Source organism: Dermacentor variabilis, chromosome 6 (assembly GCF_050947875.1).
Source record: "Dermacentor variabilis isolate Ectoservices chromosome 6, ASM5094787v1, whole genome shotgun sequence".
NCBI lineage: Eukaryota > Metazoa > Arthropoda > Arachnida > Ixodida > Ixodidae > Dermacentor > Dermacentor variabilis.
In genome coordinates, this window is record NC_134573.1 from 56,919,236 (window position 1) to 56,991,324 (window position 72,089).

Below are 72,089 nucleotides of genomic sequence, written 5' to 3' on the forward strand. Positions count from 1 at the left end.
TGCGGGTGCTAGTTGGAATCGGTTGGCGCAGGACAGCAGTAATTAGAGATTTCAGGAGGAGGCTTTCGTCCTGCAGTGGACATAAATATAATAATAATGATGATGATGATGATGACAGTAATCCTGTTTTGAATATGCATTAAATGTTGCACATCCGTCTCGCAAAATTTGTAAATGTACTTTTGTATTAAAAGAACTGGAGCACACCTGCTACAAAGATGGACTGATACTTTTCTCATGCAACTTCCCCAAGGTAGTTTCGCAGGCTAAGTAACGCTGCTGTGCCTTGAAAACGTGTGCTTTAACTCATGTTGAAACATGTTTAGGATAATATATCTGCATACAAGCTGTAAAAGGCTTTGATAATTGCACAGTTTACACACTTTATTTTTATTTGATACTCCAATATCCCAACTGTGTTTATTAATCTGTTCACGTGGCAGGCAATGCATTCAGGGTTGCATATTTTGTTCATTTAAAACGTCTCTTCAGGCGTGTGGGCACCGACATGTGTGCTATTTCTAACATGCTTTATCAGTGCCTCAATCAGATTGCTGTAGGTCATATGATGATCTCTATCTGGGTTTAAAAGACTGTTACGTACATCATGCTATATTTGGTCTTGTAGGCAGCACAGTGAGATCTATCTGCTGCCTGCCAGTCTGCTAAAGAGTTCTATGGGTCAGGTAGGAATATATATCACTCTTAGAAGGACCTGTACAACCTATAAATATTCCTAAGAGACTATAGAAATTTCTATCAGTTTTTTTTGCTAGGGTACTGATGTTAGGTTTTTAACTAGTGATGGCACTCCGGAGAGACATTAGTGTAGACATTGCCCCACTGGGCACGTGCAGCAGCTAAGCCCAGTGGGGGGGGGGGAGGTTGATATGGACTGGGCGCCGGCTTGCGAGAGCAAGGATGACGTGGCATTGCGGCGGTGCCCTCTCCCCTCACGCAACACCTGGCGCACTAGAGCGACGGCAGATGTACCCTTTCAACCGCTCTGCTCCGTAGAGGCACGCTCGCCGTAGAGGTCACAACCAATAGGATTTGAGGTTCCATTTCGCTGAGACGACAGACGCTGCCTTTTTTACTCAGTAGCCCATTTGTTTAGTCTGTTTGAACAGAAATGGACCTGCCAGAGTTTGGTTGTTTCATGACAAAACACAAAGTTATCAACAGAAAGTTTAGTTTTCTATGTTAAGTTCATTGCGAGATCTAAAATGAGAAAAATCAAGGGCCTAAACTTTCAGCATTGTGGCATGCCAGAAGTGACAAAAGACAGATTTGTGAATTGGAGTTGTTAACATACAAATTGTGTTTGTTCATGAAGAAAGCATTCAGTGAATTTTAGTAATTGTATGTGGATCACTATTAAGTTAGCTTATTCAGGAGAAGGAGGCAGTGGCACGAAGTAGCAGAATTTAAGACGTTAAAAGCATCCATTCAACGCAAGCACTAAGTTTAATGGAGGAGATCAAGTTAGTGAACATGACAATATAGTTGTGCTTTTCACGAGAGACAAGGTCTTATGGCAACCATGTTGACATTTGTTGAAGTTTTTTGACACAAGTTAGGATTATTGTGGAGATTGAAATAAATGATGTGGCAGGGAGCCTTGGCGATTGAGGCCAGCAATTGTTCCGTCCAAGAGTCTCTCATAATATAACTGCGGTAGATCACCACGTGCATTCTGTTCTAGAAGCTGAAAACGTAATGCTAATCTGTGTAATGCATCTGTCGAATGCCGACAACAGTATGATGCTGATGCGGTGACAACGATGGCATGATCGACGATGGGATGACAATTCTAGAGTCATTACGATTGAGGCATAACGACTTTGGTATGATGAGTGCATGCATGGCCATTTGACGCTTTCGCATAAATAATCGCTACAGAATAATGACGACGTGGTTATGTTGAGCTCGCGTTCACGCTTCGTCTACACGGACCACCCTACCAGTGTACTTTTGGTACTGGGGACAATTCTGTACCATGCAATACACTCAGCCATGGAGCACCCGCAACGATCACGCGATAGGCAAAAAACGCTGTGCTTTAAACGTGCACCTATAGAGTGCCCGAATATAGCAACCAGCCGATCCGTGCATAGTGAAGCGTCCGCATGGCCGCGTTTGCCACGTGGCCGTGCTATGCGAGTGTGTGGCTGATATATCAATTGAGTAATCTAAAGACTGGTTCCGAAAGCATTTACTAACCAATTTGAGTCCGCGGCACTTTTATGTGCTGCTTTGAATAACTGCGTGTGGTACCGCAGTTCCCGCCGTTGCCCAATGCATGTGGCGCGTACTTTAGCAGCAGCGCTCGGCGTGTTTCGACTAAAGCAATTTCATTTCAATTCTGCTCGCCACTCATGGCGGCTGTAGCTGCTTATAGTTTTACAGTATACTTTGGTTATAAAGTACAGTAAGTCTAGTTAATAAATTTTATTGGGATGTGAGGTTTTATTTTGTTAAATCGAGAACTTCGTCAAATTGAAACCACTTGATTAGATCACGCAACATGCCATAAGATTGATGCAAGAGCCAAAAATGTTTTTGCCTACATTCACACTTATTGTAGCAGTTGAGCATGTACTCTGCCTTAACAGAAAACACGATTAAACATTCTCAAAAGCTATATGTCAGTGATACTAAAATCACCAGAACTCAATCAGACCTACTATACCCACATTTTTTGTTATGGCAAATCAGGCAAGATATTAGTTGATTCTAGGTTTTCAGTGCTCATGAATGTGACAGTGAAAGTATTGAATGTCATGTAGTGTAATGCAAGGAAATCAAGGACACAAGAAAAAGCAAAACACAGACATAATTGGGCGCTTGTGTCTGTGTTTCATTTCTTCTTGTTTTCTTGTTTTTGCTGCGCTACACTACATGCTGTTCCATGATGATCAACGAACAAGCCCACATTGCCGCCCCCGTGTAGAGAACAGGAAATTTCGTTATACACTTAAACTTTGATATAACAAAGTAGGTAAAATCGGCAATTCGCTTCGTTATAAAGAAATTTTCTTGTATTGAAATTCGATCTGTTATGCAAATGAGTAGAGTCGCCGATCGATTTTTGTTGCACGGAAAGGGGCCATGCAATTTTCCGAATTATTGGGCAATAAAAAAAGCAAGTATGAATGAGAAAACATTTTATTTTGACGAATATAGGAGTCAGCGATGAATTATACGGTTTCATGCCACGTTGATATCTTCACATCAGCGGTACGTACGAATTAAGTGACGCCATATGCTTTCGCGTGCACTCCGCCCCCAAAGCGTCGCCCGGTCGCACTGCGACGACGCTATCATGAAAAGCGCCAGCAGCTGGGAGCGAATGTTACGTCTGCTTCTCGTTCCAACGGGTCATCAAAACTCGAAATTGCGCAACCTTCAATACTAAACGTGCTGGAAAACAGCTTACATGATGCCACGCCGTCTTGGCATGCCCGCTCTTTCCACATGCAGCAGATTGCCTCTAGAGCAGGGTGCGCGGCTGCATATGCGCTCAGCCGCGCTTACAGCCACGCGCAGTCATGGCCGAGACGCGCGCCAACTTACCTTCCCCCCCACTCCGTCCCCTCGCGCGCGCTTGATCGCGTTACCGCGAGCTCGCTTTTCTTCCCCACTTTACCATTGCTCGCGTGGGAAGGCCGCACTTACGAAGCCATCATCTTTCTTGTCTCACCCTCGCACTCTTTCACTCGCACCTAAAGCACAAGTGCGTGGGGCGCGATAGGATCTGATCGCACTTGGACTTAATTTATACGGAACATGATGCGGCTTCAAGCTGTTGTTCTTGTCGCGCTGCACGCAGTTTGAGAGGTGCGTTTGCAAGCAGCCGCTTGTAATTCAATCATTTGACTATCTGCGTCAGCGGAAGTTACCATTGATTGTCTTGGCACTCCTTTGCGGCAGAAGCGAAATTTCGTTATACGTGAAATTGCACACAAACACACTTCTTTATATTGAGGCTCTAAATGCATGGTGTTCTATGGAGAAGAGGTTATGAAAAGTTAAATACTTCGTTATATCGAGAATTTTGTTATACTGAGGCTTAACTGTATAGAGATTTGAATTTATATACCTTGTTGTTCAGCTCCTTGGGTCATGGTTTCTATGACTATGACTCATATAACTCTGTATCTGTTGCGTAGAAAATCTCTCTCGCCCCGTTTCCCTACCGTTCTCCTTTTGGAGGAGGCCCCCTCTTGATGCTATCCTCTTTCCACTCTTGGCCCACATCATTTCATAATCGAGGCATGTAAGGCCACAGTTCCTTATGGGATGCAGCTAGCTCTGATATCATGTGTACCATACAGAATTGTACATGAGCCTGAGCCCATGCATAACCATTCTTCTGATCAAATGTTAATTTTTAGACTGATGTCCTTTCCTCTTGCATGACAGTTGTCTCTGCTGTATTGTTGCTGCTCTCTCATGTATGTATACCAATCAATTATCTTAGTCAATTACTTCTTGAACATTGAGTCCAATCTTTGCCAACTTAAGTGTGTGTTGAATGTTAATTTTTTAAGACCTGTCTTCACAATCTGCCTCCACCTCATCCATTTTAGCATTCTCAATTCAGTCACTTCTCCATCCTGACTGCTAGGTGACTTTATTAAAATTGTTTAGGTTCCATACAGTATTGCTGGTCATGTATTGTCTTATAAGTTTATTAGACAGTGAAAATATTCAACTTGACTGGAACCTGTGTAACATAAATATAATTATGCATCTTCTCAGTTTTTCCAAACTATGTCAGTTCTGCTGATTCTGTGGGCTGTCCAAATTTTCCATGTTGGTGTTTTCAGTTATCATTGAACCAAGGAATCCGTCTTCTCTATGGTTTACCCTCAAGGCTTCCCTTTCATCTAGTCTGAGAAATTGGCATGCGGCTACCAGATGTGGGCAGCTTGCCTCACAACACATGCACATGCTCAGCTACTTTTGCCAACCTTTGTGCTAGATGTCAATCAGCATGAGCGAAGCAGCGAGAATGGGCAATTATGAAATTAAGGCAGCGGTTCGAGCATTAAGGGAAGTCATATTTATGAGGTTAGTACATGTGAAGAAAAGTATTCAGAAATGTTGAGAATTTGCAGTTTCCTGTTTATTGGTCTCTTAAACTCTCCCTAGCTATTTAAGTTATTTCATCATGTATTGCAATTTTTAGTTGCTGTATGTTCTTCTTAAGTGCTACCACACTTACTACTAGAAGTTTGAGAACTTATATTTCTTATTCACTTGGTTCATTCATACCTACAAGCAGCAGTCTTTTCACTTTACATCAGCTATTGAATGTAATGCCCAGATATGTTCTCAGTCTACTTCAGTGGGAGTCACTAACACAGTGAATGATCATGAAGCATGTGCCTTCATGTGATGCAGCTGTAAGTTAAAGTAGGGGATGCTTTGGAAAGCATGTTATGTGGCTTACATGAGAATTATTTTATGCCAGAAAGCACACAAATACTTGTGTTTATTTCTGGTGTTCTTCTTCCTTGATTACTTTCTTGATTCAGCGCATATATATGAAGCAAGAGATCTTGGCTTGTTCTTTCTTTACATTAGCAAATTACATTAATCATATAATAGCGCACTTTACATAATTGAGCACATTAAAAGCCACTTGGCAAGCAAAACATGTACTTGTCTTTTTGAATATCCCAGCTTAATGTTTTAGTGTGTGCAGTTTGGATGTGATTCTTAAGAAGCCCTACATCTGCTTCAAGTATATGAGGTATAATTGCTTTTGCTTAAAAATAATCCTAATCTTCCTTGATAGCTGTCCTTTTTTTACTAGACAATATAAGCATGGTGCTTAATTCCAAGGTAAGTATGCCTGCTGTAACTGTATGCATCAGTGTTTGACTATTCGTTACCTACTATTCCTATTATAAAAATGTATTTGCCAACCTCCAATTATTTGCATTGAAGTAGTGAAGAGTTTGACGGCAGGCTGTCTGGTTCGGTCAAAAGAGGCACGGTAAGTAGTTTAAAACTAGATGCTAACCATAAAAATGAAAAATAAGAACTAGTTCAACTGGAGCTTTGTTCACAATCTTTGGGAACAAGGCTTTCAAGTGGGAGCCGAAGCATCTATCTTGTATGCCCCATCTTCATTTGCTTATTATTATTTGAATTCATCTAGCCCTAAAGAGGTGGCAATTTATTTTGAATACTACTCTTTGCATTTTGTTTCCATCGCTGAGTTTTTTTTAAAGTAACTTCATGCACCACACAAGTACAACTCAAACATTTTCATTCTTTCAAGGACGTCACAACTAGTGCAAGGTATTCTGCACTAACATAATTATTTTGAGATTTCCAGTAAATACGTAGTCCTCATAAAAAGTATCTAAATAATTTTGGCCTAAGCGGTTATACATTAAGCATGTAGGCTTCATCAACTTCTGACATCACTTGGTCTTGGCAAACTTGTGAGCTGACAAGTTTGAGCATGCAGTCACTTCCCTCCATATTTGTTTCGATGAAGGCTTGCCCTTTGGTGCTACTCTGGATCCACCCCCGTTTCCTGTGATCACCACTATGGGCTTCAAGGCACACACCCTCAGGAAGACTTTTCATGCACAAACCTGGTTCTTTCACACTTTTACTAAGACAGACATTGAAAGCAAGGATGGCATAGCAGGCATCTTGGTTACAGAAGTACTTTATTAAATAGCTTTGTAAGTATTGATCTTGTGGACATTTCCATATCCTCTTCTTCTGAATTAGCTGGAGGAGCATGTCTCCTTCTCATGCATACCCCAGCCCAGCCAATCAGAACTTCAGCAGCGGATGAAATGGACATTTCCACTAGGTGGACACGGAATACATCCCCTGTGCTCTGTCCTATCTTTCCACCCTTCTCCACGTATTTTACTCAGTAAACTACTGGTTAAGCATGTTGGCCACCTTAATCAATCTTCCAATAGCTCAGCACTTAAAAGGTAAAGAATAAAAATAAGGCACTGTAAACCCAAGCAGTCAGGCTGGAAATTGCTGCTGTTATGCACCGTACAGACAGACGCAATGGCTTCACTGTAGTTTTCTAAGTTAACCTTACTGAACTTTGAATTTAGAGAAGGCAGAATATAAAAACAGACTAGCATGTTTCTTATGTGCTTCACGCTTCTGCTTTTTTGTATTACTAAAATAAGTATGTTGAACATAAATGAAGTAAAAAGAAAAGGAAATCGTAACACTAATTTCATTTAACTGTCTTTTTAAAGGTATAGTAAGATTTTTTAATTGCATTACGAGTTGTTACTTGTTTCGATCTTAATGTTCATTTCTCATACTCCAATTGGACTACAACGGTTCCCTCATCCACAGCTATCAAGGCCTTATGGCAACTTTGGAAGCTCTCTGAACTGAGTAAATGCTATGCATTGCATTATTTCTTAATACATTTTCATGGCTGCCTTTAACCTCTATAGTTCCTCATTAAAGCCAGCATCTCTCTTGTGACCACATTTAAAGAGCTTGTGGTGATGTATGCCTAACAAGAAATATGGGTACTTTGTAGTGCTAGTATGCTCTAAGTAAATTGTTTTATGCAAAAATTGCTGACATAACTGTCTGACAAATACTGCATCATGTTTGCTATTTTGCCTTCTGTTTAAATTTCACTGCATCTATACATTTTACCAGTGCATGAGTAGGGTTCAAGGCTGTTCTTTAAAATGCTCATGAGCACTTATCATGATCAGTTCCCCATATAAGTGCTTTTGCTGATGAGAATACAGGAATACGAGAAAAATTGACATGGAACCAACATATAGATAACGTCTGCATGACTGCCTATCAAAAGTTATATTTTCTGAGAAAAAAAACTGGAACGTGCATCACGTAATGTAAAACTTATTGCATACACTGCCTTCATTAGGATGATACTAGAATATTCAGCCGTTGTTTGGAGTCCCCTTCAAGTGACGCTTAAGAGGAAGTTAGAAAGGATTCAGAGTCTGGCGGCACGTTTTATTTGTTCGACATACCAAAGGAAGGAATCGGTCACGCTTATGTTACAGCGTTGCAACTTCTATCTTCTTAAGGTACGTAGGAAAAAATATAGGCTGGAGGTGCTTTATCAAATAATGCAGGATCAACTTTAGATTGATAAGCTCAAATATCTACATGCTCCAGGCAAACGATACCCGCGAACTAACCACGACTACGTCACAAAGCCGGACCGTACCAACAGTGATACATATCTATACTCATTTTTCCTGGATGCGATAGAAATGTGGAACCAATTGCCAGACGCTATTGTTAGCCTAAAAGATGTCACCGAGTTTGAAAATGCTGCTGAGGCATATTTATGGGAGTTTTCGCTTTAGTTTTGAAGTGCCAAGTGATATGTGCAACTTGATATTCATTGTACGTATTTTGATAAATGTCAGAAGTGTGCTGAACAGCATTCAAGTGAACATCTTATTCACTGTGAATTGACTACTGTTAAGCAACTTTACGTACATTGATATTGTCCATATTTGATTTATGTAATTGTATTGTCATCTCTGTTATGAGCCTCTATGAGGGTTGACAGTATTAATAAATAAATAAATAGACAACGAGGAATGTGGGTAAGAACACTTTATTTTCAGCACACACGTTTTTTTAATGAACGGCTGTTATACTGCTAAAATCTGCACATTTAATAAAAGTACACTGCTCTGCTTCATCACTCCATGCTAAGTGCAAGTATTCTGTACCAAGAAGTCAAACCAAGACGTGGGATGTTCAGTCTGTGAAAATAAAAACGAGTTTGAAACATTAACGTGGAAAAACTAAAGCACACTCAAGAAAATAAACACAGCACAGGAACATATCCAATGAATCAGAATTACCTTTGAGAGCAAACATATAGTTTCTATGGCACAGTGAAGAAACCTTATTCCTCCGGCTTTTTTGTGCGCGAGAATATATGAAAGTGCATGCGTTCTCCCCATATTGTGCATCTGTCACCTTTTCACACACAACAAAGATGTTGTCTCAATGTGCCCAACTGTCTCTGCATATCCATTTCTCTGCTCTCACACCATGATACCTGCAGTTAAAGGCTGTAGCAATGCTTAGCTTGAATGAACCTATGCAAGCTACATGCACTGTGCTGTTGAACATGGCATTGTAAGTTAAGATTCATGCAGAGCACATTCATGTGCTATAACCATTTTATTGTTGTTGTAGGCGAGATAAATAAAAAGGAGGTACGTAAATAAGAATGTTCCCTAATGAGCTGTGCATAAGTGCTCTCCCGTTTGGAGAGAAGCCGAGCACAGCTGCAGTAAACAAGAAGTCAACTTATACAGCATTTAAAATCTAGGTTTTAAATGTGCTACAAATTTTGCTTAATTCATGGTCGAAAATCTAGGTGTTTAAGGTGACAAATTTTTAAACAGGTCTCTATTCGGACTGGTAATGCTATGTGTCACCTAGTTTGATAAAATATGCCATATCACTGGTCTCCCAAGCTAAGGCTGCTGTCCAGTTGTAAGTGCAAATTACTCAATTATGTCTAGGGCACGTTTGAGCAAAAGGCAGGCAAGATTACTGTGCCACTGAGGTTTATTTCCTGACATCTGATTTCTTCTCAGAAAGCTACCTCTCTAAAAAAACCTTCACAACAACATAACCCAAACCTTTCTTGAGAAAAGCCATCACACTGGTCCTTGAACCCTAATTACACAGTGGCTCCTTGTGATGTAATGTTATGTAGGTCAGCACCTTACAAAGTACAGGAAAATTTAATAATGGCAGCGAGACAGGTACACAAAAAAGTAAAGGGATAAAACATCACACAGGCTGCCATCAGTGTTCATATCTCTATTTCAATGTGGATGTTTTTAGCAGTGAATACATGTTCTCATTAAACTGAGTCGTAATATTACAAAAGCGAAGGGCAAGGGTCTTTACATTCTAAACTGACAAATGTGCTTTATTACGATTCACCGCAATACAGGAGGTGTTTTGTAGTGAATGGTCACGTAAGGTTTTGGCTAACTATGGCGGGCGTGTCCTGCAGCGAGGCCTCTTGTGTATTGCGGTAAAGCGTATTATTGTGACAAGAGCTAACCTGGCATGTATGGCTTTAGCCAACAAAAGTTCTCAAGACATCATGGTGCATCCTGCCGCGAAAATCTGCTTTGTTGAGAGTAGAACATTAGGTTCGTCGCTGACAGAAACCATACATTCCAGATTCACGTAAATCTTTCCCAATATCAGCATGCTTCACCGCAACACACAAATATGTTGCGGTGATAACGGTGGTCGAACAGGCTGGTGCAAATGTTTCGACAGGGGAGCGTGCCTTCATCAGGGCAACTGCTTTCCTTGGCAGTTTTCATATAGGTGAGCCCCCCCCCCCACTCCCAACAGGGGAGATTTAGCTGAATCTTTTCCAAGAAACGTACTGACAAGTGTTTGGTAGTGGCTGGTAGAGATGCAGGAGCCTAAAAAGCGTTGCGAAATTTGGTTCGGTAAGGTTAACTTCACCGCAATACAAATATGTTAAGCAGTTAGACATACATGTTTTGCGGTGAATCATAGCAAGGGTACCTGGCCTTTGATGCAAAGCAGCTTCCCAAGAGGCACGCTAATCCAGTGGCTAGTTATGCAGTTCCCCGCATGCGAGTGAGTTCCCTGCGTTCGGCGGTTTCCCAGTGACATACAAAATGACATTGATTGACTGTGTTGTAAATGGGCGACGGCACTATATGCTGATGCAAAAGCGTCGTCTCGCTTTCGAAAACTGCGCTCGGCTAAAGAGAACACCTTGACTCGCATATGACCAAAGCAGTTGAACAGGAAACTACAAAATTACGTAGCTACTATAGAAGAAATCAACAGTTCAGAAATAAATGGCCGTGTAAACATTAACTGGCTTACGAGGTCGACAAACCAACGGTTCAAAGCATCACAGCCAAGTCCGAAATAGCGCTGAAGGCCGGCCAGTACACTTAGGCGTCTCGGCGCGCGTAATGTAATAGGAGAGGGCAAGTCCACAAGTACATTATTAAGGAACACATATGTCGGTAAAAGCGGTCACTCTTCAGTTCTGACATGCTTCACCACGTAACAATAGTATACTGCGGCGAAGCTGACTTCAGGACGCCAATTTCTTCAACTCATCTAGCGAGGCAGGTCCGTTTATCACGCTTGGCAACGTTTCACATTTTCTGCATTAATTTCGTTGTTCTTTTTAATTTTATTATCACAGTGACCCTGTATCACGCAGTAGCAGAGCTAGTGCCGCGTCTTAGCTGCGTTAGGAAAGGTGGGCTCGGTGGCTGTGCCACAACACGCACCAGTAACCCACTTCTGTTCATCATGCAGGTTTTCCTTTCCGCTTTCGCACGCGTGCTGCTGCCCTCGATGGTGATGTCAGCGAGCGTCGTGGGGGAACCGCCAGATCTGCGCACAGGGATTGATGTGACTAGTTGGCGCATACGTGTCGACAGTCATTCCGCCTCTCCAAATGCGCCACCACCTCAAAACTGGATGCTTGAGCAACTACCGAGAGCCGTGCTGTCATCGACAACGATTGCAGCGCAAGCTATAAAGGAACCACTTCCATCATCCGCGCTCTGTGGGCTCGGTGGCTGTGCCACAACACTCACCAGTAACCCACTTCTGTTCATCATGCAGGTTTCTGGACCAGACTACCTTTATACTAAGAGAACTAGCAATTACTTTTTGGTGCAGCTTCCGAGCCCGCAGTGCTGCTTTGATATTGTTTATGAGTGTCTCAGTGTAACTAGATCTATTTTGTTACAGTCAGGGGATATTGAAATGAACCCTGGTCCTGGTAATGATGCTGTGCTTGCCGAGCTGAAAAAAATTGTCCGCTGGCCAAACCACAATAATAGCCGACATGCAGAGCCTTAAAAGTCAATGTACGGCTACAAGTGCTGCACTCGTCGACTTAAGCAAGAGGTTAGCGGATCTAGAGGGCCATTATCAGAAACTACTACCAATGCAAATCGAGATACAGACCATAAGGACTGATACCGAGAAAACAGCAAAGCTTGTTCACACTCTGAATTCCCGCGTTGACGATGCAGAGAATCACTCAAGGCGAAACGATCTCGTGTTTTACGGCCTTCCTGATACAGCAGCATCAGAAACGTCGGCCGCGTCTGAAGAAAAAATTTTACGTCTATGCTCAGACCACCTGAACGTGCCACTTGAACCTCAAGACATAGAGCGAGCGCATCGTGTTGGTCGCTATTCTGCTAATCACCCGCGCCCACTAATTGTTAAGTTTAATCATTATAAGAAAAAAGAAATGGTGCTCTCAAATGAGCGCAAACTTAAGGGCACTGATCTCAGCATGGGTGAGGATTTTTCCCCGGCAGTTAGGGACGCCCGCAGGAAACTTGTTTCGTTTGCGAAAGCCAAGTCTGTGCCATTTTCTTTGCGCTTTAAAACTCTTTTCATTGGTTCTAAGCGCTACGTGTACGATTACGCATCGCAAACAGTGAAAGAAATATAGCAGTCATCGCATCATCAAAAAACAAGCCATCCCCCTCGAACGAAACCTATAGCGCATGTTTCCCTTTCAATAATTTATACTAACCTACGAAGCTTCATTCCAAAACGAGAGCACGTGTCTAACCTCGTGCTGTCGTCCAACAGCAGCATTCTTGTACTCACGGAAACATGGCTTTGTAACGAAATCTATGACTCGGGAGTGTTGGCTAATTTGCCAAACTTCAGCGTCTTTCGAAAAGGTCGTGCCGGGACTAGAGGAGGAGGTGTGCTTATTGCCGTTAGTCAACAGTTATCGTGCTCTGCCATTAACATCACATCAGAATTAGAAATACTGTTTATTCTATGCCACGCCGCCCCACAGTCCATAATTTTAGGTGTATGTTACAGGCCCCCTCGCAATAGCGCCGACTTCGCTCGTAATCTAAACAATGCACTAAATGTGGTTTGCTCTCGCTATCCTAATGCCGACCTTCTTCTTTTTGGAGACTTTAACTTACCAGACATTCATTGGCACAACACAGTACCCTCTCTGGTAAGCCAAACCGAATCGAGAGATTTTCTTGACGTTTGCCTCAACTTCAACCTGACACAACTCATATTAGAGCCAACGCGCGTCACCCAAGACACTTCAAACATATTAGATTTACTACTGGTCAACTGTCCAGACAGTTTGTCGTCCATCACCTATCTTAGAGAAATTAGTGATCACAAGGTCATCCATGCTTCTTTTCGCTTTGCTCCGGCTCTGCGGGAGAAGCGGGAGAAAATTATACACTTATACGACAAAGGAAATTATGATGCAATATGTGAACAATTACAGAATTTTCTACCTTCCTTCCAAGATACGTTTCATCACAGCAGCATTCATGAAACTTGGCTGATATTCAAACAAAAAATAAACAACTTAGCGAACCAGTTTATACCCAAAACCACCTTTCTAACACATGAACAAAAACCATGGTTTAACAATTCGTTAAAAAGACTAGAAAACAAGAAGAAACGCATGTATCGTGCCGCAAAGTGCAGAATGAACACGTGTGCATGGGAAAAATACTACACTGCTGAACGCGCATACCTATCAGCGATTCGCAAGGCAAAAGATGCATTCTTTGTTTATGACCTTGGGAAACTTTTAATCAATAACACGAAAAAATTCTGGCAGGTGATAAACCCTCAAGAAAGGCACAGTGTAACACTTACCAATGAAGGAGGTGAAACGGTCGACGATGTAGAGTGCGCGAACCTTTTTAATGCAGCTTTTGTCTCGGTATTTACAGAAGAGCCTACCACGTCCCCTTTTTCCTCGCGTACTAACGAAACAAGCGTTATGCCAACCATTACATTTTCCCCAGCTGGTATCTCATCGTTAATTGACAACCTTAAACTCACATCGTCAGCTGGCGTGGATAACATTAATTCGAAACTGTTAAAGAATACTAAACACGTCACCGCGGTGTTTCTGTGTATGCTGTTCTCGCAGTCACTTTCAACTGGTGAAGTACCACATGACTGGAAGGTGGGGAGGGTTGTTCCCATCCACAAATCAGGTGACAGGAATTGCGCGCTTAATTATCGCCCCATTTCATTAACTAGTGTGCCCTGTAAGCTCATGGAACACGTCATGTACACAGAAAATTATGAAATTTCTTGACTCGAACAAGTACTTTCATTCTTCACAGCATGGGTTCCGCAAAGGCTTTTCCTGCGAAACACAACTGGCCATTTTCATGCATGATATTCACACTAATTTAGATTCTAACCTCCAAACAGACGCGATATTTCTAGGTTTTGCAAAAGCGTTTGACAAGGTACCACACCAACGTCTACTACTAAAACTTTCTGTTGCGAACCTTGACCCCGACATTTTGCGATGGATTGAAGCGTTCTTGACAAACAGATCTCAGTTCGTTACAGTTAACAACCGCGCATCTAACCACCTACCAGTGACTTCCGGTGTACCGCAAGGATCTGTTCTTGGACCCCTACTCTTCTTAATATACATTACTGACCTACCCCTGCACGTGTCTTGCAACGTTCGTTTGTTCGCAGACGACTGCGTCATTTATCGAACAATTACTAGCACATCTAATCAAGACTTACTTCAGGAGGACATTAACTGTTTACAGCAATGGTGCGAGCGGTCGTTAATGGAACTTAATCCTAAGAAATGCAACTTGATGGTACTTTCTCGTCGGCGCGACCCATTTCCTTACCAATACACAATAATAACATTCCCGTGTGTGCTGCGCAGTCTTACAAGTACCTAGGTGTTACTATATAAAACGACTTATCCTGGCGAACACACGTCAGTAACATCATTTCATCTGCTAACAAATCGCTGGGTTTTCTCAAGCGTCATCTAAAACGCGCCCCCAAACCTGTTAAACTACTGGCCTACCAGTCAATAGTCCGACCGAAATTGGAATATGCATCCGCCATATGGAATCCGCACCAAACATATCTCATTAACGCACTCGAAGCCGTTCAAAACCGTGCCACAAAGTTCATCCATTCTAATTATTCATATGACGTGAGCGTGTCTTACTTAAAGAAAAAATTGTATTTACTTCCCCTTTGCACGCGCCGGCGCACTGGAACCCTTTCACTTTTCCATAAGTTTTATCACAGCTCGTTTATTTAACCACCCTATATCCTCCCCGCAGCCCGAACATCTCATCGTACACGCCACACTTTTAAAGTGGGCCGCCCTCGCATGCGCACTGCTACCTTTTCCGCCTCATTCTTTTGCCATGCCGCTACAGATTGGAACAATCTGCCCCACCAAATCTCCGCCATCATTTGCCCTAGTACATTCATGGAGAGTGCCACTGCGCACTTTTCACAATAGAAATGACTTGTGTTAATAGACTTATATGCTCGTGCAAGTTTAGTTTGTATTACTTAGTTCTATGTATTTGCGTTGACGTATGTAACCCTTTATCACATATAGTTTTTTGTTGTTGTTTGCGTGTTCACTTATGTATTATGCAAATTATGTACTATTGTATTCCCACCCCTTATGTAATACCCCTGTCAAGGGGTCTTTAAGGTAATGAAATGAAATGGAATGAAATGAAATGAAGCGTGTATGCAGCAGGCACGGCGGCATTGGCTCTTGTTTGGAAACTTCAAGAGACGCTCTTCCGCGGAACGATGCCATTTGTATTATTAAAAGAATGCAGGTGATGATTAAATGAGCCGCAGCAAAGCTGTAAAAAAGCAGTAATAACGCTGTTCTAAGATCCTCTCGCTCGAGCGAGATGGACTTAGAAAAAAAGCGCGATGTAACGTGATCTGACGGAACAGCTCGTCATGCCAGTGCTTTCTTACGTCCTCGTTCTTACGCGCACCCTCCCCTGAATCAGACTACTGAATGGTTCTGTGCACGCACTGACGATCCTGACGGCGGCAATACCACTCACATGAGCAGCTCCATATAACATGCCACGGCCCATTCCACATGCCGGCTGCAATTTGACGCGGCCATGAGGCAAAATATGCGCACAAGGTACCTAATCAAACAGCTCACAGCCCCAATCCTTTATTACACGCATATAGCGTGCAAAGATGAATTACTCACGCTCTAAGTGGGCATGGAATACGAACCGCTTCGCAGCGCAGCCGGCTCCGTAAGACAGACGCCATGGAAATGAGCGGATGTGACATCATGGGTTATAGCGGACGTGACGTTAAGGGTGAACGTAGACATTTCGGGCACCTTTCGTCTGCTGTGCCCCGGGCACAGCAGAGACGGCCTATAATTTTCAATGCTAAACAAGCAAGTACTACAGCAAATTCACAAAGCTAGTATTTACACTGCTGAGTAAATGTGCACTTCAGCATAGCGATTGCGCTACAGGCTACACTTGCAGTAGGTGTGGTGCTACAATAATATAGAGTCACGACTAGGGCTGTAGAGCTCTAATAGACAACAGAGCCACAACAGAGCCACGACAGACAATACCGCCGCGACAGACAACAGCGTTAAGACGGGGCTACAGAGCTGCGAGAGGGCTACAGAGCTGTGAAAGGACAAGAGACCTGCGACAAAACTACAGGACAGCGTCCCAAAATACGACAGGAATTCTGTCATCGTAGCATTTAATTTTGAACGGGGCACTAGCTGCTAGATAGATAGATAGATAGATAGATAGACAGATAGATAGATAGATAGATAGATAGATAGATAGATAGATAGATAGATAGATAGATAGATAGATAGATAGATAGATAGATAGATAGATAGATAGATAGATAGATAGATAGATAGATAGATTTATTAAGAGGACAATCGGAATAATCGCTAAAGGTCGGGGCCCATAGTCGAGGCCTCCACTAGATCTTACCATCTCAGTTCTCTGGATCAGCATCAGCTAGTCATGCAGTGCCGAGCTGGGCAGCAGTGCGTCCCATTGCTCACTCGTGCTGTTCGCGTCGTGGTGTTCTCTAATGTGTAGCGTGCACTCCCACGTAATATGGTATAAGGTTGATGCAGCCCCGCACCACTGGCATTCGTCCCTGTAGACTTTGGGGCGTATGTGATGCAATATGTCTAGGTTCGTGCAAGTGCCAGTCAGGAGCTTACGCCAGGCAGCTGCATCCTCTGTCTTCAGATTTGGATCGGGTGGTGAATATCGCAAACGACTCCCTTTGTGGTAGTACAGGATGGTTGAATACTCGATGTCCATACGGTCCGGGTACTCTGCAGCCGGCGTGAGGGGTGCTCGGTTATACACGATTCCTTGAGCTGCTCTGTCGGCCTGCAGGTGACCAGTGATGTCATTGTGGCCCGGCATCCAGATGATGTTTTGGGTGGTGATGCCCTCAGGGTCCTGCTTCAGTACTTGGGTTAGGATTTGTGCAGCAGGTATTCCGATTCTTCAATGTAGGAAGTTGCGGCGGGCCTGCTGCGAATCTCTGAGGATCGTGAGCGGTTTGCTTGCATATTGGCCTTCGCGGATGGCTAACGTGATGGCCAGCTATTTGGCTTCCGTGATTGTGCAGGGGTGCGTCGATGCAGCGGAGATAGCGTGGCCTCGTCGAGCGCATACCATTGCCGCTGCGCTCTTGTTCTTCGTTCCATACATGGCGGCGTTGATAAAACAAATAGTGGTATGGAACCTGAATGCTTTCTCCATGTACTGGGCCCTTGCTCTTCGCCTCCCGGAGTGTAGGCTAGGGTCAATGATGCGCGCTTTCGGGGCAACGTGATACCTGTCCCCCACGTGACGAGGCATTGAGCAGGTTTCTTGGATTCGTGTTTTTACAGTTTCAAAGCCCAAGCTTTGTAGGACCAGCCGCCCCGTGCGAGTTCGCGCAAGTCTCTGCTGTTCAGAGACGTAAAGGGCTTTTTTCAGTTCGCTCAGTGTATTGAGTAACCCTAGCGCCAATAGTTTTTCAGTCGATGTACTTATCGGCAGGTGGAAAGCGCTCTTGATAGCCATCCTCAAGTGCATGTCGGCCTGCTTCGTCTCGGACTGTTTTAGATGGTAGTAGGGCAGGCTGTATGTGATTCTTCCCCGTCCTTCATACCTCTGTACTTAGAGATTACGTGGGAGACAATGCGCGATATCGCCTTGACACTGGTTTTGAGGAGTTTAAGAGTTTGTATGGCCCGCTCGTTGGACTGCAGCCAGATGCCACCTGAGCAATGGCTTCTCTGGTATGAGCCCTCTGTATAAGTGTACCTCGAGTTTTCTGCTCGGCCCGACCTCGAAAGACTCGTAGGAGCTCAGATTTCTCGGGGGAGCATTGTAGTGCCTCTTCACTGGCGTATTCTTGGATGGGCTGAGCTGCTGTTTGCAGCCGTTCTTCTTAAAGGAGGGACCCTTTTGTGGCCCCTAGTGTTATGTCGTCTACGTAGATTGCGTGCCGAAGACCTTCTACGTCCTGTAGTTTGCTTGCAAGGCCGATCATGGCGAGATTGAAAAGCACGCGTGAGATAAGAGCACCTTGTGGCGTGCCCTAGTGGGGAGAGTGGTACACTAAAGTCCGGCTTTTCCCTATCTTCAGCTAGGCCATGCGGTGGTTCTGGAAGCTCTGAACATACGTGTCCGTTCGCTCGCCGAAGTTGTTGGCCAGCCCTTCTTCTATTATTCCTGGGTCGCCGACTTAGTAGAAATCTCCTTTGATGACGATTGATAGGAGGACTCGTTTGCCGCTACGGCGAAGGTAGCTGATGATTTCTTCCTTGATCAGGAGTTGCATGTCTTGTGTGGACAGGCCTGCGCGGTAACCGAACTTGGTGTCCGGTAGGTGTTTGCTGTCTTCTAAACGTCTCTGCAGTCTCTTGTTTATAATGTTCTCGTATACCTAGCCGAGGCAGGACGTGATCGAAATGGGTCTGAGGTTTTCAATTGCCAATTTCTCGCCCGGTTGGATAATCATGATTATTCTTGCGTGTTTCTACATTGCCGGCACACTACCTTATTCCAAGTGTTGGCTGAGAAAGGCCATGAGCACAGATATGGACTTGTCACTCAGGTTTCTGATAATGGAGATTGGGATGTGGTCCGTGCCCGCTGAAGTGTTACGGGTGGTGGCTGCGATGACAGCTCTCATTCCATTTTCGGTGATAAGTTGGTCCATTTGCACAGCATTTGCACAACAAATTTTGCACAACATAATTACCAATTCCTATCATACTTCAAACACAGCTTGGTGATCTATCACGAAGCGTAGTTGCACGAGTAACTAGCACAAGCTTAACCTTAACCCTTTCTATGCCCGTACAAATACTTTCGAGTACAACTTCATTCGCAGCACTATAGAAGTGTTGAATTCCTCACCTGACTGTCTCCGTTCACTCCCGACAAGCGAATTCGACATTGCTCTCTATAAAAACCAGTATGTGTAACTACTTAGTTTACACTTCACGTGTATGCGTTTCGCTGCTTTTAGGAATTGATGAAAACAATTTTCCATTTTTTTCGCTGTTGTACAAATGTTGTCGGAGTACAAATGTCGTGTTGACTTGCGTGGTATTCTTCGTAGCCATGTAGTGTTGGTCGGGTACCGTGCTTTTGAACGGCTATGATCCCTGGTATCTTTGAAGAATGAGCGATCAATTGTGTGAGGAGTCATTTCCTCTTTCGGTTCCGACGGCAGTTCCATTGCCAAGTTTCTAAGTTTTCTTTGGCTTGATTGTATTGCGTAAGCATTGTTGTATGTTGTGCTCGGCGATGATATGATTTGGTGTATTTGGTTTGGTCCTTCAGCAGATGCGGCCTTGTAGACATTCTGCCGTTGTGTCTTTGGTAGTTTTATGGAGTCAAGCTGGTCCTTAAGCCTGCCATGTACAGTGACTTCCATTTAATTTATTGCTGCCTCTGTGCGTTGTATTGCAGTCGGGGTAATTTCTTCCAACTGGCCGTGTGTAGCGTCCATGAAGGCTTGCATCTGGTTGCGGATGGTATCGATATGGGTTTTTAAGTCAATGATGGCCTTGTGTGAAGCCATCTCTTGTGGTATTTGTGGGAACTGTATCACTTGTTGTATGAGGTCTCTGTTTCCTTGTGTGAGTGTTTGTATCTGTGCGCTCATGCTCGCAAATTCCCGTTCAAATTTCATCGACGGTGACGTCTATGGCTTTTCATACGAGGGGCAGGGTACTGCTGACCAGCTTACCTCGTGTTCTTTGGTGATATCCTAGTAGGATGTTCTGGTGGGCTAGTTGGGTCATAGCTTTGTTGGGACTGCGCGAAGAAATGACGACACAAGAAAGAAACACACACAACACAAGCGCAGACTGCAAAGTTGTCGGACCGCGCTCGTGGTGTAGTGTGTGTTTCTTTCTTGTGTCCTCGTTTTTTCCCGCAGTGTTAAGAAAAGCCTAAATCTTTGGTGGTAGTCCTCCTGAGTGAGCCTTCCTTGGTCTTTAGTTGGTGCAGCTGGGGCCCCTTGTCGTTGAGTGCCGCGGTGGTTGGTGCTGCCTGCTGATCTTTAGTTGGACGTGGCCGAGATCGCCGTCTGAGCAACCGAAAGTGAGGCCGTTGGTTAGAGCAGCAGCGGTATCTGGGCCTCGGCTTGGAACGTGTCGAAGGCGGACAATGAAGTCGTCTCGCTTGCAGGTCGGCGCCCCTCCGGTGGCTTGAACGATCGCCTTGGCCATTTGGACGGTCTGTAGTTTTCGAAAGATGAGGCCCGGGTACAGACGGATGATGATTTTCATGTCATTGCGCGGTAATGGAGGCGCGCGTCGGCGAGGACTGCTCGTTGCAGCCGCGTCTTCAGAAACTGGTGTTCCGACTCTGCACTCCTCGCACGTAGTTCGCGACGTGGCTTTAGCGGCGGTGGCTGGCGCCTCGGTTCGAGCTGGACCTGACGATGTGGTTTTTGAGGCCGGGGTTGGCCCGACTGGGTCTTGGTCACCAGGGGATTGTTTTCGCGGGCAGCGTTTCCGACGAATGGAAACGACCGTTTGCCACTGAGATTCTTGATTGTGGAACTGCACCGATAGGACGGGAGGTGGCCTGGGCAAGGCATCGTCTGGCAGGGGTTTTGGGGGACTCGGATACAACTTGCATGGTTTCAAGATGGTTGGCTTGATGAGAAATTGTGTCTGCGTTTCGCGCGATTGCAACGTTCCGGGCTGGATCGTTCCCACGTTTCAACATCGACTCGCTGGCTGTTTGCAGGTCTCCGAGTTTTCGCGCCCCAGCTTTTGGTGTTAGGGCTGACCTCACAATCGGCGTGGCCGAACGTGACATTATTTACATGCAGTCCATCATATTGTCACGTGGTGGTGACGTTGAAGAACACAGAAGCAATACTGTGAAAGACAAAATTAACTTTTATTGGGCGAACCTGTGCCCACAAAAACTAGCAACACTTATAGCACAACGATAGCGGCGAACACGGTGGGCGATCGTCGAAAATATGATCAGCGGGTCAAGCGCGTCCGCTTTTATACATAGTCGTCCAATGTTCCAGAGTAATCGCTGGGACCCGTGTGTGTTCTCCGAAGTTCTACAATATTCGCGTCGCGCACAAATGCGATCAGATTACACAAGGTTCGGTCACAGACAGTGGATGGAAGCATCGATAAGATTTCAGAAAATTCCGATACATGGAGGCGCGTCCTGCGCTGCACGATAACATATGTTAAGCGGTGAAACGTGTCGCCCGATTAAGACACACAAGTACACGTATCAATACCCCCCTCTTAAAAAGCATCAACCCGATGCTGCAAAGAAACAAAAGTAATAAAGAAAAGCACTCGTAGCAAAGAAAACAATAAAATAACGAAAGCTTGTCAGCGTCCGTAATATGGTTTGAGGCGCACCACATGCACCACTTCAGATCGTGCGCAGCGCCGCCGTGAACGCGAAATACAGTCTGGCACGACCTCAGAGTCGACCTCAATACGTCGGATGACCTTGTAGGGTCCGAAATAGCGTCGCAATAGTTTTTCACTCAGTCCTCGTCGGCGTAACCGGGTACATACCCAAACGCGGTCGCCGGGCTGGTACTCGACGAAGCGTCGTCGGAGGTTGTAGTGTCGGCTGTCGGTAGGCTGCTGGTTCTTGATCGGTAGGTGGGCGAGCTGTCGGGCTTCGTCGGCACGCTGCAGATGGGTGGCGACGTCAAGATTCTCTTCGTCAGTGACGTGCGGCAGCATAGCGTCGAGCGTCGTCGTCGGGTTCCTGCCGTAAACCAGCTTAAACGGCGTGGTCTGTGTTGTTTCTTGCACCGCCGTGTTGAAAGCGAAGGTTACATACGGCAGGACCGCGTCCCACATCTTGTGCTCGACGTCGACGTACATTGCTAGCATGTCGGCGAGGGTCTTGTTCCGGTGCTCCGTGAGGCCATTCGTTTGCGGATGGTAGGCAGTCGTCCTCCTGTGGCTTGTCTAGCAGTATTGCAGAATGGCTTGGGTGAGCTCTGCTGTAAAAGCCGTTCCTCTGTCGGTGATGAGGACTTCTGGGGCAGCATGTCGCAGTAGGATGTTCTCGACAAAAAATTTCGTCGCTTCGGGTGGGCTGCCTTTTGGTAGAGCTTTAGTTTCAGTGAAGCGGGTGAGATAGTCCGTCACCACGACGATCCACTTATTCCCGGATCTTGACGTCAGAAAGGGCCCCAACAAATTCATCCCAATCTGCTGGTATGGTCGGCAAGGAGGTTCGATCGGCTGCGTTAATCCTGCTAGCCTTTTCGGTGGTGTCTTGCGTCGCTGACCGCCTCAGCATGTGTTGACGTAACGGGCGACGAAGTCGGCATTCAGACGCGGTCAGTAATGTCTTTCCTGTATCCTCGACAGCGTCCGGGAGAATCCGCGGTGCCCAGCGGTTGGATCGTCGTGTGGGGCATGCAGTACTTCTGGACGCAGCGCTCACGGTACAACTAGATGGTAGCTGGCGCGGACTGGTGAGAAGTTCTTCACGGGCAGGTTGTTTTGTAGCGTGAACAAAGTCAGCCCGCGCCTAAATGCCCTAGGGACAACGTCGGTGTTCCCTTCCAAATACTCGACGAGGCCTTTTAGGTCCGGGTCTGCTCGTTGCTCTTTAGTGAAGTCTTCCTCGCATATTATTCAAAGGCAGGCATCGTCATCCTCGTCGTCTTGCGGCGGGGGATCGATGGGGGCGCGTGATAAGCAGTCGGCGTCAGAGTGTTTTCTTCCGGACTTTTATATTACGGTGACGTCATATTCTTGCAGCCTGAGGCTGCACCGTGTCAGCCGTCCTGAAGGGTCCTTTAAGTTACCTAGTCAACACAACGCGTGATGGTCGCTGACGACTTTGAATGGCCTGCAATAGAGGTAAGGGCGGAATTTTTCTACAGCCCAGATGATGGCGAGGCATTCCTTTTCAGTCGTTCAGGTCCATCTTTCCTCTGGACTAGGACGGCACCAAGGCCTAGGCTACTGGCGTCAGTGTGGATTTCGGTATCTGCGTCCTCGTCGAAGTGTGCAAGTACCGGCGGCGCCTGCATGCGTCGTTTGAGTTATTGAAATGCGTCGGCTTGCGGCGTTTCCCATTTGAACTTGACATCACATTTGGTTAGATGTCTCCGCGATGCGTGAAAAGTCATTGACAAAGCGCCTGTAGTAGGCACACATGCCAAGAAATCTACGCACTGCCTTCCTGTCGATGGGCTGCGGGAATTTTGCAATGGCAGCTGTTGTCTGCGGGTCGGGGTGGACTCCAGATTTGCTGATGACGTGGGCTAGAAACAGAAGCTCGTCGTAAGCGAAGCGGCCCTTTTCCGGCTTCAGAGTAAGCCCAGATGACCTGATGGCCTCTAGTACTGTTGCAAGCCGCCTAAGGTGATCGTAGAAATTTCCGGCGAAGACGACGACGTCATCCAAATAAACTAGACACGTCTGCCACTTCAACGCTGCCAACACCGTGTCTATGACGCGCTGAAACGTTGCAGGCCCGAGCACAGTCCGAAAGGCATGACCTTGAACTCGTAGAAGCCATCTGGCGTGATGAAGGCGCTCTTTTCGCAATCTCTCTCGTCGACTTCTATTTGCCAGTAGCCAGACTTGAGGTACATCGACGAGAAGTATTTAGCGTTGCAGAGCCGATCCAATGCGTCATCTATCCGTGGAAGGGGTACACTTCCTTCTGCGTGATTTTGTCCAGTCGACGATAATCGACACACAAGCGTAGGGTTCCGTCCTTTTTCTTCACCAGGACAACAGGAGATGCCCACGGGCTTTTCGATGGCTGGATGATGTCATCGCGCAGAATTTCGTCGACTTGTTGTCTTATAGCTTCGCGTTCTCGCGGCCAAACTCGGTAAGGGCTGTGGCGGAGTGGTCGAGCGCACTCTTCGGTTATTATGCGATGCTGTGCAACTGGTGTTTGTCGAATCCTCGACGTCGAACAGCAGTCTTTGTATCGTCGGAGAAGACTTCTGATCTGTTGCTGCTTACTCATAGGAAGACTTGGATTCACGTCGAAGTCTTGTTCGGGGACTATGCTCATCGCGGTATAGGCGGCAGAATCCGAGAGAACAAAGGTATTGCTGGTTTCCACAAATTCCTCGATGTACGCGATTGTCGTGCCTTTGTTGATGTGCTTGAACTCTTGGCTGAAGTTGGTTAGTATAACTTCCGCCTTGCCTCCGTTGCAGTCGAGCGATCCCTCTTGCGATGCAAATTTCATGGTCGAGCAGTAGATTTTGGTCGCCCTCGATGACGCCTTCTACGTCAGCGGGTGTTTCGGTGCCGAGGGAAATAATAATGGTGGACCGCGGCGGGATGCTCACTTGATCTTAGTGCACACTCAAGGCGTGGTGACTGCGAGAGCTCTCCGGCGGTATCGCTTCATCTTCCGACAACGTTATCGATTTTCACTTCAGGTCTCTGATTGCACCGTGTTGGTTCAGGAAGTCCATGCCGAGAATGACGTCTCGCGAACACTGTTGGAGGATAACGAATGTGGCAGGGTCCCAGACGGCACGTCAGGTCGGGCTAACGTTGGAACCATATTGGCACTTCCTAGCCCAATGACGGCCTAAGATTAACAGCGTGGCTCCAATATTGGCAGTGCCATTCTGAATCTTGGCCTAATGATGGCCTAAGGTCAACAGCGTGCCGGGAATATTGGCTGTGCCATTCTGAAAGAGGTCCAACGTTGGCCCAAATTACACAGCCAGTAAACAATATTGTCTGTGCCATTCTGATAGAGATCCAACGTTGGCCCAAGTTACACAGTCAGTAAACAATATTGGCACTACCGTTCAACAAGGCGGGAATCATTGGACCGACTTTCGTACGAATTTGCCAATATGGGTTACTAGTTTGCTTTCTTTGGAGGACATCGGCTCGTAATAAGCCAATTTTTCCTTTGTTGGTTTTTAGTGATCAATGATTTGCTGAGATTGAACAACGTGTTTTGAAAACCAACGCACTGATCACAGGCACACTGCGCAGGAACCAGAAATATGTTCTCCCATGTTAACTCCATGCATGGTACACCACCATTTTTGCCAGCCAGCGTATCTAAAATATTCGTCATGCAAAAGGCATTGGCTCAAAGCTGGCATTAATAATGGCATGGATATGGCTCAACACTGGTCCTACGCTGGCTGTTGCATTGGCATAACATTGGTCCAATCTTGGCTTATACGCTGGTCCTACGCTGGCAGCACAATGGCTGCTGCATTGGCATAAAATTGGTTGGCCTTAACGTTGGGCCAGCATTAGATTGGGTTGCACTTTGCCAATATGCCAACATTGGTCCAATATTGGTAGCAATTTCTGCCAGCATTGGGCCATGGTTGGACCCTTTCTCGTGTGCTGCCTGGGGTAAGTCCGGTCATGAACGGTAATTTTTGCCGTGCAGATTCCAGTCGGCTAAATAAGGGGTCCTCCAGCGGTTCGAATTTGAGAGCCTTCCCATGCAGTTTTAGCTTTCTTCAACTGCACGGTGATGGGTCCACTCATGATGGAGCAATCGGCTCCTGTGTAGATGTGTAGATGTGCCCGGCTTCTCCGCAGTGGTAGCAAAGCGAACGGTGGTCGGGGGCGCGCCAAACGTCAGTCTTCCTTGGAATGCTGCGTGGGGTGACTGGTTGGCGTGCTGGCGGCGGGGGTGGTGGTGGACGACAGAACTGTGTCGTCACTGGGCCTTGCCGTGGGCGTGGCGGGGGAACGTGACGCGGGCTACAGCGGCGTATGTCATCGCTTGCGGCTGAGGCTGCGGCGATGCAGGGGCTACTGCGAGTTGTTCGAGCTCCTCACGTACGGCGACGGCAATCGAAGTCACTTGAGGCTGTGATGACGGGAACAGCTTCTGTAGCTCCTCCCGCACGACCGCTCGGGTAGTCTCGCGCTGATCGTCGGTGGCGAGTGACAGAACTCCGGCGTAGCTTGTCGAGTTCGTGCGGCGGTTGAATTGCCGGTTCCACATTTCCAGTGTCTTCTCGATGCTAGTGGCCTCACGATGAAATTCGTCGACAGTCTTCGGTGGGCTTCGTACCATTCCGGTGAAAAGTTCCTCCTTTACACCACGCATCAGTAGGCGTACTTTCTTTTCCTCAGACAATTCCGGTTCGGCGTGGCGGTATAGGCGGCTCATTTCTTCTGTAAAAATCACGGTGGTGTCATTAGGCAGCTGCACTCGGGTTTCTAGGAGTGCTTGGGCTCGTTCTCGCCGTACGACGCTTGTGAATGTCTGCAGGAAGCCGCTTCGGAAAAGGTGCCTGGTCATTAAGGTGGCTTCTAGGTTCTCAAACCACGTCCTGGCAGCGTCTTCCAGTGCGAAGAAGACATGTCGCAGTTGGTCGTCGCTGTTCCAGTTAGTAAACGCAGCGAACCTCTCATACGTCTTAAACCAGGTTTCCGGGTCCTCGAATGTTGTACTGCAGAACCTCGGAGGCTCCCTGTGCTGCTGCAGCACGATGGGGGACGCTGGGGCTGCTAGTGGGGTTCCCTTGGGCAAAATCTTCTTGGTCTTCTCAGGAAGAAGTCCGTGCTCCGGGGGCAGCTGGTAAACACGGTGGCTTGCTCGATGGTCCGGGACTACGTTGGTGTTCTCTTTGCGGTCCGGGCTTGGATCACGGCTTGTCAGCGGCGTCCGGTACATGAACGAGAAGCTCCTCCACCTGGTGTCACGTGGTGGTGACGTTGAACAACAAAGTAGCAATACTGTAAAAGACGAACGTAACTTTTAATGGGGGAACCTGTGCCCAGAAAAACAGGCTACACTTATAGCACAGCGATAGCGGTGAACACGGTCGGCGATCGTCGAAAACCTGATCAGCGGGTCAAGCGCGTCCGCTTTTATACATCAGTCGTCGAATGTTCCCGAGTAATCGCTGGGACCCGCGTGCCTTCTCCAAAGTTCCACATTATTCGCGTCGCGCCATACGCGATCAGACTACACAAGGTTTGGTCACAGACAGCGGATGGAAGCATAGATAACATTCCAGAAAATTCCGATACATGCAGGTGCGTCCTACGCTGTACGATAACATTTGTTAGGTGGTGAAACGTGTCGCCCGATAAAGACAAACAAGTACCCGTGTCAATATACAGAATTCAATATGTTTTAAAGTTTTCAGTGGTAATCCAGTGTCAAGTGGCACACTTGATGTTTCTTATGCAACGTTTCTTATAGAGCAGCAGCAGGTGCATACGGGGCAAGCAGCTTAAAGTGCTCAGTTGGTCGTGAGTCCGCTGACCCAAGTGTCTGTGGAAGAATGGTTTCTAGCAGCCATCGTCATCTTTGCCGATCGCCTTTTATATATGGCGCTCTATGGCGCATGTGTCTCGTGCCGTGCGCCGCGAGCTGCGAGGTGAGAAATAATCAGTGACGCTTTTACCACACAGCACATAGGTGACACCAAATTTTGAACACAGGTAAAAACTAATTTGCTGTCCTTTTAGTATACATTTGTGTGGACGATGGGCCGCCGCCGCGACGAATCAGGGGAAACTAGACACGCATGTCTTTTCGACGGGGCCGCCACCTGGGGAGAGAGGAAGCAAAGTAGATACGCAAGTGCTTGGAACACCGACAAAGCGGGCGGTGCGAGCTCAGACGTGGCCGAGGCGGGTAAGAGCAAGTTATCTGTTCTAATCAGATTATCATCCGATACCCTTCTATTCAGACGCAAGATATCACACTTAATTTTGGAATTTGGAGGATTCCTTGAAGCCTGCTTCACCTCCGCCAGGTGTAGAGCCGGGATTACATTATCTTCGGCATTGTCCCACGGTTATTGCACACCCTATAGAAAATTCACCAAACCCAAAACTTTGAAGGATAACAGGCAAATAGCTTCTGCTCCTGCCAACAATCCGAAACGTTCTATGGTCTTTCGCTCGCTGACTTGCACATTCTTGTAGTGGACTTAACCTCGGTCCATATGACGTGGTAATTAGGACGTGATTGTACGGCGAGCACTTCGTCCTGGACGAGGCCACGACGAGCGTCCGGCGACCAGCGCAGAGGGCCTCACCACGATTCCGATCCACCTGCCGTTCTCCTGGCCACACAATACTGCAGCCTCGTTTACTCAGGTGGAGTTCATCTTCGACCTTGAGTGCATTACTTCGCATTGCGTGTTCATCTACGCAGTCTCATCGCAATCTGCAGAGGTGGCTGAGAAGTTCCAAGGTGGTATGGACGCACACCGCGACATCACCCCCCTATTACCCCTTCAAAACGACGGTGCTGAAAACCATGTCTGTGCACAGGCGCCTCCAGCAGTTCCTTAACGAAGAGTAACTCGTAGACCATCAGAACTTCTACGTCGTGTGCGGCGGCTTCTTAGTTATTGCAAGGTGAACCCAAAGAGAGCCCCGCTGTATAAACTGTTCCTTCAGTGCCTGTCGCAGAATCTGGTGGTCGCCTTCTTTACCACGCCAGACGACATATCCCAAGAAATTCTTGCCGAGGAGCCTGACCGTATCGCTGACTATTTAAAAAGAGGTACTGTCGCAACAACGACCGTTGCCAGCTCGAAGATTAGTAGTCTCGCCTTTAGCAAATGATTGTCCCGTGGCGGCACTACGGTGCTTGCCCCACCATTGTCAGTGCCACCATGATTTCCGTTCCCGATTCCTTTCCAGGTCCAGCTCCTGTTCTGGCCCTCGTTGCGATGCATATTGCTGGTATCACAACATATTCGGTGCAAGCGGATCTCAGTGCTGTTCCACTTGCAGCTAGCAGCAAAACCTGCCGTATAGGCAGTCGCTGATGGCTGCCGGTCACTCTTGCCATACGAAAGCCGCCAGTTCTATGCTTCTGATAGGATCGCCGAACAACAATTTCTCATGAACACATGGACAGAGGTCAGCCTCGTTGGTGCCATGGGACAAGACTGGCGGCGGGCCAAAAAAAACCAAGCCCCTTCAAGCATCCAACAACTCTTCTATCAACAGATATTTCCAGAGCTCTTTTACCGACGACTTGAGTATCCGACGCACCGTCTGATGGGTATTCATTCTTGCAGCCGTATGGCCATAGTCAGCACGCATTTTCTGATCTCTTTCGCCTTTACGAGTGAAATAATGTTTATTTCCACAAAACAAGTGCAATACAGTGTTGTGGTGGTCAAGTGGGCAAGAAAGTTCCTCACGGCAGCTTGAATGGTCCCAAGAACCCAGAAACATCCGAGCAGCAAGGTGGAGCAACATATTCGTAATCACTACAAAAATTAGCGATTCTATAAATATAAAAACATTGATCATTTAGTCAATGAAGAAAGACATATTTGAATCATATTTGAATCAGGCGTAGTTTAAACATAAACAAAGACACAGCTGAATCTTTCAGAGGCGTGTAAAAAGGTATAAAGATTAACTAGAAAACACAACAGTAGATAAATTTCATTATTCATCACTTGATTGAGTAGCCTAGGTAGCCTAGAACACAGCATTTGCATGCCATAATGGGTACGTGAGTGAGGTGTGTACCAGTATTTTGGAAATTGGGTTGCGTAAAGAGCTTTACGTTTCTTGAGTTGTTATATTGACTGTCTAAGGCTTATATTTTTTTGCACCTTTTTATAGGCAGTTGCCAGACGGTATTCCATAAGATTTGTAATTTTCAAAATTTCAAGCTCTGGAAATAAGGAGGCAGATCGGAAATCGTATGGTTTGTTACATATAGCACGAACTGCTTTCTTTTGTATTATGTACAACTTCTTAATGTTTGTTGCAGAAGTCGTACCCCACAGAAGACAACAGTAGTTTAAGTGTCTTTATGAAATAGGAAATATGTAACAACTGTTTATTGGAACGAGGGAGAAAGTTCAGTAAATCAAACCAGCCATTTGAAGTTGAACTTTATTTTTTGTATCAATACCATGTACAGATGACAGGGGCACAGACAAAAAGCCATAAAATTGGCTTGACTAAGTCTGTGTCCCTTATTAGTTCCTTTAGCATCACGTATCAGTGTGTGCATAAATACAAGATGAACAGATGTATTCGAAAAACAATATAAATATAAACAATGTGTGAATAAATGGTACTATTTACACAAAGTTACTTTCGCACTGCGACGCAAAATTGACATGAATGCAGAAATTGTAATTGTCATACAAGTTACGAGAAACAGGAACAGGAAAACAACAAAATGCAGACAGCATGAATCACTTTTCATTTACGGAGCCAACAAACTCTGACACGAAGGTCAACATAGGGGAAATTACTTGTGATTGATAAATGAAATAAAGAAATAGTAAATTATTGGATATTAAAGTGGATGAAAAAACAACTTGCCGCAGGTGGGAACCGAACGCACAACCTTCGCATTTCGCGTGTGAAGCTCTACCAATTGAGATACCGCGGCGCTGTTTTCCCATCCACTTTCTTGGGTATTTATGTGAACTAGGAGAACCCTGGGAGTGTTAGCCAGCGCCACCAGTCACAGACCTCGACTGCGGACGCGGAACGTCCTTTTTGCCGCAGGCGTCACGAGAACGTGATCTTTTTGGGTGAAGGCAACTGGTCAATAAACCCACACATGCTACCTGAAGGCATCAATGTTACCGGATTTGAGACCCTCGTTATGCAATCAACCAGAAGAGAGGGAGTTAACCGAGGGTCCCGATTTTTATTAGTCATATCATAAGAAGCCATCAAACACTGACACGAAGGACAACATAGGGGAAATTACTTGTGCTTACTAAATGAAATAAAGAAACGATAAATTAATGGAAAAAAAGTGGATGAAAAAAACAACTTGCCGCAGGTGGGAACCTAACCCACCTACTGTGGCGCTGGCTAACACTCCCAGGGTTATACTAGTACACATAAATACACAGGAAAGTGGAGGCGGAACCAGCGCCGGGGTAGCTCAATTGGTAGAGCACCGCACGCGAAATGCGAAGGTTGTGGGTTCAGTTCCCACCTGCGGCAAGTTGTTTTTTCGTCCACTTTAATTTCCATTAATTTATCGTTTCTTTATTTAATTTATTAAGCACAAGTAATTCCCCCTATGTTGTCCTTCGTGTCAGTGTTTGTTGGCTTCTTATATGACTTATAAAAATCGGGAGCCTCGGGTAACCCCCTCTCTTCTCGTTTTCATTTACGGGTAACATTCACAGAAATACAAAACTAAATAAGTCACTGTGCAATTGCAGCTTAGAATGCGTGTACATCAGAACAAAACACAAACAAAAGCACTAAGCATTTACGTGAATGCCAATATGAGTGGGGAAGTTTGGCAACCTAATTGAAGTGATAATAAGTATGGCGTATAATGAAGAGAGTTAAGTAGGGATGGTAGTTCATGGCGCAGCATTTTATTCCCGTAGTTAGTTCTTGACTGCAGAATATACCAAGTTTTCTTTGACGTGTACGGAAACTGCTTGTATTAAGGTTAGCCTTGACAAGTGCTCGGAAAAGTTAGTGCTACCTTTTCTTTCTGTTAAAAACCGTTTTAGCAAAATTATATTGTACACCCATTTTATCGGTGCTATATGTGATTTACAAAAAAAAAAGGATCAATATGTGCATCGCATGAAGAGTTTGAAATTGCACGGATGGCTTTCTTTTGCAATATATATAGAATATTGATGTTATTGATAGTCGTTTGGCCCTATACGAGGAGACAATAGTTAACTTGAGATCAAAAAGAGTATTATAATGTAGAAGCTTCGCTCCTAATGGTAAAAGGAAGCGTAATCTTATTAGTATTCCAACAACTCGTGCAAGTTTGTTAGCAATAATGTTAACATGGTAATTCCACAGCATATTCTCATGGAATATGACACCTGAGCTTTTAACAGATGGTAATATGTCTATGGAAGAAGTACCTATTCTTAGATGTCCATCAATACTATGCGTTTTCTTTTTGGCTGAAAAAGCACGCCTTTTGGCTAGTGTATCATTAGCAACACAGCAATTCTTTCACGTCCTTAGAAGTTATGAATAAACTAGTGTCGTCGGCATAGATAACAAACTTGTCGCCGGTATTGATATTACTTATTTCATTTATATACAGGTTAAACAATAGTGGTCCTAGTATGCTTCCTTGAAGAACGCCAGCGAATATAGGCAAATTTTTTGAACAGTTGTTACCAACGACAACGGTCTGATACCTGTACTGCAAATAACTTCTTATTAAGTTCAGGAAAGTTCCCCTAAAGTCATAAATGTCGAGTTTTGTTAGTAAAGTATTGTGATTAAGGGTGCCCAAGCCTTCGAAAAATCCATAAAGACACCGAGAGTAACTAAATTGTCTTGAAAGCCTCGCAAAATTGTCTCGTTTTCATCAGTAAAGCTATTTCTGTTGAACGACCTTTTCTGAAACCATACTGGTAATCTGTAATTACATCGTTCTTTTTACAAAAGCAGGTTACTCTAGTATTAACCAATTTCTCGAGACATTTAGAAAAAAATAGACAGGATCGATATTGGCCTACAATTTGAGAGCTCGTTTCTGTCGCCAGATTGAAAAAGTGGTGTTAACTTCGCTATTTGCTGCACCGAGAAAATATACCATTCGCTAATGAAAGATTGTACACGTGCTCTAAGACAGGCCAGATTAGGTCTAGAACATTCTTAGCTGGGCGAATCTGAAAATTATCGATATCGGAACTTTTGCTATTTCGAAGGCTGACAAACGTGATGTACATTTTATGAGTGTTAGTGTGGCTCAGGAATGGACTGTCGAGGACTTGTGATTTCATGTATTCTGTGCAACGAGGTGCATTTGGGAAAGTTTGTCTGCAACGGAATGCGTATGACTTTTCCAGGTCAAACATAATGCATTAAGGTATACGATCGGACGGGCCAAACTTGTTACAAGGCATAACGAGCCACTGTGTGAGGTAAACGTATGGCACTCTAGGTCGACCTCCTGGAGGACACATCCCAGCCCATAGTACACTCCTTAAAGGTTCTTTGGTTCTCTGTTTATTTGTTCGTTTGTGGCAGACTACTACTATCAGTTCACATTCTTTCTTTTGTTTCTGCATTCACATTCAGCGCTTGCATCTTTGCTTGGTTAAGGTGGCATGAGCCATTCTTGATGATGATATTTTTGACTCACTGGATTAGACACCGGTGTTTAGGGCATGAGCCGTACAACAAGGCACTTAAAGCTTAGAATACCTAGTGTGTGTACTAGTTCCACAAAACGTATACTGCACGTTATCAACAGGGTTGACATAATGTAGATATTCCTCCTTAATTCTTATCATCCACTGCGCATGGACAGCCAATCATGATACCATATGCAGAATGCTAGCTTTAAAATGTACCATACAGCGAAGAATTGAATGGAATCATTACACTATTCCAGCCCTAGATGCCTTCATGAAGCGTTCACTTAACACATGGGCACTATACCGGAGCTAAATATGCCTAATTTGTCAAAAACTTCAAGAAACGCTGTAGGCACCTAAGAGCTTAAACCTGTACTAGAACGTTGTCAAATCTGAAGTCATGATACTGTTCAATTTGTTTACATGCATTGGTACATTTGACTATATATTGTTGGCAAATCAACAATAGAACACATTTCAATGATAATTTAGAGAGAATTTGGGTGGTCAAACTATAGTGCCATGCGACATTAGCAATATTTCGGCTTGAATGCATCCTGTGAAGTATCCAAGTTTTTGCGGCTCAACCTATTTCAGCAAGTGGTGTGGGATGTACGAGCTCAAGCAAAAGAGGCTAAAAGTGGGACTGCTTCCACCAAGCCATCTACGGATGGGAAAATTTACTGAACAGTAAAAAGGTGGTTTAGGCGCTTAATTTGCCCTTGCACTGTGGCCAGGAGCGCCTGAGTAGAAAACATAGCCGAACATGCATACGAACTTTTGCTGCTGGTATAATCATTCACATAGGATAAGAACAATATAACACGGACGAAAGTTTCCCAACAAGAATTTCTTGCCTTAGTACTTTTGTGAGTGAATCAACTTACAGTTTGTCGGCGGCTGCCATTGCTTCACATGTAGTGCGTATTCTTTCAATTGCCCTTCTTGTAGAGTGCCCGCTTCGGCTGCGAGTGGTTGTAGGTTCGATTACTACTACTGCCGCGTACCCACTGGTTAAAGTGGACACAAGCATACCACAGCCTGGTGTTCGGCTTTCTTCAGGGGTGATACGCTTGACAAAGCAACCTGTGCTCTGAATTGCTTTCAAAACGCTTGCGAGAACAAAAAAGTGGGTTGCCCGCCACCTATGGCGAAAATTTTGCATGGGGACGCCTTCGAATTTAGAAAAAACACTCCTTTCTAAGCATTGAGGTCATAATGACTGAGCACTAGGCAAGGAGCACACTTGTAACTATTCTACCGATACGTACCCAGTGGCAGCAGTTGCCTGCCACAGCCGCAGTAGCGGATGTTCGTCAACAATACCATCTATGCTTGGAAAAAAGGCGCAGACACCCTGCATGAAATCCTCAATGGCACCCGGTTACGAGATGTGAACAACCCCCACAAAAAGCTGAAGACCAGGCCAGGGAAGATGTCAAACAATTGGAAAGGAACAGATGGTTTTCTACGGTTTCAAGGATTTTGACTCAGTGTCTCCCACATACGAGGCAGATGCTCTACCGCTACATCAGTGGTGCGGTAGATTCGTCCAGTTGAAATGTTGAAGGACGACGTTCTGACACCGCTTTAGCATCCAATTGCACCAAAAGTTGGGCAGGCTGGCACGCGTACTCATGGTTGAAATGTCGAAAGCTTCAAAGCAGCATGGAAAAACGCAGACAAAGGAGTGCTTACATAGTCTTCATTTCTCTGCCCCTCAGAATGCATTCGTTTTTGCACTGCTTTATACATTCTAACCTCTTTAGCTTTAGCCTTGACAGCATTTTTGTCATTGTTGACATATTGCAGCACCTTGCATTCCGTATATAGCAGAGCAGGACTAGCATGGGAGCGCCAAGTTGCTATAACTCCCATGTTATAATACTTCGCAATACAAAAATTTCCCCTTATGAAAGGGTACAAGAGGAGCGTCTGAAGTTCCAACAGTATACCATATTATTATCATTATTTCATCATCTTCAAGAAACCTGTTGGGCAATTACTAGGATAGGAACATTTTCTTGCGCATGTTCAGGACTCTACTAAATGCATTAGGTGCAAATCAAAAATTTTTAGGCAATACCACGAAGTAGTTCACAACAATATTTCTCACTATTAGGCGACAATGCGAAATAAGCATTGCTGCTAATATTACATAACGGTGACACAGGCTGTTCTTTTTGCGCATACATGAGAAGACAACTCCTGTTATATTTGGTTTTTAGTTTCGTGCGTTTGAATTCGACTGTAGCCCACTGATGCCTACATGATTGTGAGAACACACAATAGAGCATGCTTGGAGTCACAGTTGGCGAGCACTGCTTAGATTCTGATGAAGACGTATGAAGCTATGTATATACTCAATGTACTATCGCATACTTCATACTACTAGCATAAAACTATGCACTCTGCTAAAGAAACGGAAAGTTGATGAAAAACTGCTACATTATGCCAAATTATGAAAAGCGTGGTTGTGCGTGCATCACTGCTGCAGAATGTAAACAACACTTGAGTTGTGTTGTTGCCTCTAAAATAAGAAACTTCTTTCTGAACTTCCCAGTGCTGCATCCGGAAGGGAGGAAGCGAAAGCCAACCTCTGGATCCCTACGCGCCGAATAAAAAGCATGCAACTTATGAATTGGCTACTTTGCTTCTTTAAGGCAAGGGCCATGCAACGCCAAATACAGGATACCATTGTCTAAAGGTCAACAGCCATATCCCCTGCTGCGATAGGTGCCACAGCTGCTACACATGACATGGCAAGAACTTATAAGAACACTTCGACTTTCACCATAGCCAGGCTGTGCCGCGTAAGTGGCTGACGATATTCCTGCATCAATTCGGCGTTAAAAACAATGCCATCAGTGTGGAAGGTAAATTGGCGTCAGATCTCTTATCACCAAACATGTCAAACAGGAGAAGATAGTCTGAAAAAAACACTGGCATTGCTGTTTCGAGGCGAACAGATGAATTCACATAGCTTCAGAAGCACCAGCTCGTTTGGAAGACTGAATTGGTGTACTTGCTTCCAGTGTCCTGGGGTAACAATTTCCCACCGAAAAATTGTCATTCACTCAAGATAGAAAGATGCATTTGTTTTCTTCCGATGGGAACGAGCGAGCCGACAGCACAAGATTACGTTAAACGCTCGACTGGTTCGCTTGCCTGAGATTAGTATGGACACAGTACAGTGCCAAATAAAAATTTGAAGTACATTGAGAAAACCAAGCTAGTACTTGGTTAGCTGCTAGAATACGAACCTATGTGGTTTTGCCTGCCTGTTTTTGTTCTCTTATGTACTCCTTTCGGGTCATGGTTATAGGCACAGCATAACTTTTTCAGCGTTGTTTTCTAGCTCTTTATTATTTGGTGGGTCAGCGCATGTGCTCCACCCTACCTTCGCATGCTTAAAACATACCGGTGGGCTAGTGGGTAATCGTAATAACATACGGCAGCGCACTTCAATATGAAGACGTAACACAGTGAACAAACACGAGCGCTGTACTGCAACTATTGGTTTACTGCTGCATAAACATATATAAACAGGTATTCCAACGCATCCGCGAAGTACTTCAGCGAAGAAAATGGCATATTTTTTAACACTCATACGAGCTAAGAGCCATCATTCATACATGACAAGCCTTCACACTGCACACACACTTCACACTAAAATTTTATCTGCTTCTATAATTTCACCTGTTAGCTCCTTCCTTTCCGTGCACACCACTTTTGTTTCTTTCACTTCCAGCATGCAGCCGCAATCCCTCTATGGAAGGCAAGGCGACCAGTATCTTTTTTAGAGAATTGGAAGTTATGCTCTCTGAACCTTGTTCTCAGACAACCATCCGTCTGGTCAACGTGCACCTTAATCGCACGTCAGCAAAATCGAATAACCTACCCGCTCCATGCAGGTGACGAACTATTCCTTTGTGACCTATTGTATTGTGACAGCAACACAAAAGCCTCCAAATTAGCAAGCATGTCGACATGTTGAATGCCTCAAAAATGGTCACCAATTTTCCATTCGTTGTTGCTTATAATAATAACAGTGGAAGATTGCAAACCGTTCCGCCTATTTACATGTCCCTTGCATATCCTCAAGAATTCCTCCTGATATGATGATGAGTATTCATTTTTATAATGATCCCTTCAATCCACTCCAAAATATCTGGTAATGACTGAAGCACTGGCCTATCTGCATACATGACCAAGATATGCCCCAGACTTATCTACATTGTTGATCAAATAAACAAGAAATGTAAAACTCGTTTGACTTTTGAAGTATACGCTCTGGTAATTTAGCCAAATTCGACTTGAAGGAAGCTGCACAAATCTGAGAGTGGTGCTGTGGGCTTGTTGGTTGTTCATATTGAAATTAGAGAGTTGCAGTGCGAACAGGGAACAAAGACACGTGAAGACACAATCAAGCACAACGTTGGTATGTTCTTTATGAATTCTTGTCCATTTGTTCCCTCTGCATAGGACTCGTTTGTTGCGCAGATGTGCTACCAAGCTTCTCATCATCATCATTTGTTTACCTTTAAGAGCCTCTGTCGTGGCAATACGTAAGGAATGGCGCATTCATTGAATCTAGCATTCAATAAAACCATTGTCAAATGCTGACAACCTAAATGTATAACTTTTTATTTTTTTTAAATACTTTCAAGGCCCCTAGGCGCTACAGAAAGGAGTGGTACGTATACACAGAAAAAGAATGCAGATCAATGAATAAAATATTTGTTAGATGGCTTGGGAAACAGCAGTCTTGAACCTCGATGAGTCGATAATTGTAGCGACCGATGCGGGGATGTGGTTCCAGACATTGCAGGTGCGAGGTAAAAAAGAGTGATAGTACGCATTCGTGCGACAAGATGGCACGAACCTTAATTGATGAATGAGTTTTCTCTAATTCTACTGTGCGCGAGCATCGAAGACAATACATGTCCTCGCGGTGTGTGTGCCTGCCCGTGTCCTTTATTCTGTTTTCCGCATCTCATTTTTACGCCTAAAACTATTTCTACAAAAGATACGTGGGGGGCTGAGACAAACAAATTTGTAAAGGAAAACGAAAAAAAATCTTATCTTCTCAGCCTTTCTAAACAACTCATATCCTAAGTTCTTCAGTGCCTAGTGTGCCACAAGTTATCCTCAATTTTCTTAAGCCGTGTGCCCCTTTGCCTTCATATTTGATAACGCACTACGTGGGACATGAATATACTTTATACGGCTTCATTTCAGACTTGAGTAACTTCAATATGATGAAAACATGCACACTTATGTCAACATAATGGGAAAGTTTGTGGGTTTGAATTTACCACGTTTTCTTCCATTTCCTGTGGACAGCCAGGAGGTGCTGCAGCAATGAGAGTCCCTTTCCTGCACCACATTGTAGACACCATTGAGGCCAGCTGTCACCGAGAAAATAAGGAATAATAATATTAGCAACTATTAGCTAGCAGCATGGCGTATGCATGCCAACTTGTGTAGAACAGTGCAAGACAGCTTGAGTAATTATTTAAGACAAAGCCGAATGGGTAGCCATCCTTGTGGCTGATTGCTTGTCTCCTTGTAGAGTAGCGAAAACAGACGTGGAGCGTGCATGTGACATATGAAGCTCAAGTGTGCTATGTAGCTTATTACGTTATGCGCTGCTGTTGCCTTGAAAAAGTTTATCAGTATGCATGATGCCATATGCACTGAAATGTGATGGAAAACAACACAGCACTGCCAGTCATACCAGGAGCACATGCTATGGCTGCAGCTACTTGGTAGCTGAACGCTGCATGCACGAGCTGAAAGATGTACATAAAACTAGGATGCACTTCAGAATTGGTTACTTCAATCAGTGGAAACGTAAGACTTGGTGGCTGCTCATATCACTAGTCCTGCGAATGGTTAAGTAGTGTCTGTGTGTTGATAAGTACTGCTACAAGGCATTACTCACTGATGGTTCTACGTAATAATTACGTAACATTCATTACAAGGAATTATCCCACTCAGTCCTCAACTGTCTCCCATGCCGATAAAGGTTACCCATTGCTGAAGTTACCTGAAAAGACTGCTGCCTGAAATAGAATTTAGCACCTGGACTACTCAATCCAAAACCAAATTCAACACTACTACCGTTGCGGTACAGCGGCGAAATGTCACAGACTAACTTGAGAGGAGCGTGAAAATTTCTATTAAACTGAAAGCTCGCCTATATTTTATTTTCTGCCAACGTATTGGTACCACGACAAATGAACACTCTAACATGACAGTTGAGACGACAAACTGGAATTTCCACGTGATTATGGGCTAAAGAGCTGTTTCTCTTTCACTACATTTTACAATCCCTCTTATGGAGCTGTTAAATATATAAGTACAAAGCATGGCTCGTTAACAGAATAAACAGCACAGTATGTGCTGCCATGCTAACAAATTTGTAAAGGATAACGAAAAAAAGCTTATCTTCTCAGCCTTTCTAAATCATGACTTGAAAACAGTAATGAAGCTGTGTGGTTGTGCAGTCGCAATTTCACCTTTAGGTGGGCTAAAATATGGCATGAACATTTACATGGAAGAAAAAAACAATTTCAACGAATAAAAGCAGTGTGTAGAGTAAGCACTATTATCACAGCTGCCAACTCACATTGTGAGCAGAACAGCAGGCGAGAGAACACTGACTGAGGTTGAGCTCTCTGCCTTTCCTCTAAAAAAATCTCTGCCCTCTCGAGCTCATATTGATACTTCCTTCTGTCACCACCTGGCCATCGGAAACGAGGTCAAAGTAGTGTGGTTGACAAAAAAGAGCCATCAAAATCTGTCACCTTAGGAATACACAATCGAGAACTTGCAAATGAAATGGTGAAAATAGGTCAGGTAAACATTGGTTGGATTCGCTGCAGGGCGTATGAGAACGTTCTCGTCTAAATATGTTCGAGATGTGCACGTTTTGGGCACATAGAGAAGCAGTGCAGATCCAGAGAGGTAAGGTGCACGGAATGTGGTGGAGCCCACTACTACAGCGAATGCCAGGCAGCTAGTGAATCCTGCCTGTATGCAAGGAAAAGGGTTTCAACTATAAGAAACACTCCATGTGGGATGCAACACTCCTGGCTTTTGATGAAGCCTATCAGTCTCAGAGGAGACGAATGGGTTTTGTCCCACAGTAACTAGCTCAAGCTCTCTTTCGTTATACCTTGTATTCTTTTAAAACAAAAAAAAGTTCATTCTACTTATTAACCATTAAAAATTATTCCTAAGTCGTTAAACATAATTCAGCTAAATCAACCTAGATCAATAAAAGCTACAACTCAAATAATTTACAGAATCATTTTTGAGAGGATATATCAGTTGTTCAGGAACCCCCATGCATTAAATAATAAAATAATAGGTTACCCAATAAAGTCGAAAATAGTAAGTCACTCAGTCCTCCCAAAAACAGCCATCATAATCCATAACGAAAAAATCCCTATTTTTCCAGTACTAACTACACAAGATATAACAGCTATAAAGATGAAATGTCAAGACGAATCCATCAACATAATAATTTGTTACGTCTCACCAAAAGATAACAATGAACCCTATTGGTTTGAGATAGAGAAAATTTTTAAATTAGAAACTAAAGAGAACATAATAATTCTAGGAGACTAATTCTAAAAAAACATAGTATGGGGAGGCCTAACTTCTGAACCAAGAGGAATGAAACTTCTTGAATTCAATGTCAGAAACGATCTAAATAAACTAAACAATGAAAATTCACTCCCTACTTTTGAAAGTAATAATGGGAAAAGTTGGATTGATTTATCTATTGTTAATAAAACCATGGCAAACAAAATACAAAAATCGGACGTTCAGGAAGAAACCTCTCTTGCAACCATAGGTATTCATCAATAACAGCTTTTACTAAACATACTGAACCAATAAAATTCCCAACTATGAAGAGAGAATATCAGGTACTAGAAAAACTCAAACGAGACACATGGTTCCGAGAAATACTAGAAGAGGATATAGTAAATCCTACTCAGATAGAAATAATAAAAAGCACTGTCTATACAAAAATCAAAAACTTAGTTGAAAATATAACAAAAGAATAAAACCAAGAGATTCAATAGCAAAACCATGGTGGAACATAGAATTAGAAATAGAACGGAAAAAACTTAGAGCATTAAGAAGAAGGTATCAAAAAGGAAATGGGACAGCAAAGAACGTTTTAAACAAGTATATCTAGCAGCATTACAGGAATACAACAATAACGTAACTAAAGCAAAGGACTCATCTTGGAAAGAATTGTGTCCTACTGGGAAAAACAAAAATCCATTTACTCTTCCATACAAATTAGCAACAAACCAAATTAGGAACCCTATGATAATTCCTGTTATTAAAAAAGATAATGGCCTTCAAACAGAAACAGAAGAAGAACCTTTCAAATATCTACTACGAAAATTGCACAACTTTGAAGAAAGTAACAACAAAACACCTGTTAATCCAACTATTTCAGATAAAATAGAAAACCATGAATTCTTACCTTTTACTACTATAGAAGTGGATAATATCATGCAAAATCTTAAAACACGAATAGCCACAGGACCTGATAACTTAAGAAGCTCATTTATTCGAACGCTTTATTTTTGACATAAACATTTCTTTATAAAAATTTTCAACAGTTGCATTAAATTAGGTTACTTTCCAAAACGATGGAAATCTTTAATATCATTCTAATACCTAAAAACAAGAAATCAGATAAACCACAAGAAACTTTTCGCCTTATTGCAATTAACTCAATACTAGAAAAAGTCTTAGAAAAATTGATTAACAATAGAATTTATCAATTCTCAGTGGTAAATGATTTATTACCAATAAATCAATATGGATTTAAACAGGCAACATCCGCAATTAATTCAATAGACAATATAAAAGAAGCCATAAACTAAGGAAAACTTGACAAACTGCAGTCCCTAATCATTTCAGGGGACATCAAAAATGCTTTCGGGAACATTATTAAAGAAATAATCATTAATAATATAAAGAAGCAACACATACCTACATATCTCATTGCAATCACTGCGAACATTTTGACAGAAAGAACAATAATGTATAAGTCTTCTACAGTTAATTTTAGCAAAACACTAGAAAGTGGTTCTCCTCAAGGATCACCCCTCAGCCCGACATTATGGAATGTTACTATTTAAGAACTTTTGAATACAAGAATTCCAAAGAATGTCACCATAGAAGCATTTGCAGACGATGTCACCTTAACAGTCAAAGGTACTAGTAGAGCACACTTAGAAAAAATAGGCAATGAAGCATTACAGAAACTCTATCAATAGGCTAACCGTAATAAATTAAGTTTTAATCCTCAAAAATGCGAATCCATGGTTCTAGGAAATAAAACAAGAACAAACCAACAAAACTACAATTAGGCAATTATATTATAAAGAATAAAGATGAATGAAAATTGTAGGTGTGATTTTTGACAAAGGACTAACCTTCATACCACACCTTAAGGAGGTTAAAAACAATATCACTCAAGTGACAGCCAAAATATCTCAATTCAGTAAAATAAATAGGGAATGAGACGTAATCAATTAAGACAAATCTATATAAGCAGCATAGAAAGAATGATTGTTCATGGCTCTCAAGTATGGTACAAACAACATACCCACATTATAAGGAAGCTAACATCTATACAGATAATATTTTTCATAAAAATATTCAAGGGTTTCAGCACAATCTCAAACATGGCTCTTCAAGTCATATGTAACGTCACATCTTTACACTTAACAATAGAAAACGAAAACGCTTTATATGACATATTCCACAAAGATAGCATTTTCATATTTAAAGAGAAGACTTTGAACAAATCAAATATAGCTGATAAAATAGATTTATGGCATACACACCCTGCTAAAAGAGTCGCACTAAACTATAGAACTGAATAAATTAAGGCAGATTACAACATATATACGGACGGTTCAAAAGATGCTGAAAAAACTGGCGCAGCATATGTAGTTATTACGAAAGAAAACAGAATTCATGAACAAAACAATTTTCCATTCCAGAATGCTCTAGTAACTTTGAAGCAGAGACTACGGCTACATTAGAAGCAATGAAATATATATCAAATCATAAAGAGCGTAATCATTTCCAAATTTTAACCGACAGTCTGTCTACTTTAGGTGGTCTAAAGAATCCGTATAATAAAAACCCATTCATAAACAAAATAAAAACGAGATAAGAAACTATCTCTAAATCATGAAATTACATTAACATACATAAAGGGACACTCAGAAATAGTAGGTAATGAAATTGCAGATGAGCTGGCAAGAACAGCATGGAAACAACGCGTACAAATAGCAATAACAATGACAAAATCCTTCCTTAAAAACTTATTATCTCAACAATGCACAGAAAAATGGAACAATTATTGGAAGAACGCTAATAAAACATATGCAGCAGAATAGATCGAAGATGTTGCAAACGTACCTGCGCATTTTCCATTAAACTCTAACACTACACAAGCTGTCTCGGGCCATGGAAGATTCCCGTATTATTTTTGAGATTTAATATCTTAGACAGAAATAACTGTACATGTGGCTCTGTTGTAAAAAATGTTGATCATTATCTATCTACATGTACTGAAACTAAAGAAAAAAGAAAAGAGCTGAACAAAATTCTGAAAACTAACAAATTACCTAACATACGGGAAATTATTAGTAATCCTACAGCATTAAAAGTAATTCAGCAAATCACAAGAAAAATTAACTAGCACGTATATACTAATAATATACAACTATAGTGCAACCAATAAAAAAATCAAGGAATAAGTAAAATAATTACTAAAAGTACCTCTAAATAAGTGATCAAACATTTAAACATATTTATTAAAAAAAGGATTCAACATGTCTTTCTAATATTCTAACGATATGAGACCCTAATAACTTCAATCAACCTCCCAGTTTTGATAAAAAAGAATTTAGAATTAAAAATATCTCAAATAAGTAAAAGGAAAGTAATTGAGGAAAATCATTAGCAAATGCATTTTAAATGTATTTAAATAAAAGTAGTAAAAAATTGGCACAAAGATATACAATAACAAAAGAATAAGGTGCTTTAAACTTAAACGATCTAACCATAAAACAAAAATATTGAAGAGGTCATTCATCTTGAGTGATCGTAAAATTATAATTCAATAAATACATTAGGTGATAAAAACTACACCAGAGTTCCTTTCAATTTTTCACTAAGTGAACCCGCCAGCTATCAAAAAATAGACAAGAATCCAAATAATCCTCCTAAATATGTATTTGAAATATTATTCCATCAATGAATCTCATTAATATCTGGTAGACAGCCATCATGTCAAAAAAATTTTAATCATCAATATATATATATATGTATACATACATGCGTGTGTGTACATAGGAATATATAGATATAAACGGTCACATGCACATAGCAAAAATTGTTTAATTAAAACATGTTCAAAATACTCGTTGTACCATAAACCACAAACAAATGACAAGAAATGGCATGTTCAAACTATGTAATTCTGCCAAAAAAAAGGTTTACGATCTATAACAACTTTTTCCTCCCTAATGTTCATATTTGAAGATTATATCGGGAGACCAACTAGAAATCAGCCTCAGAGCCTCAGAAAATTGACGCAAATAATCATTCTCGGCTACATGCTAAGGTGAATAAAGGCTGAAAACCAGCAAGTCGAGCATGTTCACGGAACGTGATTTCGCTGGAAAAGACAAATCGTTTCAAATGCCCAGAAATATATCAATAGGCATGTTCACCTCGTGTGATTTCGCCAAAAAAAAAAAGACTGGGCATGTTCGCCTAGTGCTTTAGCCCTCGAAACAAAAAAAGGAGGAACTTCTTACTCAATGTAACTACCCGGCATGTTAACCGCAGGTGATTTCGTCGGAATCTATTATGGGCAATCATGCATTTGTTTTTCACCCCGCGTGATCCCCCCCCCAAAATCTCAATGTAACTCCCCAATATTACTCAATGTAACTACCAGGCATGTTCACCGAAGGGGATTTCGTCGGAAGTTTATTATGGTAAGCATGCATTCTTCGGTCGACAAAGTCGACAAGCTCATTATTTCACCATGGGCCAGCACCCCTCGCATATTCTGAAACCAGCTGGTTCACAGAACTGATTTCGCCGGATACTTATAAAACATTATATTTCAAATACACAATGGTATCATCAAATCAATTAGGGCATGTTCACAATAAGTGATTCCGCCACCACAAAAAAGAGGAAATCAATAATAACAATGTGGAAGACCGCTACTTCCACAAATCTCGTACTACTAAAATCCACAATAAAAGAGAACACCCCAGACCGTTCCAGTTCAAAAGATATAATAATAGTAGTAATAATTATGACATCACAGCCTAGGCAATAAGACCTAGTATTTGAAAATGCTGGTGGTTTCACCAAGTAATATATTGAAAAAAAATGATCTCACCCTGGTGATCTATTCACAATGAACAATCGAAACTATTATTCACTCAAATTATCACAACATATATCATAATGAAATTAAGTTCAACTAAGGACTCTTGCAAACCTTGAAATAATTCACCCACTATAGATATGCATTTACTCATGTGTATATATATATGTGCACATATGTATATGCATATGAAAAATCTTTCGAAAAGAAATTCTACTGACGAGAACAACGAAAATTAAAACTGGGAGAAAAAAATGTGTAAATTTTTTTATGTACACAATTTAGAGGTACTTAAAAGTGAAACACAATATATTCAAACTACTTTAAATATATTACTACTACTACTTGAGTCTTCCATCGACCGACTAAGTATAACACAAAGTTTATACATTTGTAACAGTTTTAATCTTCCACACAAAGAATTTCACACCGTGTAAAAAAACAAGACAATTAAAACATTAAAAGAAATCTATCACTTGCCTCCTACTTAAAGAAGTTTTCAAGCTTTTTGCGGGTAAACAGGGAAAACAAGGAACACAGAAGAATGACCCTATCTGCATTCAAGAATCAAGCCTTAACAAGACAAAAGAAGCAAGAAACCAGAAGTCAAGACAATCAAGAATGCAGAAACAAATTACAGAAAAACATCAATCAAATGATATTCAATATAAGCCCCAGAATGCCTTGCCCGTCCCCTTGGTCGGGGCTAGCCGGATAGTAGCTCTACCCCCTCTCTCTCTACCCCCTCTCTCTCTCTCTCTCTCTCTCTCTCTCTCTCTCTCTCTCTCTCTCTCTCTCTCTCTCTCTCTCTCTCTCTCTCTGTTTTTGTCTTTTCCTTCTCTTTCTCTTTCATTCCTTTATTCTTTATTTTTTATTCTTTTTTCCAAATCCCGGTATACTTAGTGGCACGGGAGGGGCTCATTAGTTTTTATTATTAATATTATTATCTTTATTTATTTATTTACCTAATTTTTCCATTTCTTCTTTATATTTGCCCCACTTTAACATATGTTCCCACCTGGCTAATTGTAATCAGGTATTTTTTTAGTACCAGCTTGATAATCATGAATGCAGAACTTCAACTACTTCCACTAAATGCACTGTAGAGAGGAAAGTGATATCAAATCACAGCATTATAAACACACAATTACATGCCACTACATATCTACAGGAAGCCAGAAAAATGTTAGCTAGTTTCAAAGCGGAGCCAATGCACACTAACATGCTTGATAATACCAATCTACTCGTAAGAATTCACAGAATTTTTTTAATAGTCATGATAGATTTCTAGATGAATAATAACGTCGCCTACAGAACCGTCAATACAAGTCAAGAAAAATTTGAAATGTTCGTAAATATATATTCCTGGACCTTGCACATTATTTATCTATACCAGGTATTCATGTATACCAGATGGATAGAAGAAAAACCGGCATTCATGCCAGTATCTCTATAATATGATCACTTGTTAATTAAACAGTAAATCACGCAGTGATATTTCTAGTCAATACTGCAAGCAAATCAAGGTGAAACATACAGTTCTTTTTCAATTAGTTGTCCTAGACTAACCAAGGCCCTGTGTTATACCGATAAGCACTGTTGTACACGCACTTCTTGGACAGCACTGGGCAGCCCTGGGTGGAGAACCAAAGATACTCATACATATTCAAAATCAATTTGCACTCGAGTAAGCTATGCATCCGGCGAGAAAAAAATATCTATTTCTGTTCTCCCACTCGACTGCTACAACTTTCTATGTAGCTAAATCTTCGAGCAAGAAAGGACAGTTTGTTAACGGCAACTTAGCTTATTTATTTCCGAGAAACACCTACATGTCTTTTTTAGTTTCATAGCTGTGCCCAAACGGATAACAACTTTTCTACAAATGAAACTTCCTCCACCTTGCTGGTTTTGGCAGATAATTTTCGCTTACCACATTGCGAAAAGCCGCTACATTAGAACTTTTTCCTTGTGGTTTAAAGCTGCGCTAGAGCTCTTCACTGTTGCTCAACTATACAACCGATAGTGCAATAAAATAATTACTATTTCATCAGTGACAATATATCCCATTTGTTGCATGCTGCAGTAATTCTACAGTTCAATGTAAGCAACAGCAGAAGAGTTTCTTCTACGCTAAGAATGACTGTTGGATAATTTTACGGATAGCTGTAGTATCCAGTAGTGCAGAAAAAACTATTGATGCAAACAGTTGCAGCTATGCTGTATAAATATTTGTATAGCCTCTCATATATTACCGCACAGTCGAGGCCACGTAAATATGCTGACAAGCAATCTACGCAGGGCTGCTCTCTAGCCAGGACTAGTAAAGATAGCGGCATTAGTAACAGCAGCACCAACAACAATAACGAAAGCTGATACTCAATATTTGCATTTGGCTCTGCAGGGAATATTACGAGGAGCCGCGCAAAGCACAATGAAATGCAGATTGCATAGCTACATCTTGTTGCGAAATGACAACGCTGCATTCAAACAAATGACAAAATACCAGACATTTCACAGCGCGTTGCATAACGCAGCTCGAGTCTAGGGCGATAGATTGACTAACACGGAACCACAATGAAATTCATTTGTGAGTCAGACTCTGTGCTGGCCGATCATTCGTATTCGGGGTCGAGTTCACAGGCTCTGATGCACGCCCCGAAATACAACAGTACTAAGGGCTGCAGGCGAAACTGAAGCAGCGATTTCGCTCGTTTGTGTTTTATACGAGGTACGGTACGTACATTGCTTCGAACTCACGCAAATATCACAGAGTAAAAGGGGGGGGGGCGCTTTGGGGGATGTACGCACCTTTTGCAAATATTACGACTGCACGTAACGTACCTATCGCCAGGGGAGCCCTCTCTTCAGAAAAGTAGTTTTTTTCTTTTTTCATTGTTTAACCTAGGTAGGGCATTAGGCAGCGTAATAGCAAGAACTTGGTCGCGCAACCCACCACCCCGTTGCAAAGGGGACGCTCATAACATCCATACATCCATACAGGTCTTCTCTGGCGTGCCATGCACATGGCACATCCATCAGTGATGCGGTATGTGCCGTTTCAAGATTAGCACTGGCATATAATCATCACTGCACTTCGACCACGCTCATCCACGTTAATCACAAGTTGAACCTTATGCGCGACACATCCTGCTGCTAAACAAAACAAAGAGGACGCCGAAGGCCGCGCCGATGAAAGCCCCCGCTGCTCCTGTTTACTTACGCTCGCATTAAACTGCGTTGATGAAGTTGGGTTCCAAAAAGATCACAAATAAAATATATATGGTGAAGAACATCGTGTCAACACGGATGCACTAACGAAAATTAGAAACAGAAAGAGGCTTCCGAATCTGACAACCACCGGCGTAGCCAGTTTACCAGTGTTGTCAGGCGATAAATCGGTGTGTATAAATGTGTTTCACTGGCTCCCACAACCTGGAGAAAGCAGCATTTTAGGGAGGGCCGTCGCTTGTTCCAGGAGTGCACAACACGCAACAGCCCTCCCTGAAAAGCTGCTTTCTGCGGCTGACAGCTGCCATCGAAACAAGCGCAGGCAAATTCACACTTTTTTGCAAACCAGGCAATTAACCGTGCCAACTGTTATACTAAGCGAAGGCGGTCCCAAATGCGATCACTGCAAATATAAAGCAAGATCACTGCAACGGTGAGCGCAAAAGCTTTTTCGAAAACGCGCAGCGAATTATCCAGCACCCTGTACGATTGCAAAACTATATGTGCATGTACTATCACAAAAAGTTGACATATGCGTCGGCTGCGGGCCAATGCGCAAAACAATGAGTTCATTGTATCTGTTACTGCGATACAATTAACTTCGTCCCGTTTACCTGCTAGGCCCATGCCATTCATGTCCTTCTAGACATTTTGCTTATAACTGCAGTGTGACGCAGTGCATTTGTTACGTTCAGCAGCTGCTTAAACCTGCGAATAAGGCTTTGCTGTCCTGCAGGCGCGGTGCTATTAACCCATACTACACCAGACACGTTTAAGCGGGCGCTCAAATATTATACTGCACGGTGTCGACTGATAGCAGTCGTTATATGTGAAATGATATTGACACGTGTACTTATCTTTATCGGGCGACCACGTTTCGCCGCCTAACAAATGTCATCGCACAGCGCGACACGCGCCTGCATGCATGCGAAGTGTTTGGAAAGTTATCGATGCTTCTATCCGGCTGTATGTTGTCGCCCAAACTTGTGCTATCAGATTTCATCGCGTGACGCGAATGGTGTAGAACTTTGTGGAAGGCACGCGGGTCCCAACGCTTAGTCTAATAATAATAATAATTTTTGGGGTTTTACGTGCCAAAACCACTTTCTGATAGTGAGGCACGCCGTAGTGAAGGACTCCGGAAATTTTGACCACCTGTGGTTCTTTAACGTGCACCTAAATCTAAGCACACGGGTGTTTTCGCATTTCGCCTTCATCGAAATGCGGCCGCCGGGGCCGGGATTCGATCTCGCGACCTCGTGCTCAGCAGCCCAACACCATAGCCACTGAGCAACCACGGCGGGTAACGATTAGTCTGGAACATTCGAGGACTGTTGTATAAAAGCCGACGCGCTTGACCCGCTCATCAGATTTTCGATGATCGCCGACTGTGTTCGCCGCTGTCGTTGTGCTATTAGTGTAGCCTGTTTTGTGGGCACAGGTTCGCCCAATAAAACTAAGTTTTCTCGTTCACACTGTTGCTACTGTGTGCTTCAACGTCACCGCCACGTGACATCTGGTGGAGGTGCTTGTACGTTCATGTACCGAACGCCCCCGCAAAGCCACGATCCAAGCCCGAAGCCCGAGGACTAAACCAACATCGCCCAAGACCAGCGTGCTAGCCGCAGACTCCAAGGACCTGAGTCGACAAAGAAGATCGTGGTCAAAACAACCGCAATGGCTGCCCCAGCGTCCCCCGTTACCCTACAGCAACCTCGGGACCCACCGACCTTCCATGGAGCAGCGACTGAAGACCCAGAATCCTGGCTGGAGACCTACGAGCGAATCGGGACTTTTAACAACTGGGACTCCGACAACAAGCTGCGGAATGTATACTTTGCCTTAGAAGATGCCGCCAGAACGTGGTTTGAGAACCGGGAGTCGACCTTGACGACATGGGACCTCTTCCGCAGCGGCTTCCAGCGCACCTTTACGAGCATCGTGCGCAAGGAAAGGGCCGAAGCCATGCTGGACGCCCGAGTGCAGCTACCTAACGAGAACATTGCCATCTTCACGGAAAAAATGAACCGTCTCTTCCGCCACGCCGACCCGGATATGCCCGAGGAGAAGAAAGTCCGCCTTTTCTTGCTTGGTGTGAAGGAAGAACTCTTCGGCGCAATTATACAAAGCCCACCGAAGACCGTAGAATAGTTCCTTCGCGAGGCCACTAGCATCGAGAAGACACTCGAAATGCGGAACCGGCAATTCAACCGCCGTACAAGCTCTACCCACTACGCAGGAATTCAATCACTGGCCACGGGCGATCTGCGCGAGACCATCAGGGCCATTGTGCGCGAAGAACTGCGCAAGGCATTGCCTTCGTCGCAGCCTCAAGTGGCCTCGATCGCCGACATCGTGAAAAAAGAGGTGCACCGATCGCTTGGAGTTCCTGAGGTGCAACCAGAATCACCACAGCCCCAGCCAGAAGCGATGACCTACGCCGCCGTCGTACGTCGTCAAAGTCCCCCTCCGCGACCACGCCAGGACCCTGCAACGACACAACTCCGTCGTCCACCGCCGCCACCGCCAGCACGCCCACCCGTCGCCCAGCGCACCTACGCGAGGAAGACGGACATTTGGCGAGCCCCCGACCACCGCCCGCTCTGCTATCACTGCGGAGAAGCCGGCCATGTGTACCGCTGATGCCCATACCGTGACTTGGGACTGAGAAGGTTCGCCGTCAACGCGCCGCGTCCACAGCTTGGCGAGCCCCCACGTTACATCGCCGATTACCTCGCCGCTACTCAGTGGAGCCCTCGACGGCCGTCCCGTTCGCCGTCACTAGTCCGCTACCTGGTGCCGCAGCAACGACCATACACCGGTCCAGCCAGGGGCCGCTTTACGAGCCCATGTCTGGAAAACTAAAAGCCGCAACCGATGGAGGTGCGGTTGCTGCTCGTCGAACTGACGAAGATCCTCCGCGGCCGACGAAGACGCCGAAGAGACAATCTCGACGACATAACAACGACGACACAGCGCCGTCCCAACGGAGTCAGGAAGCCAAGACTACACCGACGAAAGGCGACTTGACGACGCGACGTTCCAGCTTCGATTCAACATGACGCAGCCGTGACCCGACGCCAAGGCCTAACAGCAACGCCAGGCAAAGAACCACCGACCTCGACGTGCTTCTCGACGATCGCGCATTACAGCCTTAGTGGACACAGGTGCTGATTACTCCGCCATGAGTGGACACATCGCCGCCCAGTTGAAGAAGGTTAAGACTGCAAGGGAATGCCCTCAAATTCGCAACGCTGGAGGACACCTGATTACGCCGACTGAAATCTGCACGGCAAGAATAACCATTCATGACCGGACTTACCCTGCCACCTTCGTTATCCTCCAACAGTGTTCACGAGACGTCATTCTCGGTATCGACTTCCTGAACCAACACGGCGCAATCATCGACCTGAAGTCGAAGTCAATAACGCTGTCGGAAGATAAAGCGCTACCACCGGAGAGCCTTCGTAGTCACCACGCCTTGAGTGTCCTGGAAGATCAAGTAAGCATCCCGCCTCGCTCCAGCATTGTTATTTTGGTCGGCACCAAAATACCCGCTGATGTAGAAGGTGCCATCGAAGGCGACCAACGTCTACTGCTAGGCCGTGAAATTTGCGTCGCAAGAGGGGTTGCTCGACTGCATGGAGGGAAAACTGAAGTGTTGCTGACAAACTTCAGCCAGGAGTTCAAGCACATCAACAAGGGCATGACGATCACGTACATCGAGGAAATTCTGGAAACCAGTAATACCTTTGTCCTCTCGGATTCCGCCGCATCTACCCCGAAGGCCATGGTTCCCGAACCGGAATACGACATTAATCCAAGTCTCCCCGTGATTAAGCAACAGCAGCTCAGAAGTCTGCTCCGACGATACAAAGGCTGCTTTTCGACGTCATCGAGGATTCGATAAACACCAGTCGCCAAGCATCGCATAATCACCGAGGAGTAGGCTCGACCACTCCGCCACAGCCCTTACCGAGTTTGTCCGCGAGAACGCGAAACTATAAGACAAGTCGACGAAATGCTGCGCAACGGCATCATCCAGCCGTCGAAAATCCCGTGGGCATCCCCTGTTGTCCTGGTTAAGAAAAAGGATGGAACGCTACGTTTCCGCGTCGATTACCGTCGTCTGAACAAGATCACGAAGAAGGACGTATACCCCCTCCCACGGACAGACGCATTGGATCGGCTCTGCAACGCTAAATACTTCTCCACGATGGACCTCAAGTCTGGCTATTGGCAAATAGAAGTCGACGAAAGAGATCGCGAAAAGACCGCCTTCATCACCTCAGACGGCCTGTACGAGTTCAAGGTTATGTCATTTGGACTGCGCTCGGCGCCTGCAACGTTCCAGCGCGTGATGGACACGGTTTTAGCAGGATTGAAGTGGCAGACCTGTCTCGTTTACTTGGAAGACGTCGTTGTATTCGCCGGAAATTTCGACGATCACCTTAGGCGGCTTGCCACAGTACTAGAGACCATCCAGTCATCAGGGCTCACTCTGAAGCCAGAAAAGTGCCGCTTGGCTTACGAAGAGCTTCTGTTCCTAGGCCACGTCATCAGCAAGTCTGGAGTCCGCCCTGACCCGCAGAAGACAGCTGCCACCGCAAAGTTCCCGCAGCCCACCGAAAAGAAGGCAGTGCGTAGATTTCTTGGCATGTGTGCCTACTACAGGCGATTTGTCAAGGACTTTTCGCGCATCGCTGGGCCGCTGACACAGCTAACTGAATGTGACGTCGAGTTGCGCACTTCGACGAGCACGCCGATACCGAAATCCACACTGACGCCAGTAGCCTAGGCCTCGGTGCCGCCCTAGTCCAGAGAAAAGATGGACACGAACACGTGATAGCTTACGCTAGCCGGTCGTTGTCAAAAGCGGAAGGCAATTATTCTACAACCGAAAAGGAATGCCTCGCCATCGTTTGGGCTACAGCGAAATCTCGCCCTTACCTATATGGCAGGCCATTCAAAGTGGTCAGCGACCATCACGCGTTGTGTTGGCTAGTTAACTTATAGGACCTTTCAGGACGGCTGGCACGGCGGAGCCTAAGACTACAAGAATACGACATAACTGTAACAAACAAGTCTGGACGAAAACACTCAGATGCTGATTGCCTATCACGCGCCCCCATTCACCCGCCGCCGCAAGATGACGAGAATGACGACGCCTTCGTTGGAATAATAAGCGCGGAAGACTTCGCTGAACAGCAGCGAGGAGACCCGGAGCTAAAAGCCCTAGTCGAGTGTTTGGAAAGGCACACCGACGTTGTCCCTAGGACATTTAAGGGTGGATTGTCTTCGTTCACGCTACAAAACAACCTGCTCGTGAAGAAGAACTTCTCACCAGTCCGCCCCAGCTACCTTCTTGTTGTACCGTCAGCGCTGCGTCCAGAAATACTGCACGCCCTACACGACGATCCAACTGCTGGGCACCTCGGATTCTCCCGGACGCAGTCGAGAATACAGGAAAGGTATTACTGGCGGCGTCTGACCGCCGACGTCACCCATTAAGTCAAGACATGATGAGAGTGTCAGCAGCGACGCAAGACACCACCGACAAGGCCAGCAAGATTACTACAGCCGATCGAACCTCCTCGCCGACCATTCCAGCAGATTGGGATGGATTTGTTGGGGCCGTTTCCGATGTCAACATCCGGGAATAAGTGGATCGTCGTGGCGACGGACTATCTCACCCGTTTTGCTGAAACTAAAGCTCTACCAAAAGGCAGCGCAGCCGAAGTGGCGAAATTTTGGTGGAGAACTTCCTGCTGCGACATGACGCCCCAGAAGTCCTCATCACCGACAGAGGAACGGCTTTTACAGCAGAGCTCACCCAAGTCATTCTGCAGTACAGCCAGACAAGCCACAGGAGGACAACTGCCTGCCATCCGCAGACGAATGGTCTCACGGAGCGCCTGAACAAGACCCTCGCCGACATGCTAGCAATGTACGTCGACGTCGAACACAAGACGTGGGATGCGGTCCTGCCGTACGTAACCTTTGCGTACAACACGATGGTGCAAGAAACAACACAGATCACGCCGTTTAACCTGGTTTACGGCAGGAACCCGACGACGACGCTTGACGCCATGCTGCCGCACGTAACTGGCGAAGAGAATGTTGACGTCGCTAGCTATCTCCAGCGCGCCGAAGAAGCCCGACAGCTCGCCCGCCTGCGAATCAAGAGCCAGCAAAGGACCGACAGCCGACACTACAACCTCCGACGACGCTTCGTCGAGTACCAACCTGGCGACCGTGTTCGGGTCTGGACCCCGATACGCCGACGAGGACTCAGTGAGAAACTACTCCGACGCTATTTCGGACCCTACAAGGTCATCCGACGTATTGGCGCTCTGGACTATGAGGTCGTGCCAGACGGCATTTCGCATTCACAGCGGCGCTGCGCGCGATCTGAAGTGGTCCACGTGGTGCGCCTTAAACCCTTTTACGACGCTGACAAACTTCGCCATTTTTGTTCTTTTCTTTGCTACGAGTGCTTTTGTTTATTACCTTCGTTTCTTTGCAGCATCGGGTCGATGCTTTTTAAGAGGGGGGTATTGACACGTGTACTTATCTTTATCGGGCGACCACGTTTCGCCGCTTAACAAATGTAATCGCACAGCGAGGGACGCACCTGCATGTATCCGACGTTTCTGGAAAGTTATCGATGCTGCTACCCGGCTTACTGTTGTCGCCGAACCTTGTGTTATCTGATTCCATCGCGTAACGCGAATGGTGTAGAACATTGTGGAAGGCACGCGGGTCCGAACGATTACTCTGGAACATCCGACGACTGCTCTATAAAAGCCGACGCGCTTGACCCGCTGATCAGATTTCCGACGATCGCCCACCGTGTTCGCCGCTATCGTTGTGCTATAAGTGTAGCCTGTTTTGTGGGCACAGGTTCGCCCAATAAGAGCTAGTTTTGTATTCCACCGTACTGCTTCTTTCTTCACCGTCACTACCACGTGACAATATGAATCCAATCGATGCACCCAGTAACCGCAGGGAATCCTCCGATTTAATAGGAACTGGTCTTGACTACCCTCGCTTCACTGGAATTTTTGCAGATGAATGTACTTGGGATACAGACGTAGGCATATCAGCTGTGTCACCTCCCAAATACATCGGCACACAGAGTGTAGGGATACGCACACAAGGTCGCCTACAACAGTTTTCGTGGCACCCGTTCCTTAAAAACGCAGTGCGATGAGGACCTTCGAGAGAGCGGGCAGCGGCTCTCCTTTGTTGTCAATGTTACAATGCAGTTGTAGCTCTGCCAGTATGGCTGTAACAGCTCGCTTGGAAAAACGTTACCGGGCTAGAAAGTCCACTTCGTCGTTGTATTCTATGTGATTCTGCCTGTCAATCAGACGCCGAGTTAAATTGCCGAGTTGGACTGCGTGCAAGCCTCCGCCGAAGGCGGAGGCTTGCACGCAGTCCCGTAAAAAAGTTCATTTGCTCGGCGAAGCAACCGTGCATAGCTTTTGAAGCTATCGTCTTTGGACAAATATCCCAAGGCCGTCATTCTCACTGCTCGCTTTTCACAAAATCAAAGTAAAGAGATATGGCACAAAACGCGGTCCGCCGAACCAAACTTGACGTCAATACACGGCGCCTGGCTACCGCGGCCTTGGCTGCGCACGGCACCTATTCTAGCCGAGCGTACCGCGTGCAAAGTCGTGCGGAGCAGCATGCGTTCAGTAAACGAGCACGGTTACGAAGCATGAAAGTATCATTCCGGCTCCCTAAGCGCGGGTGAAGAACCAAGAAGGCCCTAACTTGGTGCCTCTCACTAAGGTGCGTTCAAGAATTGACGCCAGGTCCCCTTACAGCGTATGAGACATCCTTAGTAAGTAAAGGAGTGTTTCAGAATTCGGGCCTAACTCTCTACAACACAGTATTTCGCTCCAAACTAGAATACGCATGCGCTAATCGGGACCCAGCTCTCATTAGACTCATAAACAGCATAGAAGCCATTCCATATCGTGCAGCGCGTTTCATCGTATCAAACTACCCCCGGTATGCTAGCGTTAGATGAATGAAAACAACACTTAAGTTACCAGAACTTTCTTTCCGTCGTAGATGCTTCCGCCTTTCGCTATTCCGTAACATCTACCACCACAACCATTTGTTGAAAGAACAGCTTATCGCCCAACCGTCATACATATCATCTCGCACTGACTCCAGTTTCAAAATTGGTGCGCCGTCTTCACGTACAAAACTTTGTAGTAATGCATACATTCCCAGCACAATCAAAGATTGGAACCCCCTTTCCGCCACCGTCGCAGCCATCCTGCATACCGACACCTTCAAATCCAGAATTCATGAAACGCCACGTTCAATGTGTCTTTGTATATTGCACAAGTTTTTGTCATGTTCACCCGATCCTTTCTGTAATGCCTTCGGGCCTTGAAAGTATAATAAATATTTGAATAAATAAATAAATAAATAAATAAATAAATACATAAATAAATGTCTCAGAAGAAGTAAGTCCGCCGGCTCACGCATGGTGTCAAAGGGGAACTTTTCACAGGAGTGATACGAAGCCCAACGAAGACCATCGACGAGTTTCTTCGCGAGGCCGCCAGCATCGAGAAGACACTCGAGATGCGGAACCGGGAATTCATCGGTCGTCCGAACTCTACAAATTATGCCGGAATTCAATCACTGGCCTGCGACGCCCTGCGCGAGACTATCAGATCGGTCGTACATGAAGAGCTGCAGAAGTTGTAAGGTCGCAGCCAAAAGTGGCCTCAATCCTGAAATCATTAAAGAAAGGGTTCAGCGATTGCTTGGAGTTCCTGAGGTGCAGCCACAATCACCACAGCCCAGGCCAGAAGTGCGGACAGACGCCATCGCCGCCCGCCATCAAAGTGCCAGGGCCCTGTAACGCCGCCTTTGCATCGTCCACCGGCACCGCCGACAGAAGACGTACCTGTCGCTCACCGCAGCTACGCAAGAACGACGGACATTTAGGGCTACCCCGACCAACGCCGCTCTGCTACTATTGTGGGGTAAATAGTACCAGAGCAATAGTATCAATATTGTGGGACTGTTGCCGGGCAAGAGCAGGCAAACTGATGTTTGAACGATAATATTTCGGTTTGTTTTCTACCGACATAGAAAGCCCAGTGAACGCCTTGAGTACAAATGTTAGGCAAGGAATGCAGCCGTCGTTTACTCTGTGCAGACTTGAACAACGAGCGACAGATATGCAACGGCATTAGGCTTGTCCCCTCCACAGCGGACAAACACCCTACGGCACGTGTCGTCGAAACGCATTCACGGCGCACAGAAAATGCCAGAGCCAGATTGTCAACAAACACCGTTCTAGGAACGCAGGATACGTTACATTGAATGTGGAATGAGGGATAGGTAGAATATTGACCTTTTATCAGCAAAATCTTTATTTGAAATCCTCTACCTGGCTCCTAATTTCGGGGGTTTTCAGTTATGACTTACGCCTGGCAAATAATCTGGATAGCCGTTGGCACTATATTATTTCAAGTGCAAAGAATTTATAAACATTCACTGATCTTCAGTTCGACAATCTTTCGCCAGAAAAGGAATTGTACAGTTAGAGGTAACGTAGTGAGACAGCTGATGCGCAGGAACTAGGAAGTAAAATTAAAATTTGTGAGACAAACGACAAAGCTTGAGAGTGTCTACAGTCAAGACCAATAGAAAAGAAGAATGCTAGAGATATGCAACGTTATGGACGGAAATAGTGAAGACTGTGTAAAAAGCGGTATATTGCGACCGCAGTAAACGAGAAACGAGGCATTGCAAAAACAGGTGTATTATGTGAAAGATAAACACGTGATTGTAATCAGTAATTTTAATGATACGGTGATAGCAGTGAACGTAATCAATATTGAACTGCATACTACTCATAGCAGTCACGTCGTTTTGACTGGTAGTGTACACAAACAGGGAGCAGAAGTTCCATAGATAACTAATGATGCGATTGCAACGTTCCTGCGAGGTAAGCTCAGGAGAAAAGTGTCATATAAGCAAGTGCCATATAGCGTAAGAGTCGACTTGATAAAAGGCGGACGAGATATAACACCTAAAAAACTTTGCAATCTTTATTCGTAGTGCCTCAAGATGATAAGTAATCCTTAATCGTGGAAGGCCGAAACATAATAATATACTATAGTCCGTAACATTTTAAACAATAAAATCAGAGGACCCCAAGTTCCTTTTTTTTTACTGTGACAAACATTTATCTTGGTGATCTTCAGTACAATTAAGTAGCCCATTACTTTTGTAAAACCAAAGAAGACACCGCCTTCGCAAGAGGGAATAGAACCACGAATAAAATCAATGCCATGAGCGAGATAATACAGCTAGCTGCATTATTAAAAAATCAGTGATATCCCACTGTGTAAAGGTAGATCAGTAGCAAAGCGGTGTATATGGGCCCTTTAATAGCGAGCGCTCCATTGCCGGGCGTGAAACGCGTTAGGCATGTGAATAGAAGGCGAGGCGCGACTAGTCGCTCTTACACAATGTGGAACCTCAGAAAATGATGAACACGTGGGCGTAAACATACCCATGTATTGCTGCTAAACGCGATACCACACCATTTACGAATGAATCCCGGGACAGACACGCACCTTAGCGCACTCCAAGGCCACATACTGGTTTACCATAGCCAAGGCGATCGTGCGTTCGTCGACATCGCACAGTGCAGTAATGATTGTGAGGTCACTCGAAAGCCAGAAGCGGTAACACACAACACCAGCCACACAGAATTGCTTCCCCACAAATTCCCTCTGAAACTTGGCCGTTGCTCCGATGAAATGTTCACAGTTTTCGTGATTGGGGCCGCATGGTCGGTTCGCATTTCTTTCCACCTCGCGCTCCTGGCGGGCAGCATGTTTAGGAGACTGCCACCGGGAGAGAACGGGAGGAAAGGAGATAAGGAAGTGCTTCGAACGTTGATAAAGACCGAGCAGTGCAAATGTAGACGTGGCCTAGGGGTGTGTGGAGCGAGTAGGTAATAACTCATCAAATATTAGTTAAATACTGAGTGAATTGGTATGAGCACATTTAGCACAACAAAGTTATCAGAGACTGAGACTATCGGCTGAAAAGATGGTCAGCTGGTAAGAGAGATAGGAGAGGCAGTGGCCACGCGACACTTTAAGGATAGTCATTCAATTAGCTCGCCGTAAGTTGCTGTTTTTCAGAATGTACTTTCTTTCTTTCCATGTGACGCACACCTGTCCGGTGCCTTAGTAGGCTTCAGTGTTTATCTTAGCATTCGTATCGCACATCTGGTAAAGGTTGCTGTATGTTATTGTTTTTTTTGTTGATTTTTGGCTGCACAGGTGTGTCTCATACTTATAAGCTCGGCGTTGGCTTCATTAAATCATCAGTTCCCAGTACTGTTTCGTGTTGTACCTTTATTCGGCTCGCATGTTCCTTGGGGTACGTTCACAAAAGCGTAGGTTTCATGTATTCTACCTTCACAAACTTTAAAGCTAAACCAAATTAGCAGGTGCACGTATCAAAGACCCATGATGATGGGGTTGGGCGACGAACGCGCCCCGTAACTCGATTTTAGGAGTGTAGCCACGGTTCTCACCGGTGCCTTTGTATGCCGTATCCGCCGGTGGACCGTCAACGACGAACACGAATGAAAGAGGCAAGCAAAAAGTGTATAGTAAGTAACCACAATATCAAGAGTTGCTTTCTTTAGATGAGTGTTCACGCCGGACCCTCTTATTTATTTAAAAGGACTGAGCTGAATCTAAAAGTTTGGTAACAAAGCTCTTCTATGAAGCCTCGCGTGCACGCTAATTCAAGCCTCTTGGCTCACATAACTACTAATCGCACAAAATACGACTACGAAGTGGTTACATAAAGAAATTACACGTTGTGAAGCACTTGTGTTAAAACGTTCAAGGAGATGGCAACGTGCTCAGAGAACTGTGTCACATTTAATGCGTTATGGCGCGCAGCAAGTCACGCAAGCCTCGACGCACACTATATTAAGAACAGACTCGCACATTGCATCGCATAGACATGTGCAGGCTGTTGATCTGGACTTCACCCCCCCCCCCCCCTTCGTTGAACCCCACGTCTTCTTTTTTTTTAATTTCTCGCGCTTACTGAGCGGTATCGCGAAGAGCTTTTTTCCTTCGCTCACTCTATTTAGACATTCGAAGGCTCAGCAGCTCATTGTAAAGGAAAACACTGCGAAAAGACCCCGCACTTGCCCCAAAGCTAAGTTCAGCGGGTTCACAAAGAACAAACCTAACGGAGACGAAAGGGTAACGGCACGAACTTGTGCTCCGCATCAGTCGGTCGACGCTGTTCAAGCACAAGTGGTGGTGGAGCGCGACTGTAAAGAAAAGCTGGCCAATAATAGCAACATTGACGCTGAGTTGGCCTGGGCGAGGATGCGCCAGGAGGAGGCGGCATTCTTCAAGGCGTGCCGACACTCTACGAAGTTTCACGGCTGTTAGCGCAGCCATCGCTATGCATGCCACACGCTTCCTCACAGCGTTCGGTCTCGTGACAATTCGAGGCGCAGACATGGCGGCAGGGGCGTCGGTCATGGCGGAAGGTGGAACATTCCTCTCTCCCACCCTGCATGGCTGTTGGCAACGGTGTTGCTACTTTGGCGAAAGGAAACGCGCCTGTAGTACCGCGCCACCTGTGTAATGCAGAATTGCTATGTTAGCTCGGGGACTCCGACAGAAATCCATGAAAATAAGGAATTCGTGTTGATCAGCAATCGCTGTACTAACTTTGATGACGTTTGTTGCATTTAAAAATGAAATGAAAAATCTACTAAGCGCGCGAAATAGATTTCAAATTTTCGTGATACATCTTATTCAGAAAAATATCATCAGTCTTTCCAATCTGTGGAGAAGGGTGAGCAGCGAAGCTGTCGTGTCTTTTTCCTCAATCTGCGAATCTATGTATATAGAGGTATTATTATTATTATTATTATTATTATTATTATTATTATTATTATTATTATTATTATTATTATTATTATTATTATTGAAGAACACAAACGACAAGTTCAACGCTGTCCTGTGCCGATCCACCTTATTGGCTTAGTCCTTCTGCGCTGCACCTCTAAGATGTTCCAGTAGTACAAACTCGTCCTAATGTCAGTTCTACTTACCAGATCACGCGATATATTTTTGCACTGGACTATGAGGCCGTGCCCGACAGAACTTCGATATCATAGTGGCGCCGCACACGACCTGCAATGGCCCACGTGGTGCGGTTTGAAGGGACACTAAAGGTTACTATGAATCAAGTTAAAGTGATAAAGCAATACTATAGAACGTCTAAGGCATCAATATAATCGCGAGCAGACCCTTAGTAATCGAGAAATTGAGGTAAATGCATGGCCCGATTTGACACCCCCCCCCCCCCCCAGCGATATTCCGGTACTAGCCCGATATGTAAGTCATTCCTCATCATAATTTATGTCACTAGTACTCAACTACTCGTATTAAAAAGATAATTTCATTAGGTTATAAGACGGAAGAAAATGCTACATGTCTACTTCTGTTCGATTCCAAGAAAAAAGAACACTTTCACGTTACCCTTCAGTAGTATGGGTGGTCGAAAGGTTTCGTTTTCGCTCGACTCTGCACGCTCGACTCTGCGCCGCGCGCGCTTTGGAGTTTCAGTTGTCTCGTTATCGCGTCATGCTACGCTGGTTCTGCTGGCTCGCGAGACTTGCATTTGGAACAAGCAGCGAGAATGCCACGTCAATGTGATGTCGTGGGATGCGCGAACGGTCGGTGCAACTTCGCGAAGGGCAGTTGCAGCGGCGAGTCAAGCGTTACTTATCACTGTGAGCCAACGACTGAACCTCTCCGTTCCACCGCGCGTTGGCATACAGCCGAAAAATAGCATAGTGTGCTCGCTGCACTTTCGTCCAGAGTATTACGAGTTCAGCGCCGACATACCGAAGTCAGGTGGAATGTCTTGCAAAGCAATGTTTTCCCGTAGTGTTGTGCCGTCGGTCTTGCCTGCATTCCCCGAAGCGCAAGAACAACTGCAGCACCGCGAACCAATGTGTCGTCGTCGGGGTCGTCCCTTGCAACGAGCATCAAAGATGGCGTCACAAAATAAAGAACCACCTTATCGTCGCGCGCTTTTCCTTCCGCTAGCCACCATAGTTTCGCTTTGGCGCTGCTGTCTTGGCTGTTTCTGGCCGCGCGTTTGCGCTTTGTGCAGTTAAGCTGTAGCGCCGTCTGTGGACGCCGTTTTACTCATGAACGGCGTAACGTCACTGTGAGACCATGACGTCACCACTCCTCGATCGGAGGGCGGGCGATTTGAAATGCGCTAGAGGAACGCGGACACATCAGAATGCATTTTCTATTAAAATAAGTCTCTTCTTCGCACGAAACAAGCGTTTCGAGGTTTCTGGGATGGCATTTCAACACTCCATGTTGACTTTATACTAACCTTTAGTGTCCCTTTAAGTCTTTCCACACCCGCGGACAAACTTTCTGACTTTATTTCTTTGTTGCTTTGTTCTTTCTTTTCTTTATTATGGGCGCTTTCATTTTCCCCTTTTATGCTTGTTTGCAGCATCAGGACGACAATTTTAATAGGGGTGATAACATGTGTACTAGCTTATCTTTCTCACCTGACCGCTTTTCATGGGATAACAAATGTTAAATGTTATCGCTCACCATTCGACGCACCTGCATGTATCGGAAGTCTCACGAATTTTATCAATTTTTCTATTGTCTGTTGTCAACGAACCTTGCGTAATCTTACTGTATGGGCAACGCGAATTGTGTAGTACATTCTGTAAGGCACGCCGGCACGAGCGATTACGCTGTTCGTCGCGCCATGTGTAAAAGCGGGCGCGCTTGACCCTCACATCAGATTTTCAACGATTGCCAACTGCCTGTATCGCGTCACGTCGTAGTGACGGTCAAGAACACCGTAACCAAACCGTGAATGACGAAACTATAGATATTTATAACTGGTGCAACTGAAAGAAAGTAAAATTCAAAACACAACGATCGCCGACTGCGTTCGCCGCCATCGTTGTGTTTGGAATGTCACTTGATTTTAGGGGCACATTTTCTAACAAGTATTTTCGTCATTCACAGTTTCGCTACGGTGTTCTTGACCATCACGTGACGTGACACTATAAAGGCCCATCGTGGAGATTGTTACGTCAGAGGACGTGTGGGCACCACAGCACAAAAGGGATTACAAAAGCGCAGACGCACAGAACAGTAGGATGAAGTGCATACCAAAAGCATGCTAACAGAATTTAGCTAGAATAAACGAGTGTAAAGATATAAAAATTACAAAAAGAAATAACTCTCAGAGTGCAATCATATGGTGTAAATATACACGCTGACATCGAGTATGGCATTAATACAACTACTTAATAGTAACTGACAACAAACGAAACATTAACATAAAGGCAAACCGTTAGTAGTGCATAGAAAATAGAGAAATTTTACACGCTTCGTTTCAGTGGCAATATCAGATGGCAAAGCTGTTTCTATCAACGACGGTGTGGGGCAGAAAAGAACTAAGAACTTTCATAATGGAACTCTGGCACAATACGCGTTGGATATTGAAATAGTAATCCCAGCATGAAAAGACGACAGGCATGACTGACAGATATTTGCGAGAAGATAAGCATAATGGTAACGTTTGAGAAACTGGCAAAGACGCGTTGATTTGCGGCGAAGGGACAGTGCCTGGAAACTGAAATGTGCTTTTAATGATGGAACCCTGGTTTAAGATGAATAGTTGGAAAAGGAGAAGCGGGACATGCGGTTTTGAGCAGATTCACTGTCGTTGACGATGTATGCCTAACACGGATCCCATACTGCCGATGCGTAATCGAGCTTCGGGCAGATTGGTGTATAATAGGCAAGCACACGTATGTCAAAAGGAGAGTGCTTTATGTTGCGTTTTCTGATACCAACAAAGCGATTAGCAGCCGCATGGATGGACGAAATGTGATGGTTCCATGTTAAGTCGTAATATCGACGAACACCTAGATTCTTGTAGGTGGGCACGAGTTTCACACGACTACGTTCCAATGATACGACGTGGAGACTCCGGTGGCTTGGTTGGTAAAATAGATAAATTTAGTTTTAGTAACATAGATGGGCAACAACTATGACTTACACCATGCGTTAATTGCGTCTGAACCGTTTAAGAAAGTTGCATGAAGGTTTTTAAAAGATATGTTAAGATAAACTACACAATAGTCGGTAAAAGGTCCAATGTGGACCGAAACACCGTTAGCCAAGTCATTAATATACACACGGAACAGTCACAGCCCAAGCAGGCTCCCCTGAGGAACTACGGCCGTGACGTGACTAAAGATTGAGCAAGAGCTGTTAGCAGAGCTCTAGTGTAGCCGAGATGCGAATGAATCGGTTATCTACTCTAAAGCATGCGGATGAATACTGAGTCAGGAAAGTTTAGGCAGGAGTCTGCACATTCAGAGCAGTTTTTCAAAGTTCCTGTTTGCAACTTCTCGCTTATAGCTACAATGAGAGGATCAGCCGACGGACGCTTCCGTTGCCATCGCAGCCGTTGTATGCACACCAGTAGTACCTTCTTCCCTCATTTCCTCTCTTCGCAGTTTTGCGTTCCATCCAGCCGGCACTTCCGGTGGCCGGAGGTTTGAATCGGCATATTTTATATTGCTGTAGCGCAGGCTGGACAAGGACAACAGAAACGCACATCTGACACACACAGCGCTAACTTTCAACCACAGATCTATTTCCCGTTCTCATCACTATATATTCACCCTCAAACCGTCATACAGTAAGCATGAAGCTTCGGTAAAAAATGAACAAACAAATATAAACTGGGAACCACACGTACGCAGTTTCTTCACTCACATATTCACAGACATGTACACGTTCAGCGCGAACAAAGATAATCAAGCTCTTTTGAGGATAAAGAAATGGAAGGTTTATTGACGCATGCGTCGCCGAATGTTGATACGTGCCTAGCTTCTATCATCAGGTGCGTCATCTCACACGTGCTTCTACTCATGATGGCTGTTTCTTTAAATTTAGGTTTGCATTTCCATCTCTGGCAATGGACGGCAGCAAAACCATCAGCGGTTGAGTTGTTTACTGTATTCTTGTGTTCTCGTAGCCTGTCGTTTCTGCATCAGCCTGATTGATCAATGCAGGATTGTCCACATCCGAGAGTAATGCGGTATACCACACCCGCGATGCATTCAATGAATTTATTTTATGTTCTTTTTCGTATGCGGTACATGCAATTCTTTCTGGCCTTGTGCTTTTACACAGGCTGACCAATTTATTAGGTGCCGGAAATACAACGTTCATTACGCTCCTTCCTGCAATACTCTTTAATCTATGGGAGAACCCGTGTATGTAGGGGAAGACAGCACCTTTCTTTTGTTCGTGTCAGTGCTTGAACCATGCACCTGCTCCGAACTGCTTTGCTGTGTCTTTTTCAACAGTCCTTCTGCGACTGACACAAGCACGTGGCTTGGGTAAGCAGCGCAGCTTAAACGTGAGGCTTGCCGTCGGAAGCTATCGTCCATTAGGTGCTGGCATGATTTCTTAAGGGATTCGCTGAATCCCATCTTCGCGATTCCCCTATGCACAAGCTTTGTATGCGCGGAATAAAATGGTAAAAGAGGCTTACTTGCCTTAGGTTCGTTAGAACAGCAGGTTTTGTTATCGGTGAGCACAAACTTGATGTCAATTTAAACCTCCCGTCACATGGCATTTCACAGGTGACTTCTAGTGGATTAAGACAGTCACGAATAGCAGTAAAAACACGAGCACAATATTCAGTAAAAGAAGCAGATGTACAGACAAGAACTAATAGGCCGTCAACATATCTGAAAACTTTTACAACCTTACATTCACCGCTATATGAAAATTTTGAATATATTTACAAAATTCAAAAAATATTGGAAAAGAAAACTTTTAAGCTTCCGTCTGAAACTATTGACAGGAAGAAAGACGTCCAACGATGTCCCTACAGCTAAATTAAGCATCCTAGATAGCATGGAGTTGGAAGAAAGTACTTCGTTCATTACGCGCTATTTGGTGCCGTTACTTCTTGCCTATCGTAAGGTGTCGGCGGTTCGGCTTCACTTTTGAGACGGCATTCTAGAGAAGGACATTCAACAAGAGCGGACACGCCCATACTCTAGGCAGCATGCGTTGCGCCGGCTGCGGTAATCCGCGCGGCATTCCTTGTCTTGTTTCTTTACTGCTTCTGCGGCTTAACCACATCCGTTCTTTGAACGGAATGGTTTTATTTAGTACAACTTAACGCGAACAATCTTTGCAAGCCTCCATCGAATCTGGGTCACATGTAATTTCATAAAGCTGTCGCGAAACACCTTGTCAATGACGAAATGTTTTTTTTTGTTCTCTATATAAATGTTCGTTCCTGTTTTTTGTTGTTCTTTGATACAACGTTGTGGCACCAAGTAAGCAGCAGTACTCCTAGTACGAATCTCCGCCGGACTGCATCAGCTGAAAAAATACAACAATGTGTCATTTTGGCGCTTAGGCCTTTTAGAGATACTGCGTGTAGGGGCGAAGCATGCCCAAGTTTGGAATGGGCTGCGTTACAAACCAAAGCAATTGGCGTCTACATACAAATAGCGTAGAAAATACCCGGTATATCTCAAACAATACCTTAAGAATAAGAAATAATCTGATTGACAAGCATTCCCAATTCCCAGTCATTATTTCCTACACTTTGAGAACACAAATACAGGGGCGATAGCACGTGTATTTTAAGCCAACGCGATTGTAAGCTACATACACAGAAGTGGTCACAACAGGCTCTCAGTCAGACGATGCTAGACGCTGGCGAAATTCCTTCTACTCTCCCTAAATACAAATGCGTGGTGCAAAGCCCATTTCGAGTCGTTCAGAAGACCGAATTTTCAAGTTCTTGCTTTTTGTGTTCCTCGGAGTTGTAACGGGGCAAGCAACCCGCTAGTGTTATCACTTCTGGCCATCGCTCGTCGTGTTCTCGCAAGTGTGGGTGCCGAAAAAAGATATATGTTGTTGCGCGGCCACAAAAAGCGTCACAAATATGTCCCCCTGAGATTCAGTGCACGTCAAACTTACTTTCTCACCACCACTTAGCTATTTTCCGCTAACTGCCTCACAACGCAATGCGCAGTGATCGTACCTCAAGATTATGCCAAAAAGTAAGTAACGAAATTACCATAATGATCCGGTTCAGAGAATGAGTCACGATCTTGTTGCAGCAAGATTGAGTACACGCCAAACTAACTGCGTCACACGGCAGAGCTGCTTTGCGCTAACTGCGTCGCAAGGACGGGCGCAGCCACTGTGCTTCAAAGGTACCCCCAAAAACAACTTTAGTCAAAATAATGCTGCGGGCAGAGAAAGCGCCAAAACTTGTCGCAGAAACATTCAGTGCACGGAAACTAACTGCGTGAGTGCCGGCTGCGACGATCTTGCCCGAAAGCTACCAAAAACATTTAAAATACAGGATCTCACAGAAAGCATCGGAAACATCTCACACTACCAGTCATTAACTTACATTAATTACGCCATGACGGCGGAGCTGTTTTCCTTAACTGCGTCACAAGCCTTGGTTCAATGCCGTAAAAGCCTAAATGGATTGAAATGCATCGCATACTGTCAAACAATATATGCCATTTTGTCAGTAGCGCACTAAGATAGTCCATTAGTCCAATTGTGCAGTGTCGAAGTGCAGCAATAACGCTAGAGTAAGTAGGGAGGCCAGCAAACACGCTACATCCAAAGGAGACGGGTCGCTGAACAAGCGAACTTCACAGGCGCAGCCGGTCTCGCTGCCTTCGGTGGCGTGACTGGGCCATGAAGATGCATAAGGTGCATCGGGCGTGTCGCTAGCTGTTTGCTAGCGGCACGCCAGCGCAAGAAGAAAACGCTGTTTGAGTTCATTCCGATGCTCGCTTCAGTTAAAGGATGGATGGATGGATGGATGGATGGATGGGTGGAAACAACTTTATTCTGAATCCGGCAAATTTGATGACCCGGGCTCAGGTCTCCCATGAGGGGACTTCGAGGCCTTGCCTCGTCGCCGCCTCTCGGGCCTGCTGGACAGCCCACTCTTGTGTCTTGAGGTTGGAGCTGCGCATAGCGGCGGCCCACTTCGACGCAAGAGCCTCCGGAGCTACAAACGATGGGATTAACATTAGGCGTGACGCGTTTCCTGTTGCCAGTTTTTGCTAAGTGTCCCCTTCTGTTGAATTTCTTTGACTGTGACGGCATGTGCATGCAAGGAAATATTTTTGAAACCTCCTTGTCTCAAAGCAACCTGCTTTGCCATTTCATGTTGACACGTATTCTTGATTACGGGAAAGTTTTTAACGGCAAAGCTGTTTACGACTAGGTTCTGGTGAATCTCGTTTCCGCGGACATCGAGCAACAATTTTTCATACCTGGTCCGATCGCCAAGATAGTGCAATATAGGGCCGACCCACCAGGAGGTGGAGCATGCGTTAAGCCCTCCCCAGTTGTCTGCCGATCCCGAAGATAGTACATACCGGGCCCACCTGCGGTGGAAGTGCTGTTCGCCTATAGGGGCCTACATTCATAGCTTCGCTGCCCATCCTTCATCACATATTGGAAGGGCACAGTTTCTATTGCTTTTTTTTTAAATGCAAAGCATTTCTTGTCGAACTTTGCCACTTTAGCAGTATCTAGCTTTCTAGCCGCCTACGTTGTTTTGTATGGTCGCTTTGTTAACTTGGTATGTACCAAAATTCGCATAGTACGACAAGAGTTTATGACGAACATAAATTGACAGGTCATAACGCGAATGTCATGCATTTGTGAGTTGTAGGTCAATAAACAGCCACCTACGTCTTGCTGCTCTCATGGTCGTTTCATTTTTTTGTGACGCCGACGAGCGATGGGGACGGTCTTCAAGAAGCACCTGCACAGACAACGGCCGATCGTCTAGTCGTCGCAATGCGATGTATAATCTTTACGTTTCTTCACGTTTGTCTTTCTTCAGGGCGACTGGACTATGTGAACGTCTTTGACTAGCTCAGGCCCTCCACGTGCTTGCGCGAGCTCACCAGGGCTTTCCTCCCTCTCCCCTCCCTCACCCTCTCTTTTCTTTCTATTCCCTCTTTTCCGAACCCCAGAGTATACAGGGTAGCCAACCACACGCATTTCTGGTTACCATCCCTGCCTTCCCTCTCTATTTCCTCCTCCCTCCTCATGGTCGTTTCTTAAACTTGGTAGGATCTCCGCACACTGCTTAGCATAACATGGACACCCGGAACGCAGGGATCTGCCGACCTGATCTATTTCGTATTTGCACTATGTTTGCAAACGTGCGACGCGGGTTTCGGCGCCTAGGCGCTTTCAAGTAGCGCACACAGTTCTTTCCCCACGTCCGTTTACTTGAGAGCACTGGAAACAACATCCGCCCAGACAGCGAAAACTTAAAAAAACAAAAAAAGAACTAACGAGTGCTGAGAGCGCTAATAGTTCAGTACCGCTCAACACGTCGCGGCGTTTTTAGACCTTCCGACGAAAAAAGAAATATGTGACTAGCAGTTGGGTTCTGAACTAAAACTTGCGCGTTCGTGTTGTAAGTGAAAGTCGTTCAGAGATTTTTCAGATTTTGTTACTGCAAATCATTACATATACCTGGTGTATACATCGCATTTGTTAAATTTTCTATTTTGTCCAGAAACATAAGAAATGCACCGTGGCCTAAAAGTCGGAATTCCTGCAAAGGTAAACTAAGCTTTAAAATGAGTTTTCTAGCTATAAAATGTAAAAATTTGAAATATATAAAAAAGCTCACTTGGCATTCACGTGCATTTCTACACAATCTTCACTTTTACCTCATTTTTTTTTCACATGCGCAGTTTACCATTTCAAAATGAAGACACGGTATGTGACTATATTTTATGATGTTTAACCCTGTAATGCGCAATGTATCTTAAATCCTGCATTGATTTTGGAACATGGAAATTTTGATTTAAGCTAAGGTTACCAAGCACATCGGCTTTAGTAATACGTTTCACATGCCGGAACCACTTGCCCAGTTAGAGGTAGTTCAGCAAGCCAAATACCGATACATTCTTTACTTTGCAAACTACCGTCTCTATTCGAATGTAACGTCATGGTGGACATTAGAGTCCGCGAAAGAAAAAAAGAAACTGCGAATCTAAAGCAATATGAGCCGAACTTTATTCAACGAATCAGTTCAGAAATGAGTTCTCTTCAGTAATCATCATTATCGCAAAATGAGACTCAGCATCTCTTGGGCGATATTCTCGGTCGATCACATTAGGAGATAGTTGAACATTCGCGAACGTTCGCGTGACTCGTTGCCTAAAGCGCCCCTGACAAGCGCTTCTGGCGGTGCGCCAATCTCGTTATGACTACCAAGAGCGGAATAATTTAAGGGATTTTGTGGAGAAACGAGCCAAGCCTCGCGAATGCGAAACTATTTTTGAAAGTGATCGCCGGAGATTCAAGTCCCCTGTGCTGTCGAGTTCATTTTGATTAGGTACTTCTTAAAAGACTGCGCAACCATTTCCGTCGGGGACAGTAACAGGACACTACGAGGACCTTCGAAGTCGAGGATGCACATGTCGAGATTCCTCAACTGATTGATGTGGAACCGCCGAGCCGCGGCAGGGTTTCCCAGCTCCTCAGCCGTCAAAATTACGCGTATCTCGAATTGGCCCGTCATAGCGAACGTTCATCGGCGACATAACGTTGTAACTTCAGTCGACTTGTCTATGGATTGAATCTATACGTAAAGGTAGCGATTCCAAGCATAGATTTAAAAACCCCGGAATTTAGAATATTTATTTCAAAATCCTAAATATTGGCGCTATTCGAATGCATCGCGAGCGTCGAGTTGATGCAACAGAAACCGTTAAAGAAAGACCACT

General features: G+C 44.7%; 1 non-coding gene across 1 annotated transcript; it reads left to right on the plus strand.

The window, feature by feature from the left end:
• Positions 1 to 28,000: 28,000 nt before the first annotated feature.
• Positions 28,001 to 28,188, plus strand: LOC142586456 (U2 spliceosomal RNA). Its single transcript, XR_012829227.1, has one exon. It is a non-coding gene; the product is annotated as a U2 spliceosomal RNA (small nuclear RNA).
• Positions 28,189 to 72,089: the final 43,901 nt, after the last annotated feature.